The sequence below is a fragment of the Leuciscus leuciscus genome (assembly GCF_965113295.1).
Source record: "Leuciscus leuciscus genome assembly, chromosome: 6".
Classification (NCBI taxonomy): domain Eukaryota; kingdom Metazoa; phylum Chordata; class Actinopteri; order Cypriniformes; family Leuciscidae; genus Leuciscus; species Leuciscus leuciscus.
Genome location: NC_138730.1, coordinates 11,613,273 through 11,685,361, shown reverse-complemented (window position 1 = coordinate 11,685,361; position 72,089 = coordinate 11,613,273). Strand labels below are relative to the sequence as shown.

At 35.9% G+C, this 72,089-nt stretch overlaps 4 protein-coding genes and 2 long non-coding RNA genes across 6 annotated transcripts; 3 read left to right on the top strand and 3 right to left on the bottom strand.

Annotated features, from left to right (window-relative positions):
- Positions 1-4,888: 4,888 nt before the first annotated feature.
- On the bottom strand, positions 4,889-14,521 carry LOC309500523 (ribonuclease inhibitor-like; the record flags this gene model as incomplete). Its single annotated transcript, XM_082172132.1, has 4 exons — positions 4,889-4,931; positions 5,894-6,069; positions 7,538-7,708; positions 14,256-14,521. 4 exons carry the CDS (start codon positions 14,519-14,521, stop codon positions 4,927-4,929), a joined length of 618 nt encoding a protein of 205 aa, XP_082028258.1. The 3' UTR covers positions 4,889-4,926.
- An 8,003-nt stretch (positions 14,522-22,524) lies between these two features.
- LOC309501841 (amyloid beta A4 precursor protein-binding family B member 1-interacting protein-like) lies at positions 22,525-26,596 on the top strand. The gene is made up of 4 exons (XM_082174140.1): positions 22,525-22,684; positions 22,882-22,992; positions 26,162-26,260; positions 26,508-26,596. Exons 1-4 carry the CDS (start codon positions 22,595-22,597, stop codon positions 26,577-26,579), a joined length of 372 nt encoding a protein of 123 aa, XP_082030266.1. The 5' UTR covers positions 22,525-22,594; the 3' UTR covers positions 26,580-26,596.
- A 134-nt stretch (positions 26,597-26,730) lies between these two features.
- LOC309500522 (uncharacterized protein) lies at positions 26,731-28,095 on the top strand (the record flags this gene model as incomplete). The annotated part of the gene is made up of 2 exons (XM_082172131.1): positions 26,731-26,773; positions 27,580-28,095. The coding sequence occupies exon 2, from the start codon at positions 27,622-27,624 to the stop codon at positions 28,093-28,095; it is 474 nt and encodes a 157-aa protein (XP_082028257.1). The 5' UTR covers positions 26,731-26,773; positions 27,580-27,621.
- A 103-nt stretch (positions 28,096-28,198) lies between these two features.
- Positions 28,199-33,285, bottom strand: LOC309501838 (protein adenylyltransferase SelO-like). The gene is made up of 14 exons (XM_082174137.1): positions 32,962-33,285; positions 32,804-32,868; positions 32,457-32,513; positions 31,948-32,337; positions 31,774-31,861; positions 31,617-31,690; positions 31,440-31,519; positions 31,251-31,334; positions 30,529-30,658; positions 30,407-30,451; positions 30,244-30,325; positions 29,943-30,035; positions 29,772-29,851; positions 28,199-28,790 (listed from the first exon to the last, which is right to left on the bottom strand). Exons 7-14 carry the CDS (start codon positions 31,459-31,461, stop codon positions 28,787-28,789), a joined length of 540 nt encoding a protein of 179 aa, XP_082030263.1. The 5' UTR covers positions 31,462-31,519; positions 31,617-31,690; positions 31,774-31,861; positions 31,948-32,337; positions 32,457-32,513; positions 32,804-32,868; positions 32,962-33,285; the 3' UTR covers positions 28,199-28,786.
- A 9,783-nt stretch (positions 33,286-43,068) lies between these two features.
- LOC309501875 lies at positions 43,069-43,983 on the bottom strand. Its single transcript, XR_014207023.1, has 2 exons — positions 43,859-43,983; positions 43,069-43,699 (listed from the first exon to the last, which is right to left on the bottom strand). It is a non-coding gene; the product is annotated as an uncharacterized lncRNA (long non-coding RNA).
- Positions 43,984-50,175: 6,192 nt separating this feature from the next.
- Positions 50,176-53,578, top strand: LOC309500634. Its single transcript, XR_014206644.1, has 4 exons — positions 50,176-50,706; positions 50,968-51,051; positions 51,139-51,191; positions 52,549-53,578. It is a non-coding gene; the product is annotated as an uncharacterized lncRNA (long non-coding RNA).
- The last annotated feature ends 18,511 nt before the right edge of the window (positions 53,579-72,089 follow it).

Genomic DNA, 72,089 nt, shown 5'->3' with positions numbered 1-72,089 from the left:
TTTCGTAGCCTATAAAGGATTCTTATAGCTGACTTTGTGTTAATATAATTTGTAGAGATTTTTTTTTAACTCAAACATTAACACTGAAATAAATGAAACTAAATTATTGTACATTTTTTGGCACACCACGACGAGTGGCGCTATGCATTGTTCTAAAGCCAGGTTTTATTCTGGCATGTTGAATTAGTGTTCGACAAACGCGGCGGCGCGTTCATTTGAATGAAGAGCGCTTCTCGCTCGTGTGAGCGAACACACACTGGAACGTTAGGCCATGTCGCAACGAGTGAATCGTGGCCGAGTGGTTGAACTTACGTTACGATCATTTAGATGACACGGTTTCGAATCCCGAACTAACTTGGATTACTGATATTTGTATATTAGCCTATTAATGCATTTTATAGTCTATTGTTGATGCAGAGAGATTTGTCTATAGTTCTAAAACATAGTTTTTTGCTTATAGCCTATTTACAAAATAAAATCACCATGCATTTCCATTTTACACTAAGGAACAAATATTATACAATGACTTTACTTCTGTAGCCTATAATAATTCCAATCGTAATTTCAAAAGCAGTTCTGTTAAAAAAAATGTATATATAGGCCTATATAATTATGTATATATAATTATAATTATGTATATATACATGTATATATATATATATATAATATATATATATATATATATGTATATATATATATATATATATATATATATATATATATATATATATATATATATATATATATATATATATATATATATATAAAACGTTTAAACGACAAACAATAAAATCAGAACCAGTATTCTGTTGCGTTCATGGTTCCAGTGGCAGTAATGCATCCACGGCTTTTCAAAATGTCACAGAGCGTTTTGAGATTGTTTTGAATGAAATATTGAAGTTTATAATTAAGTGTTTTGGCACACCACGACGAGTGGCAAACTCTTTGTTTTGTTTTGCAAACTCAGCTAGCCAGTGGGGGGTTTGGAGAAGCCAATAGTTGCTTTATCGTGGGGGTGCAGGAGAGAGGTGTTAATGTTCCGTCTTTCATATGGAGAGTGTCCGAGCCAGCCTGATGAGCAGGCAAAGGCAAAATTCTTTTAAGGATTAATCTCAAAATCTCAAAAAGTCCATATGTAGGCCCTATATCTTATTAAATTAGCCTATAAATATTGTAGTTTTATTGATTGTATTTAAAGGTTTTCCACACAATTTCAATTTAGCCGATACAGAGCTCTTTAATTCGCGACCCACCTCGTTTTATTGTAAGGTGAATTCAGCAAGGCATGCTTTATCTTTGAAGCAACAAAGGCTATTTGTTACAGTTTTTTCTTCCGTGATTTGTGTGGATGACACACAGCGACATATACAGTATTATCAGCTGTATGGTGTTTTTTTACGCTGAAATGCTTCATTTCGAGAAAGACCCGCGTGCGCAGTGAGGGAGACCAAACTTACTAAAAAAATATCCAGCGCGAGAGAGGCAAAGAAAAACGCCGGTTCTTAATTTATGTTGCTTTGAACTTTTTTCGTTTTGTACCCTTTTAATTTTTTAATTTAGCTGCAATTTCTTTGACAATAGAAATTTTAAATGTTGCAAGAATAAGATTCTGTTTCTTATTTTGCATCACAAAGGGAATAAACTCTATCGATGCAACCCTGTTTAAATAAATAAACTGTCCCGACACTTTATTCGTACCTTGAAATGTGCGATGGGTTTTCAAACTTAATTAATTTTCTTTTTCTTTTACATTTTCATTGTTTATTTTTTAATTGAAAGCAGTACTGTATTGAAAGTATTTTTTCTGATTTGTTCGATCTGTTTTGAAAAATGTCTTCCGTTGCTATGGCCGGGTATAACTGTCAGTCATCTCAATCTCGTGAATGATTCACACACACAACAAAAATAATTTAGCAGATTAAAGACGAGCTTCATCATCTTCATTTTCTGGTGCGATCGGCTGACGGTCTTCCTTCATCAGATGTGTCGTCTTTGCAGCGGCTCAACTGGAATGTAGCAAATTTATGTTGTAATGTACAATTGATAATTAAACAAGATGATTGACTTTAATAAACAGATGCATATTTAAGCATCAAGAACGGAAAAACATAAACACTGTCGGCTACACTGAGATTCGATCTCAGATCGTTTGAAGCTCCGAGAGGCTATTGTTAATGCATTGACCACAGAGCTATCGCCTGAATAGCCTAGGTCTACTATTTTCTCTGTTTTAAAAGTTTGTTATATTCTTTTTTTTTTTTTTTTTTTTTAACATTGGCAATTTACTGTCTCGAAATTATGTGTCGAAAAAAAAAAAAGTGTTTTTACAAGACCTTGTGCTGTTTATTATTATTATTATTATGTAGATGTTAATTCAGCCATTCTGTTGGATAAAAATTGTCCCTAATGTAAAATGGAAATGAATGGTAATTTTATTTTAAAATATAAAATATTTAATATAGGCTATAGGAGAAAAACAACAATATAGTGTAGCAATATTTTAGAACTATCAAATCTCTCTGCATTAATAATAAAAAAGTAGCCCATGTTTGTTCGGGATTTGAACCCCTTGTCATCTGAATTATTGAAACGTAAGTTATAGCCTACCACTCGGCCACAAATTTGTTTTGTTTTATTTTGTTTGAAATGTATGTTTACATATTTTGCTTTCGTTAATGTTAACCAATTCTGTTGTAGCATAATAGGCCTATATTTTTTCCCTAAAAGTTTGTTTTATTCTCTGCTTTGTTTGTTTATATTTTTACATATTCAATCAGTCTCATTTTTGTTCAAATAATGTAAAAAGTTTTTTTTACAAGATCTAGCGCCATGTTTTTTTTGTTTTTTTGTTTTTGTTTTTTTTAAATAAACAGATAGGAAACTTACCTTTTAAAATGCCGCAGTTGCTGCTGTTTTGCCCTGTCACTTGCGCCACCCGGTATAGCCTAGTCATTTCGCGAACGACTTTGAAATTCGACTGGTTTATTTTTGCTGCGGCAGTAATAGGCATTGTGGTTGATTATTTATTAAAGAATTCAATTGATAATCATAACAACATGTAAGCCTATTTAATTCTGAATATAACAAAGAATGCTTAAACCGATGACATCGGTTAGTAACTGCGAGTCCTGAAAATGTTTTAATTTTACGGTAAATTATTTTAATTTATTTCACTGTTATGTTTCAGTTAATAAATCTACAAACACATTAAAATAACACGAAGTAAATGACAAGTAACTTATTGACATAGCCTTTCTAAATTATAGAAAAACTGGGCACACAATGTTAACGTGTGTCTACTTTGTTTAAATTTAATGAATTTGAATTCGTTTAACCACAATATTTATCTTGAATTTATCTGTGACCTCAGCTCAGATTACTGCCGCGGCAGATTACGTCATAAAGAGAATAAACTGACACTTTTCAAAGTCTGTGATTACAGCGCCACTCAGCGGTAAAAGGCAGCAAATACACATCCCAATTTTGCCGCCGCGGGAACGGCGGCGGTAAAAGTCTCATTCTGGTTGTCCACCATCTGTATACAGAAATATACAGTATGAGTGTGAAAATATAAATCAAGTTTTAAAACAACCCATATTTTTAGATCCAAATTTTAGAATGAAAGAGAGTGTTTTATGACAAATTGTATATGAAAGCAGGAGTGAGACAAGTTAAGGATATAGCATATGATGTAAGAGGGTTCTTACCTAATAGAGCCTTATATGATTGTGTTTCGGAGTGGGATGATGAAATCGAAATGTCAAAAAATATTAAGACAAGTCTGCCCAGAGCCTGGGTAGAGAGTATTGAAAATGAAACTGTTAAACCTGGGGAATGGGGATTTTAGAGTTTGTGGTTGCGCAATAAAGACTCTGGATATATGCGGTACAAAGATATCTCCTCTCACAATAGGCCAATGTCTGGGTATCTGAGAGAAAAACCTGGGCTGTGTTGATCGTAGAGGACAACTTCACAATGCTTCTGGGAAACGCAGCCCTGGACTGGAGCTCAGAGAGAATTACACAGAGCTGGCCAGTGAAATGAGACAACAGATACTCACTGTCACACATGCCTGGTATTATTATGGTTACAGTTATAATGCATGGATTGATTTGCACAGATCAGAGAAGCTCTTCCTGCACATATTCAAGGTAATGTTCCACAATGGTTTCAGTGTCCCAGGACAGCAGTGAGCTCAACACTGCACAGCTGTGGCCAGTGGACAAATGAGAGCTACTTTTGACAGTTTGCATTTCCTCTATTACAGTGGTGAGATATTATACCTTCTATAATAAGAATAAATGAATAAACATCATGTTACACACAAAAACAAGCAAACTGTAAATTCAATAATCTTTTATGCTCTGTCTTCTGTTTGCTTTCTTGTGAACATGATGATCATTTCAGATGAATATGATCATTTTGTGCAGGCTAAATAGGTCTTCATCCAAAATGAACGTTATCTTATTACATTCAAATTATTATGTAAATACACTGTACAAAAAACTTTTTTTTTTTTTTTTTTTACTGATCGGTGATGGGGCCGAGAGTGAAACTTACAAGTGTAGAATAGGTTAAAGAAAAACAATGTCGCAATGTGAAACCATCATGAAAGTTTAAATAATTAAGTAACAAAACAAATTTTCAGTTCAAGAAGATTTTCTTAGATGATGACTTCTGAGCAACTTCACCATGCATTTGAGAAATGTAAAACCAGTTCATAAGAGACATAAGAGTGCATTCCTGTACACAAAGAAAATGTATTAAGGTTTCATGCTTTTTCAAACTGTCTTTGGATCTGAACCAAAAGTAAAAAAACAACAACAAACAAACAAAAAAACTTGCAGCTGCACATACAGAAAAAAATCAATAAAATAGTAATGTCACAGTCTCTGTAGCGGCTCCTTATTCACCATCAGCTGATCCTTAAACTACAATTAAACACACAGAGTCACATATGGAGTACGAGACATTACTGCGGTCACATCACATCAGTAGATTCATTTCAGAACAAACACAGGCAGAGATACATACAGAGTACATTAATATTACAGCCAGAGATATAAAGGTGAGGAGAACATCAGAGCTGTTGTTCTGCACGCGGGTGAACGTCAAGATGAAGAAGATCCTGATCAAGACCATTGTGAACAGATCATCGTGTCAGGAACACTTCCCACTCACCGTCGTGGAAACGAAAGGTTCAGCCGATTATTCGCATTATATGAATGATGTGATGAACAGAAACTACTCTCTCAATTAATTGTAATCTTTTCTGGGAGTGATCTAGATTCTTCTGTGACAATGTCCTGCAGCCGAGAGTCAGAGCGGACCTCCTGTCGGACAACATCTATGTACTAACTGATTAAATGATAATACGGCATATGTAGTCCATTCCATAGAGACTGTGTGTGTTCTCAGAAGAATGAGAACAAATAATGTTTATTACAGGATCTAAATAACTGAGCAGTTAAACTCGCTGTTCTCCAGAAAAATCCTCCAGGTTTTGCACATTTTTAGGTTTTCCAGAATCTTCTGCATATTTGACACCTTTCCAACAATGACTGTATGATTTTGAGATCCATATTTTTACATTATGAGTGACTCGTACACAACTATTACAAAAGGTGAAAACATTTACTGATGCATTAAGAGCAGGGGGTGTAAACTTTAAACAGGATTATGATGATGTGTACATTTTGTTTAAAGATCATCTTTTTTTTTTTCATTCAGTACTGCCCTTCAGAAGCGAATACTTCCCGGTTTCACAGAAGACAAAATAATTACAATTTATCCTGTTCATGCAATTTAAAAAGTTTACACACCCCAGCTTTTAATGCATTGTGTTGTATCAGTAAAAAAAATAAAATAATTATAAAGTAAATAATCTACTTACAAGATAGTGTCTCCAGTTTATAATGTGGATCATTCTTCAGATCAGAGAGAAGCTTCACGTCTGAATCTCCTAGTTTATTCCCAGACAGATCCAGATGTCTCAGGTGTGAGGGGTTTGATCTCAGAGCTGAAGCCAGAGCAGAACAACCTTCATCTGTGACTCCACAATCCCTCAACCTGTAGAGAACAATGACACACTCTTCACTCTCTCAGTTCAGATCAGATTAGCAGTGAATCCATTATTAAAGAGAAAATACAAACTTAAGGCACAAATCAAAATTTTTGATGGATCATTGGACTGAGATCTAAAATGTCACAGAGCTCAAAACATGATTATTAAACATCTAGTAATACAGTACGTATGGAGTAATGATTTGTTTTAATCGTGTAAAGAATATTTAAAAAAAACAGTCCCTGCAGAAAGATGAACGTGATGAACTGCAAGAATAAATCCAGCATGTTCTTCATTTCTCAGTTCTGAATGTGTTGAGATCGAGTCGGTTTAAAATCAAGAGACTGAAGTGTTGATTGTGATGTGACAGTGTGTATTTCAGTGACTCAGTCCTGCAGAATCATGTTCCTGAAGAGCAGCTCATGTGTTCAATCTGTAAGAATTGATCAATTAGGAAATGCCGGACAGTCTGTTTGGGGAGCACCCAGACCCTGAGAGGACAAAGGACCTCTCTGGAAATTACCATTTGAACTCAGCATTTGTGAGGCAAAGTCACACCTCAGAACACATCTCTCCTCCTCTTCCTCACTCCCCCTCTCTCATGCTGAGACCACATGTAAATCACCCAAGAAAATGTATAGTTTAATGTGAATGATTATCACAGAGTATTTTTCATGTTTGGTATCATTTAAAATGTCACAGTGCGACTGGTACAAATGTCTCGTTTCCAAATAAGTAAAACAAAAGGTAATAAGGTTTTTGAGAGTTTATGGATAACTAGCACACAAGGAGGGGTTGGCCTCTAGACAAATGGTCTCCCTACACCCAAAGGTGTAACCTCTGAATGCAAATTTCCATTGTTAAAAGATATTTCCAAGTGAAAGAGGTCCTGGCTATTTAATGAAATGCAGCAGGGAATTCGAGGCCTTTTTCTGTAACTCAGATTCGCCCGTGAGGCTGAGAGAGAGAGAGATCTTCAGCCTCATGTTTTTCTTATTGTTGGGTTTGCATCTCTTCTCATTTTCCAGAGTATTTGATGTTTTGTATCGATTATATTTGAATTGATTAAGAAATTGGCATGATACATTTACCTGACATAATAAATTGTTACATTTGATTATTCTAACTGACTTTGGCATTATTTGCATTAAAGAGTTCAAAGGAATAGTCAAACATTCACTCACAATTAATGATCCACAGATATCATTAAAACCTTTTCATTCATGGAGTCAGATGAAATAACCAGAGAATACATATTCAGATGTATTGCATTTAATCAAAAAATACTTTGCCTCGAGAAAAGGACAGTAACACGTTAAGACCTTCCGCGCTGGTCGGATGCCGGACTTTGGGCCGATTTAGCGTGAGCTTACAAATCACTTACAGTTCAATAAGCTCAATAACACAGCAGCAGAAAAAGGCTGAACATTTCAAATACATTGTGTTTCATGTGTGAGTCATATATGATCTTACCACAGTGTCTCCAGTCTACAGTGAGGATCCTCCAGTACAGCAGAGAGCAGATGAACTGAATCTCCTAGTTTATTCCCAGACAGATCCAGATCTCTCAGGTGTGAGGGGTTTGATCTCAGAGCTGAAGCCAGAGCAGAACAACCTTCATCTGTGACTCCACAATCCCTCAACCTGTAGAGAACAATGACACACTCTTCACTCTCTCAGTTCAGATCAGATCAGTTTAACACAAGGGTCCGCAGCCGTACTGCAGGGGGTCCGTCAATTAATGCTTGATCACAAATCATTTAAAAACATCACTAAGTCAAATTTAAATATAAGCACTCTCAAACGAATGCAAGATCTTCCTCAAACAACCTTCATCTGTGACTCCACAATATTTCAACCTGTAGAGAACAATGACGCTGTGTAAACAGTGTGTAAAATGACTATTTTATTAAAGATTGCCCATGAACTTGAGGAGAAACTGAGGGACAAATGCCATGCAGTGCTGTAACTATGGAGTGAAAAAGAGATAACATTAATAACACCTGAAGTGTAACTTTATCAATTAAATGTACTATATTTTAGTTCAATAATATTAATTGAATATTTTGAAGATATTTTTGTTTCTAAATATTTGTCCAATAATGATCCATTAATGGCCATTTTTTTCTAATATGTTTATTACTTATATTACAATTAGATTTCATGCTTAGCATTTAGCATGCTAATATATGCTATTGCTAATTAATAGTTTAGTAGCAATCTAATACAATCTTATAACTCAGTCATGTGACACAAATATAAGAAATTGAATGAATTAATCCAGTTAGGGAACCATATTAAAATCACTTTAAAACTTCTTCTTTGGGTTACTTGGAAATGACTTAATTCCACGATGTTGACATTATGTGAACAAATTATCTTTGGTTCTAAACTTAATTGGTTCATGTGGAACTGATGTGCATGATTCAATCATTTAAATCCTACACACTTTTTCAGTGCATTGTTTTCTGTATCTTAAAAAGAATTCTGGATTTACTGTAAATCCCTCTGGTCCTCTTCGTTTAGGGGTCACACTTGGCTCCTTCGCGGTCAAAAGTGACCGAAGCCTTAAAATTTCTTCTTTTTTTTCAGGAAAACCAATGTAATATATTTTTGTTCAATAATCTTTTTTTATTATTATTTCGAATTTAGAAAGGTTTCTATGGTACTACTAAAAAAAATTATGAGCATTTTGTTCAATTAGAATTCATATTTTTATTATTATTATTTTTCAATAAATGCAACATTTCACATTAGTGCAGGCCTTTAAAATCCATTTTTTGAAGTGAGAAAAGCATCATCCAGTGGCGTTAAAAAGTAAAAACTTGTGTAATGTCGTGTAACCGCCTGTAGGCTGTACTGTTGCTCCCTATATAAATACATAGAGAGGCTTTTTGATTCCCATTGTTTTTTTTAGACATGATTTCTCCATTTTATTCGTTTTTTAAAATTTATTTAGATATATATTTAGACATTCTAAAAGACTATTTTTGTCAAGGTTTAGATCATTTTGTTACATAAGTATCAGGTTTTGCATTATGATTACAATCAAACAATAATGTTTGGTTAGAAAAGGAACACAATGCAAGCATTTTTGTTAATCAGTATTTGATCATTCAAAAAATCTAACAAAATAAGGGATGGATAGTGATAATTCAAAACACTTTATACAGACATTTTGCAATTAATTGGTATTTTATTCAGTTTAATTCTATAAATGGTAATACAACTTCAGAAGGGAACAGCAATTATGATCCAACAGCAAAAACAATAAAATAACAACACCAAACAATCATTATCAAACTGTAGGTTAAAAAACAGGAATAAAAATTGAATTATAATAATAAATATTATTTTAACTATGTACATAAAAACTGTAATTTATGTATTGTTGCATATGCAGCAGATATCAGGAACACCTATTAGGCTAAAATAAGACCAAACAATTAATATTACTGTGTGTGTGTGTGTTTGTGTGTGTGTGTGAGTGTGAGAGAGAGAGAGAGAGAGAGAGTGAGTGTGTGTGCGTGTGCATTTGAGCAAGAGAGTCTCTTTTGTATTTTTTAATTTATTGATTTTCTTTCGCATATTCTCAAAGTTTGCTGTTGCAGTCTTACCAGTTCATTTCTTTGTGTGTGTGTGTGTGTGTGTGTGTGTGTGTGTGTGTGAGTGAGTGAGTGCGTGTGTGCATTTGCGCGAGAGAGAGTCTCTTTTGTATTTTTATTCATTTATTGATTTTATTTAGCATATTATCAAAATTTACTGTTGCAGTCTTACCAGTTCATTTCTCTCTCTCTGTCTGTGTGTGTGTGTGTGTGTGGGGGGTCTTATTTGCACTCTTGATGTGTTAGAGTGTCACTCCTTCATTGTGTGTGTGTGTGTGTGTGTGTGTGTGTGTGTGTGTGTGTGTGGGGGGGGGGTCTTATTTGCACTCTTGATGTGTTAGAGTGTCACTCCTTCATTGTGTGTGTGTGTGTGTGTGTGTGTGTGTGTGTGTGTGTGTGGGGGGGGGGGGGGGGGTCTTATTTGCACTCTTGATGTGTTAGAGTGTCACTCCTTCATTGTGTGTGTGTGTGTGTGTGTGTGTGTGTGTGTGTGTGTGTGTGTGGGGGGGGGGGGGGGGGGGGTCTTATTTGCACTCTTGATGTGTTAGAGTGTCACTCCTTCATTGTGTGTGTGTGTGTGTGTGTGTGTGTGTGTGTGTGTGTGTGTGTGTGTGTGGGGGGGGGGTCTTATTTGCACTCTTGATGTGTTAGAGTGTCACTCCTTCATTGCTGTGCACTTTTTTTCTGCACATCGGCTGATTTGTAGTTTGTACCACCAAAAGTTTCTCTGAGTTTTCGTATTTCCCATTCATTTCCTGTCGGTCATTTTTGAAGGAACCAAGTGTGACACTTTTTTTTACGACCCTTTACCATATCCGAATCATGTCTATGATTATTTTGTGTGTGTTCACAAAGCTAATACAACAAACGTCACCAAGTGTCATCCCATTCAGATTAAATTAAAAACGTGTTCGGTCATTTTTAAACCGAAGAGGATCAGAGAATGTCAACATTGAAAAGTGGAAGATTAATCAATTTATTAAAGAAATTTGAATTATTAGAAACCTTTTTGTCCCTGATATTATTATTTATATTGTTTTTTATATTGTGCTCTGTTCTTTAGGACATTTATTATAGGTTTGTTTTGCCTTATTGTAATGATATTTACTTCAATACAAAACTTTACTTCTGCATTCCTCGATTCCTATGGAAGTCTGTGGGTGTTGTAACTCTGTCAGTTCAAAAACACTGTTGTTTTAATATAACATTTATACTTGGTGTATTTGTGTAATGTTTTGTCTTGTTTGTGATGTGGAGTAATTATATATATATATATACTATATAGTACTGTGCAAAAGTCTTAGGCATGTTAATCATTTTTCTGTTTCTTCATGTAATCACAGACGGACTTGATGATGGTGAGATCAGATCATACCGGCTGTTGTCAGATTCCTTGTGCATACACAAATCTCACTGGATTATTACAATTAATGGCAAAAAGAATGTTTGGAAATCTAAACTGATATTTCCTACTGACACATTACAGCAAAATATATAAATAACTGACTTAAAACCATCTTTTGGGGGGGTATTAACATGCCTAAGACTTTTGCACAGTACTGTATATACTGAGGAGAACATTTATGTTTTAGGATTAGCATGTTTAATCAAGCATTGGCTCACCTGTGATGTTCACTGATTTAACTGAATATTTATTTAGTATATATTCTAAATAAATACTGTGCATTTGGACTGAAGTAAGTATCACTTGTAATTTATTGTTTAACTGAGTGTCTATGAATCACACATAAAATACTGGTTTTGGTTTTCCTGGTCAAACTATAATTGTACACAAAATGAGCTCTCAATGAAATGTATTCAATTGTCTCTCATTTGTGTTGTGTGGATGTGTTTAATAAAAGACAAATATGCTTAGTTCCTTGATTTTTATTTCAATTGTTCTTTGTAAAGAAAAGCCAGTGGTCAAGTGCCTGCAACAAGAGATATTAGACACATGCCTCATGCAACAAATAAAAAGGAAAAGTTGGCTATCCACTGCCCACATGTAGGCCTATGTCTCCTCTGTCTGTGCAGACTCTTCTGTAGGCCTTTCTGTAGATGTGGAATCCTGCAACTTATATTGCAGCCATAAAGCATACAAGTATAAATTAAGTAAAGTTATTTATGCACTTGCAGGCTAGTTCCTCCATATGACAGTTATCTGAGAGGGTTTATTCACTGTCCAGTGCAATGGAAACAAATGGACATTACAAAGTATTATACTTTCTTTACTTTGGAAAGTTAGAAAATGTCCTCTTACTGCACATATTTCAGCCACCACTTTCTTGGGAACAGATACAAGACTAGTGTTGGTGTATTATGTAAAGGTGCACAAAAGAGGATAAAAAAAAATATATATATATTTTTACATTAACATAAGTTAAAAGCAATTCATCATTACTCAAGATTTAACAGTTGAAATGACTACACGGCCTTAATTTAATGCAGCAAAAAATATTTTACAGTGTAGGCTACTAAGATCTTTTTTTTTTTTTTTTTTGCCTTTTTCTTGGTTGCTTTTATAAACAGACAATCATTTATTTAACAGTGCCTTTTATAAAAGAGACTATAATATAGGCTAACTAAAAATGACCATTATGTAGAATATTTTTGTACTTCACTTTTATTTGTTTCGATGTTCTAGTGTGGTGACTCTGACATTACAATGAACAAAGTAATTATGCAATTATTAAAATACAAATATATAGGCTAATAACGTGATAAAAAACATCTAACATGGCCACTTCTAACGGATTTAAATTGTCTGCTACTTTTTGCCAGCCCTCTCTCCTGGCTTTTGCAGACTTTGAGGTGTTCCCTGGCGTTTTAATTAAAAATTAAAATTCCGAATAAACTTGGACTATTAGTTCTTGCTCTGCTGAGGAGAAAAAGTGAGCGCGCTCTTTGGCCACGCTGAGATGAAGATCAGGTGATTATGGTTAGCTGTTGATGGATTTATAATCATCATGAAATAACCTCATTCACTGATGTCTTTTGAATCTAACAATTGTGTTGTTCCATTAATATATTCACATAACAAACCCTGTGTTACTGCAGCATGAGATCCAACAATATTTTAACATATTAGTAAGTTTAAATCTTTTTACAAACATGAATTAAAAAAATTATTTTATGCTGACACACACAGATATCAACAATCAGCATATGAATCTCAACAATGGTGACAATCACAAATATTTAGATAAACAGATTCATTCAGAACATCACTGAAAAGCTACTAATTCACAACAAAACCAACAGCAAAAAATAAAAGCAATTTTTTTGAATTAAACAAAATAATAGGACAATTCAGCTGCATAATTGGGGGTCAAAAACATGGGGTCATCTAACAGTAAACTAGACCATTTTTACACACCTATTTTCTGTCAAATGAGAAATAATTATGGAGGTGAAAGTGACGTGTATTAATGTGGGTTTGAAAGTAGAACAGTATTTAAATGACGATATTAAAGTTTTCGTCTGAGAAAGAATGTGAACGCAGTGCTAAAGAAAGTGAAAAGAATGTGTGAGTAAATGAGGGAGAAAAGAAAGTGAAAGTTGATAGATGGAAGTCGTAAGAAGATTGAAGGTTAAAAGAAGGAAAGATTTAAGTCTTAAGGGAATCCTTTGAAGGAAAGATCTATAATAATATTCGTTTTTATTTTTAAAAGTACTGTATTTTATTTTATTTGTCTAAACTGTTTTAATTATTCTTATTTATTTTTCTTATTTTAATCTCTTCTATGTAAAGCACTTTGAATTGCCATTGTGTATGAAATGTGCTATATAAATAAACTTGCCTTGCCTAATTTATTCATGTTGCAATGCATGCTGGGAGTTTTGTACTATGCTGGTACCCAGCATGCATTGCAGCAAGGTTAGGTACTTCAAGGTACTTTTGATTGTCACCATTGTTGAGATTCATACGCTGATTGTTGATGTCTGTGTGTGTCATATTATGTTTATTTTTTCGTGCTCATGTTTGTTAAAGTGTTCTGACTGATTGTTATAATATTGCTAGATCTCATATTGCAGTAACACAGGGTTTGTGTTGTGAAAATATTAATGGATCAACACAATTGTTAGATTCCAAAAACATAAATGAAACAGGTTATTTCATGATGATTATAAACCCATCAGTAGATAATCATCATCATCTGATCTCATTTCACTTAAGCTTTCTTTGCTGCTGCAAATGTGTTTGACAAACACACTGTCACAGCAGCCAAAGAAGACAAAAGATATAATAAGAGTTAAGAGCCCAACTAATGGAAACACCAATCACTGTTAAATGACTCCATATTTAATATACACAGACTTTGTGGCTCAGATAAGGTCCAGTTCTGGTTTATTTCTTTGCTCTTGGCTGACATGTGGCATTGCTATGGGCTGCTTGTGGCCCAGATCTGGCAAACAGGAGTGGGCCACCCAAGGGCCGTCATTCCACGCTGCATGTGGGCCAGATCTGCATTCCACAAGTGCCATATGTGGGCCGGATCTGGGCCGAAACAATGTTGCTATCTGGGTGATTATCAGTTTGTTGCATGTTTAGACCTTGTATGTGTGTTGCACAACACATGTTGCACTTGGCGATCACGGTGGGGATTGATATGGTAGTGTGGACCATGATGGTCATAGAAGAAGTGAAGGAGCAGTACCCCCCAATTATTGTGGGGTAATTCGCACTCTGGCCATGCTGCCACAGCACAAACTGTCTGTAGGCGGCATGTCTATATTGACGCTGTTCTACACCCGGCTCCTGGCTGTCATCAACAGCAAAAATGTTATTCCAGGCCGCACGGGCCAGCCGCAACACCCCCTCATTCAACACATAGAACTCCATGTGTGCCATGTTGCTTATGCATTTTGCAGGTATCTGGTGACAGCAAAGCCTTTCCAGGTCTGTGTCCATTTTTCTGTCTGCAATTGGTGCAAGTGCACCAATGCAGGACATCTCCAACAGGGTCAGGGCTCTGGGATACCTCAAACATGGCCATCACATCAAACATAAGACCTGGCAACCTTGGATTGTATTCAACAGCCTGTCCTTCTGCACAGACTCCAGGGAATGCAGTTTTACCTACAACGCAAAACAATTTGTTAGTATATATATATATTGGGGGAAAGGCTGAATGTATCTAAAATGACGTCTTGACCAATAATAAACAAACCTCCATTTCAGCTGCACGTCTTGACCGCAGCTCCTGCAGCCTCGACTGTATGGAACGCCAAAAGGGTCAAATTTCGCCACTAACCAAACGCCTTTCATTCGCGTTTTTTTCTGTGGTACAAACGCCGCAAATTACGGCGTTTGCAAAGCAAAATCGCCATCATTATCGGCGTTTTATTCATACAGCCAATGACGCCGTTTCTGATGCCGCAGGCCATCCATAGTGCGCCGTAATTTGCGGCGCTTCTGTCTGACAAAGACGCCGTAAAAAGCGGCGTTTTGTATAATATTATAATCAGCCCCTCCCTTTTCTTCAAAGTTTAGCCCATCTAATGAAGTAGATGGAAAGACTTATGTAGTAGATTGTCGATCTGAATGATCGGGTTTTGTTTTTCTAACGTTGTTAGGACTAGTGTTTGGACTTTTATCGTGTCATATTTTTTATTTCTTTATTGGGCGCGTGTATCCCCCTTTTTCCTTTATCATATGTGGGTATGATTTTAGCCTCTGTTTACATTCATGTCTGTGAAATACATTAGATTTCCCAGCAAACTTACAACCTTCAATAGGGCATTGGTATGCTTGCACGGGCAGCGGTGTCGGTTTGCTCTTAATGACAGGGGTTCGACCCCACACTCAAAAAAATGCTGGGTTGTTTCTGTAAACAAATTGTTAGGTTGATTGTGCTATGTCAAAATGTTGGGTTGTTTGGGGTACTGTAAACACATTATTGGGTTGCTCATGCTGGGTAAAATGAGTTGTAAGGGTCATTCACAAATAGTAATTGGGTTACTTTTTCATGCTTTGCAGAACTTTCTGGATTCTTCACATCTGACTCGAGGAGCACGCCACTCGGAGCAGGCAGTGTTTTATGGTAAGTTAATATGAATGTTTACCTATATTTTTAATAAGTTGTGGTGGTAGCAGCAAGCTAATTTCACTGTTCAACATACAGTCTTTGATATGGAAGTGTGAGGGGTAACGTATTTATTCTGTGAAACATTAAATAGCCACAGCTAGCCGGTTAGATTTTTTGACAAAATGCTGCATCGTTAAATCCTTAGTTGAAATTAAACTAGCTATATCAGCAGCCTTTTTGAAATATGCAGTTTAAATTCTAAATTCATCACGTAATCGGAGGCCTATTCATTGTGGAAGTTGCGTATTTAAAAGTGAGAAAAGCCTTTTGTATGAAATCCATACGTGCAGTATCTCTCACAGGGCTCGCACGTAAAATCAGCGGGAAATGAGTCTCTAATGTAGCTTGGGTTTCCCCATTCTGCCTTGTGCGCAGCACGATTTTATTCACGCTGCTAGGCAGCCTGGACACCATGGACCAGATTTTCCCCTCAAAAAGGGAACCAATCACAGAACGGGGAGGGAGCAGCAAGACGATGACGACGTCTATGCGACACACCGAAGCAGTTTCTTTATATCTATGGATCCAACATAGCATCAGACGCGAAGTTACCTTTCGATGCAGCCTTAGATAGTGTTCTAAGTAGTTTAAAACGCAAGTTTATTTCGTCTTCTTCCTCGTCGAACTTCTGTCGCTCTACATACGTCGTCTGGTATAATTGAAACGATTGGCTATGAGCTACGTACAGGCGCATTTGATAGACATTCGTACGCCCAATAAACTGCTCTGGGCATTCGTAAACCACACCTCAAAAACGAGAAAATGAACATGTGGTTCCCAGACCACATCTCAATGAGAAGAGGTCTGACGTTAGCCAGGCTATCTCTAATGTAGGCTAGCTAGTGAGTTGTGAGTGAAAAGTCTGCTGGCATAGTTTTAGAAATACTCGTCAGAAGAAGTGACTGAGGTAAGTTCCAGCACAGTCTGCGTGTGTCTTCTGTAATGTCTCGAACCATCATTTCTAAATTGGCGCGTTATAACGCGCTAAGAAATAAATGGACAGGCACCAGTTTTGAGAAGAAAATTATACCCGTTTAGTTGAACAAATGATCGTCAATATTGTAGACTTACATGATAACCTACCCTACCACCATGCATGTCATCTTTCATTTTATTGTGTAACATTTAAACGAGGCGATCATCAGCGCTGCCAGTCAGGAGATTAATGAGCAGCTTTGTGGGTTTGTGAGTTTTAATGTTAAAGACACTACCAACATTACAGTAATATTTTACTTTTGATAAAGTAATGTTTTATTTTAATGCCTTAATGTTGATAATATTTGTCCAAATGACTCTTTTATTACTATTACTATAATTCAGTTTGCAAATACTGAATACACATTTTGTTTGTTTTTCACATTTGGTCCCTGGTATCGTTGACGAAAAATTTACGGGGGCCCCAGCGCGGGGAGGGAAGTGGCCCCCGGGGACCAAACGAAATTTTTCCGTAGAAGTGTAGTGGGGCTACATGCCCACCAAATTTCATGTTCCCCGGTGCTTCGGTGTCCCTGGTATCGTTGACGAAAAATTTACGGGGGCCCCAGCGCGGGGAGGGAAGTGGCCCCCGGGGACCAAACGAAATTTTTCCGTAAAAGTCTAGTAGACCAACATACCATAAAAATTTCTTCATCCTCGGTGCCACGGTTCAGGTAGTTATTTAGGAAAAACTGCATTTTTTTGGTTTTGGGGGGGCCCAGCGCGGGGGGGGAGTGGCCCCCGGGGACCAAACGAAATTTTTCCTTAGAAGTCTAGTGGGGCTACATGCCCACCAAATTTCATGTTCCCCGGTGCTTCGGTGTCCCTGGTATCGTTGACGAAAAATTCAGTAAGGTGACAAAAAAAAAAAAGAAAAAAACTTTGACAATCCCTATATGACCGCTATATGACCGCTTTCGCTAGCTACGCTAGCGGCGGTCATAATTATACACTGTTCGCTCGATGGCCAGAGGAGAACTGGCCAATAATACTGGCCAAGAACTGAGGGTTCTCCGAAGGTTTTTTTCTCCATTCTGTCACTGATGGAGTTTTGGTTCCTTGCCACTGTTGCCTTGGCTTTTGGCTTGCTTAGTTGGAGACATTTAATATTCAACAATATTACTGATCTGCCTTAAGCTGGACGATGATGCAATTTTCTTCTAGAAACAAACTTTGTTGTATTTTTTCATGTTACAGTATCACTGTGAAGCTGCTTTGATACAATCTGTATTGTAAAAAGCGCTATATAAATAAAGATGACTTAACTTGATTGTGTAATCAACAGGTGAGGACCAACATGGTTGAATATTTACAAAATGAGACTGGAGCATTGCTGCACATTCTGTGCCTCAGGGATGAGACGAGGGGGACATGTCAGACCTTTGACATTGATTAACATTTGTATTCGATAAAGAAAAGTATTAAAGAAATGTATCAAAAAAAAAATTAGATTGAAATCACATATACAGTGGCCTCTCTGGTTTATTGTATTAAAGAGATAATAATTATTTTACATTCGTAATATAACAAATATTTGTTACTAATTTTATTAAGGCAATGAGACAAGAAATAACCCAGCACATGAGTAAGACTTAACCCAGCAAGAGGGTTAATTTCACCCACTGGTTGGGTCGAATGACCCAGAAATATGGGTTAAATGGTAAAACCCAGCACTTGGGTCAAACCAACCCAGCGCGTGTTCTGTCCAATAGTGACCCAGCGGTGTGGTTAAGGTTGGGTTATTTTTTAACCCAGCAGTTTTTAGAGTGCAAGGTCCGACTGTATTATTTTCTTTCGGTTTCGTTTCTTTTGTATTGGTGTATGTCTTTTAAATTTCGGAAGACTACCCGATAGCTGACAACTGATTGAATAGCAGGGTAATCGGACAAATAGTGGGTTTGTGGGACAGGGGCGTGGCTTGGGACTGGTCAGGGGGGTCAACGGGACATGTGCCTACTATAGTGGGCAATCGGACAAATGGGTTAGTGGGACAGGGGCATGGCTTGGAGCCGGTCAGGGTGAACAGGACATTTGGCCACTATAGTGGGCAATTGGACAAATAGCGGGTCCATGGGACGGGGGCATGGCTTGGGACAAGTCAGGGAGGGTCAACGGGACATTTGGCCACTACAGTGGGCAATCAGACAAATAGTGGGTTAGTGGGATGGGGGCGTGGCTTGGGCAAGTCAGGGAGGGTCAACGGGACATTTGGCCACTACAGTGGGCAATCAGACAAATAGTGGGTTAGTGGGATGGGGGCGTGGCTTGGGCAAGTCAGGGAGGGTCAACGGGACATTTGGCCACTACAGTGGGCAATCGGACAAATAGCGGGTCCATGGGATGGGGGCGTGGCTTGGGCAAGTCAGGGAGGGTCAACGGGACATTTGGCCACTACAGTGGGCAATTGGACAAATAGTGGGTTAGTGGGACGGGGGTATGGCTCAAGACCGGCGGTGGGGTCAACAGGACATTTGTCTACTATAGTGCACTGTTAACCCTTGCTGTAAAAAAAGGCCTAATTCTGACAGTATCATACCATTTTCCATTAAAACAGTAATATACCGTAGAAAACAAAAATAGCCTACAGGAATATACTGTAAATCAACAGTGCTCAAAATCGACACTCAGAGGCTGTTTTCCCAATCACACCCTATACCCTCATTCACTATTCCCTACATTAGTTCACTAATATAGTCCCCTTGACAGAGTGAATGAAAAGAAGTGAGTGAATTGAGACACTGATGAACACCTGATAAGCAGAATCACTGAAGGACGGAGAAACAAGAACAGAAAAAAAAAGAGAAACACAAGAACTACAACTGACTTCCAGCAACACTGAGTGTGAAACCAGTTTACAAACCAGTTTAACATTATTTCTTTTGTACAAAAGTTATTGTTGAGAATTAACAGATATTTAATTGTTGATGTTTTATTGAAAATAATAAAGTTATTATCACCATGATGGAGATCAGTATTTGTTTTAGTTGGGCTCTTGAACCATTGACTTTATTATATCAGTTATTCTCTGACTGCTTTAACTATGAGTTTATAAAACACATGTGTTATGGCAAGAAAAAGTAAAGAGAAAGATGATAAGGTGTTAATGACTGTTGTGATGATTACATAATCATCCTGGACATGTCTGATTCTCTGATCTTAACCAGTGTAAAATTTTTGGATTTATGGGTTTTTCATATTAATCATATCTGTAAATCTATAAAGTGAAATACAGCAATGTTTCTGTAATTTGTTATTCTGAAGAATATTGAAATAATATAGTGTTTTAAAACTTTTTGAACTCCTGCTTAACTCAGACACACACAGACATCAACAATCAACTCATGAATCTCAACAATGGTGACAATAAAAACTTTCATGTCGCAATGCATGCTGGGTTCCAGGATTGTATAAAACTCCCAGCATGCACTCCTGCATGAATAAATAAATACAAATAAATTATTGCAACCATTGATGAGAGACATATGCAGATGTTTGATATCTCAGTGTTTTTACAAGACATTGTAGCTCTGTTTCTTTTTTAGGCTGTGCATTATGTGTTAAAAAAAAATATCATTGTAATTTATTACTGTAGTTTCACAGTGGTGATAATATAACACTTTTGATACAGAATTAAAAACTGAAAGAGATTTAGCGTATGAACAGGCTATACAGTGAGTTTTTTTCATCATAATCAGTATAACTACAATCATTCACAGCTGTGTGTGCACAAGTGCAAAGACACAGTTCATTCAGCCAGTGAAATACTAATGTTATTTAGTCAAGGGTCAGCATCCCAACTAAAGCAAACACTGATCTCCATCATGGTAACTTCAAACCAAACATTTTCAATTAAACATCTCAATAACAACTTCTGTAGATGTATGACAGAAATAAAGTCGTACTGTTAATAATAAGTGTAAAAATGTGTAATGGCTGGAAGGTAGTTGTAGTTCTTGTGTTTCTCTATTTTCTGTTTGTGTGTTCCTCTTTCCTTCAGTGATTCTGCTTGTTAACAGCAGGCGTCATTCACTAATGCTCAACAATCACTTATTTCACTTATTAACTTATTATTCAACATATTCACTTAATTATCTCACTGCAACACTGCGTCAATGTTACTTTTTACTCTTTGTAGTGTGGATTTCCCTGTGAGGTTGAAAGGGTTAACAGTGTAAGATAAAAAGACACACCCACAAAATGTATTTTAACAGTAATAAACTGTAAGTTATAAAACAGGTATATACTGGCAACACTGTTGCCAGTAGTTTACTGTAAAAATTTAGTTTTTGGGTCACCATTGTGCAGAAGAGTAGAGCCTGTGCTTCAGTCCAGGAGAAGATCTACAAACATTGATGATATGCTGCATATTGCTTTATTTAACAGGCGGTGACTGTGTAGTTGCTGGTCCAGTGGAAATCTCTTTATGTTTAATAGTTTTTTAGTGGTCTCAAATGAAAGAAGTTCAAAGTAATACTTTGCTCAGATTATTAATGCATTTTAAATTTTTGTTAATACATTTAAATGACAGTTGGTCAATTTAAGGCAGTCGGTTTCTGCAAGTGAAATTAGTTAACTTGAATTTTAATTTAGTGCATTTTTACAGAAACAAACTGTAGATTACAGTAAAGAACTGTACAATTAACAGTATATTACTGGCAACAGTGTTGCCAGTATTTTACTGTAAAAAAACCCGGTAAGGTCTAACAGTGTGGGCAATCGGACAAATAGAGGGTTAGTGGGACTTGTAGGGGTCTCGTATTTCGGGGGGTTCCCGACGGGCCCCTGGAGGACCCCACACGGGTCATTAGGTCGGCCGGGGAGATCTTCCAAATGTTTGATCTTGCTGTTGTTGAGGCCTGGCCTTCATATTAGGATAATGTTATAGTGATTGTAAATGTTTTACCTTGACACAGCATGTTTTGATGTTTTTTAATGTTTTGATATGATAACTTGATGATATAATGGTTTGTAGTACTTGCGTTCCACGATGGTACAATGTTGCCTGAGGGCAACAGCTGGATAATAAATGTTACTTTTTATTAAATATGAAATGTGTAATTCAATAAAAACTTGGTAAATCTGTTTGTTCAAGTGTTTAGTTAAATAAATTGATGTTTTCAATAAATATTTTTTTTTTTTCTTCATGAAAATGTCAAATGTTTCAATTTGTCCATTGTGGTACAATGTTGCCTTGAGGCAACAAACTTATAATTAATAAAAAATAAAAAAATAATGATAATGTTTATTGATATTGCTATAGTGTCAAATTTTAAGCAGGAAAAACATAACAAATATTGTTTTTCTCACTGATATCATAATGCGTACCATAGAGGGTTAAATCAGTATGTTTTAATAATCTTTTGTCATGCTTTACGCTTATTTTGGATGTACTGACTAACACACTAAAACACATGTAAAGTACTTGATTATAATTTTAACTGTAGAGTCGTATTTGATATTACATTTAAATATAATATAGGCATACAAGTTTCAATAGAAATGACATTCGCACACTTTAGTCCTATATAAGCACTTAAGTCCTTAACACTCTTAACTTTAGCTAATTGCATTTAAAATTGTTTTAAACTAAAACACATTTTCATTTAATTGTAAATAACATGCAATGGCATAAAATATTACATTTAGTTTGCATGACAATGACAAACATGACAATGTTATCATCATATACTCACCCTTATGTCGTTCCCAATGTGTGTCCTGCGGTAAATAGAAAATCGACATGGAATGACATGAGTGTAAGCGAATGATGAAAGTCTTAATGTCTGGTTCTGTATTTCTGGGTATAGGAAAATTTTTGTGGAGCCTCCATCATTGTGCCTGACCTTGAGGGCATTCTGTATATGAAGGAGGATGGCAAGAAATCCTGGAAACAGCGCTACTTCCTACTTCGGGCCTCTGGATTGTATTACTCACCCAAAGGCAAGACAAAGGTCAGCTCAGGCAACCCAGACAGTAAAACATACAGTGCATTTTGAGTTCAGGCAAATCCTCGCTTATTAAGCTCAATGTACATCAGTTTGCTTTTTGATTGAATACTTAATCACAACAGATCTAAATAATATAACTGGCTTTGTGAAAATGGCAAGAAATGACATTTGTGTGCGTTATGGGGTTCTCCCTCCATCAGGCATCACGGGACCTTGTGTGCTTGGTGCAGTTTGACAATGTGAACGTCTACTACTGCAAAGAATACAGAAACAAATACAAAGCACCAACAGACCACTGCTTCATTCTCAAGGTACAGTTTTCTTATTATGGTAACCCACTCTCACTTTAACATTTATACAGAGTTTGGATCAGAAACATACAGTGTGACAAGGATCATTAAGTAAAACATGAAAACAGCCCACCCTTGTGAAAATACAGTGCACTTAATTGTATTGAACGTGCTCTTGTACTTTACATCTTAAAAGTTTTTTTTTTTTTTTTTTTTTACTGTACTTGCTGGTAATATAATATTAATGAAATAAAAGCCCATTTAAGTGTACTCTTAAATGTTTCTTAACACACTTTTAAAAAAGTGAACTTTCCAATAATGTAAAATTAAAAGTTTTAGTATAAAGACCTTTTAGATCATGTTTAATAATCGATTGTCATGCTTTAAAGAAGTACACTTATCTTGATGTGTTGACTAACTTATAAAGCACATTTAAAGTTATATTTATATAATTATTATATATAATATAGTTATAATTTTAACAGTAGTGTGTTATTCGGTATTAAATTTAAAGTTAATATATTTTAAATGTACTAAATTGTGAATTCATCATTACAAATGTATAATTACAGATATATTTAAATAACATGAAATACAACATACAAGTTTAAATAGAAATAACATTAATATTTGAGTTGACCTTTAACGCTAAAAATCAGCTAATTGCATTTAATATAAATTTAAACCATAATACATTTAATTTAACTGCAATCAACATGCAATTAAATGTGTGAAATATTACATTCAGGTTTACACTTAAATATATATTTTTTTCAAAGTACATTATTTGTGTAATAAGTGTACTTCTCTTTATTATTACATTTTTATGAATATTATTCAAACCCAAACACAGTTTTCAAGGAGTACAAACAGTACAAACAGACAGGAGAACTATGGGAAGTTGTACTTGTTTTCCTGTTGTTTTTCCAGAGTCTCAGCTGAGATGTTGAGTTGCTTATTCTGTTCTCATACAGTAAATAATGCACAAAAATACAAATTTGATTCTGGACATAAAGTGAATTCTCATCATTCCCGCAACAAAATGCTGCTCTATCAGGCTAGTCATGGACATGAAAGCAGACATAAAAGACGTGAGGCTTAGAGCACAAGAAGCTGTAAATTACATTCCTCTAAAAAGCACCCATTTCCCCTTTACATGTGGAGCAATAGTGTGATCAGGTTAGAGGTGATATTTCTGCAACCCTTCAAAATGCTCTGCTGGTCCAAAACTACATCCCCCAAATGATATTCCTATTAAGGCTACGTTTACACAACAACGATGTACTAAACATTTTTTAACTTTTTTCTTTGTACAGATGACAATGTTATCAAAACGATCCCCGTTCACACAGATCTGTCCCTTTTTACCTAATTTAAGAAAAAGTCAAATCCTTTTAACACGAAAACCTTGAAAACATATCATCCTTGAGTCTGTTGAAAGGAACCTTTAATTTTTCATGATGAAAATGTTTTATACTGTGTTGATTTGTGTAATTCTTATAACCACGTGATGATGTCCGTATGATCTTTCCCTGTTTAGCGTGCATGGATGAGAGCTGACATTAACTGTGGCAACATGAAACATAAGGGATGAGGGTTTGAAGATTCACGAAAAGTGAATCTTTCTTAGATAGCAAGGGGCTAAATTCAAGAAATGGTACAGTATTTGATAGTTTATACAAAACAGCATCCTAAAAAATATAACGGTAACACTGTATTTTACAGTGTCCTTTGTTACACGTTACATCTACTCGCTGTTGCTAACAGTAAACTATGCATCTACTAAACGACTACGTGGAACTAACCATAAACTAAATCCTAATCCAAACCCTATAGCAAGTACATGTTCTTTATTATTATTACTTAATTCTTAATTGTATAATTACACTGCAACAACGGCACCTTAAAATAAAGTGTGATTAAAATAACTAATGTGTAAACTTTCTAGATCTGGTTAAGAACTTTAAATGCTAAATCTTGAAGAACTACAGTGGGTCTAAGAGCGAGCCTTGTGGCACTCACAGCTGCCTTCATTTGTATTTGTTCAGACTGTATCATTTTTATGCATGCATGGTGGTAGCAGTCTGATAAATATATCCAAAACCAATCAAAACTAGCAGTCTAAGAATGCTATCATGGTTCTCAAGCCTTTCCAAATGAATAAAATAGTCTATCATTTGAACAAGACACTATGGTTTAGTAGCCAGCCTGCCACAAGTTGTAAAAGGTCAAAACATTTTAATTTATTTTTATTTTTTGTGTTCAGACTTTGCAGTTGACAGAGCCTTCCTTTAATTAAAGTCTTTGCACACAATTCAAAATACCTCAACTGCTTTTTTCCAGTCTATACTCACCTCTAAGAATATGAATATGTGTTGAAAGTGTTAATACTGGGTTATTGTTCTACCAAATTAAAAACGAAGCATGGAAAGAATATCACTATAGCTAAAAACTCATTTTTGGACAAAGAAAATTATATCTGTAAAAAGCTATTTTACCAACATCAACCCATAGGGAACGAAAAACCTTAAGGATTATAGCAAAACCAGGTCCACTGACATGTTGATGCCTTGTTAAGAAAGCATGACAAATCATCAAGGGTGTTTCAGGCTATGATTAGGTTAGGGTGGGCTGTGTTTTACGTTTGTCAAGCAATTGGGAAATAAAACGCAAAAAAATTCAATAAATGTAATACATGCACAATTAAACCCCGACTCCAGCAGAAAAGGGACATACATTCTTTACATGTATGCAATAATTCAAAATTATAAAGCAAAAGATTTTTGTGGTTCATTTTAGCAATATTTAGGACTAATCCTAAAGTGTGGCATGAGGGGCACTGGCAATCAAATTGTGATTTTAGTGTGTCATCCACTGTCTCTGCTCTGCAACTGTAGCTCAATAACATATGTAATCAAAACAATGTTAATATCACCAACTGTCCATTTGGAGAAAAATGAATATTAGCAAAGCATGAACTAATACTGAAAACCCTAGTAAGTTGTTACCCAACCCTTTGTTGTTTTGAGAACAAAAAAACATTGATTAAAGATTCAATCCCTGAAAAATGAATGGTTCCACAAATCTGTAGAGAATGACAGAGGGGGAAAAAGTGTTATTATCTTGGCCTTCTCAGGTGTGTATATCAGGTGTGTGTCATGTTCATATGGTCACTGTGATCTGCTTTCAGCATCCTCAAATTCAAAAAGAATCCCAATACATCAAGTATCTGTGTTGTGATGATGAGTTGACCATGACTCTGTGGGTGACTGGGATACGTATTGTAAAGGTGAGCAGAAACCAGGCCACACACCAAAAACCAAAATAGATAATGATTGTATGATTAATGCAAGAAGACACTGTTGAACTTTATGCAGCAAATTAAATTATAAATTATAGTTTACAATGCAAAAACATACTGTAAATTGTAGCTGTATTGTGTTGGGTCCTATTGTGAGCTGTCTACTTTGTCAAAAAATTATAATAATGAAAACCTACCTTATTAACGGTCTTGTTTTGTCATGATTTTGTCATAGTATGGTAAGCAGTTATATGAAAACTACAAAGCCGACTGTGAGGAAAGCAGCCGGCACTGGAAGCTGGGCTAACCGCACTATCCAGGTCTCCTCCAGTGCATCCACACCCTCTCCTACACCTAAAGGTAGAGATAATGAGCTAAATAGATTGTTATAAAATGTATCATAGATCTTGATATATTAAAGGATTTTGATGACATTTTTGTGCTTATCTTTCAGCCAAAGCTGTGAATGGACACGCTCCTCAGCTTCCAAAGGACACCAAGGTACCTCTAAATCTATCAGTTAGTAATGAAGAACGCCATAATATAATACCATAAATAATATAAGTTCATGGACCATACTGAAGTGTGAACTATAATGTTTTCAGACACTTGACTGCATGTTAATTGCAATTAAACAAAATACAGTTTAAATTTATTAACACACTTAAGTACATAATTTTATAACATTTCATAATTACTTCTACTTTCAATGAAATATGAAGTTTACTGCCGAATGTACTGAGAAGCATTTATAGTAAACTAAAATATACATATATTATTTCTATTGAAACTTGACATGTTTTCAATATTTAATTATACATTTGTCATGATGAAGTTGCCAATTGGTAAATTTAAAATATATTAACATTAAATGTATTAACGAATAACACACTACAGTTGAAATTATAATCAAATTTGCATGTGCTCTAGTATGTTTGTCAATATCAAAATAAATGTACTGCAAAAGATTACTAAACCATAATTTAAAAAGTATAACTGTTAATTTGTCATGATTGCAAAGTACACTTTTTAAAATTGCACTAAACTCTGTTAAGAAACAGTCATGAAAGTGCAGTGTCTTTAAATACACATATAGTGGCCTTTTATTTAATTAATATATTATCTGAAAATATATATTTTTCATTAAATATACTTCAAAGATTTAAAGTATACTTCAAGAGCAGTAAAATTAAGCACACTACTTTTCCACAAAGGGTGACGGTTCCTTTAGAGTTGTTTTAATCCCCTTGTAATTTCATCATTTATCTGAAATGCTCCTGAATTCTACTTTTGGTTTGTTTTTGAAGGGTCCTGGCAACCAAACATCTTTCCCACCACCTCCGCCTTCAATGGAAACCCTGCCTCCTCCACCACCCGACCCCATGTTGCCTCCTCCTCCCCCTGCTCCTCCTGCCAGCACAACCAAAGTCAACAAGTTTCCTCCTCCACCTCGATTCCCACAATCCTCCTTCCCACCTCCACCCATGGATGACCTGCCTCCACCACCACCACCACCACCACCTCCTCCAGAAGATGCCGAGCTGCCCCCTGACTTTCTTCCTCCACCGCCTCCTAGTTTTGCACCTTACGGGGGAGACTCGCTCCCCCCACCACCTCCAGACCCCAAAACTTTGCATCTGCAGGTGGAGCGCCACCACCTCCACCCCCACCCCCGCCTCCACCACCTCCACCCCCACCACCAGCTCCTGCACCGGCTGCCAACCCATCCGCCGGCTCCGTCAGAAAAATGCCTCCAGCTCCACCAAAGAGAACTACACCTCTACAAACAGCGCCCCCAGGTGGCGAACTCGTGTCAGAACTGATGACAGCAATGCTGAAAAAGCGCAGTCAACAATGATCTTGAAGACAGATAGAGCTAATTGACATGTTTTTGTAGTTGGACTGAGGAACTGACCGCCAAACAAGTTCTCGGCGTGACATTAGGACACACATCTTTAATTATTTTGTTGTTTAATATTCTTGCATTACACCACCAGACTAAAATATGTAAATACTTTGTACTTACGCACCTAATCAGATTATTTGTATTGCAAATATGCTATATCATCATTGCTAATGGAATGTCATAATAAATAAGGTCTTGCAAAGTTAACTGTTTAACAGATTTTGACATGCCTAATTGTTAAACAGGAGTAAACGAGATGCATGATGAAACGTTTTTTGCACTTTTGTAGAAATGCAGAAACAGCAATATTACAAAAGACATCCATGTCCATTGTCCATATATAACGTGCATATGTACATATATAACGTCGAACATGACTCATCCTCCAATCAGATCATCCATTAGGAATTGTGATTACAATGTCATAAACAATATTTTTGGTTCAAATGATGCTGAAATTTGTGATTTTTTTTTTCATTCGACCCTGAGTTAGGAAGAACAGCTGACCCTCAGCTGCTGAGCCCAGGATGGAGGTTTACTGGCATATCCGGCTCTCTCAGCCTCTTCCTGCTCCATAAATGACTCCATTAAAGTCTTCTGCAACAGTGTCACCTAGAAATACATCAAACATACTGTCAACAAGCCATAATGGTCTGTCTGAAGATGTTACATTGTATGTATAATTGTCAAGTCTTCATTTCACAGTAATATATTAAAGCAAACACTCTAAGATATATGATAAGCATGATCATGACAGTAGTTTGACATCACATGTAATAATACGTCTGAATAGTCATTTTTCTCTGCTTTTCTGATAGCAGATTCAGCCATCCAGTTCCTCAACACATACCGTGGGTTTACTCCTGAACAATAGAAAAATTACTAATAACATTAAATACAACATAACACATCGTAAAAAAAACACACACTACCGTTTAAACATTTATGTAAGGCTTTTAAAAAATAAATAAATTAATAATATTATTCAGCAAGGATGCATAAAAAGGGACAATAAAGACATTTATAATATTACAAAAGATTCAAATAAACGCTGTTCTTTTGAACTTTATATTAATCAAAACATGTATCAGGGTTTCCTCAGAAATATTAAGCAGCTCAACTGTTTTCAAATGTTTCTTGAGCAGCAAATCATCATATTAGAATGATTTCTGAAGGATCATGTGACACTGAAGACTGGAGAAATGATCACAGGAATAAATTACATTCAGCTGAACAAATATATTAATTACACAAATACTGTATATTCAAATAGAATAATTTATTTTATATTGTACTAATATCTCATAGTATAATAATATATTATAGTAATACAAAATTACAGTTTTTATTGTATTTTTGATTAAATAAATGCAGCCTTCGTGAGTATAAGAAACTTCTTTCAAAAACAAATCTTACCAATCATGAACATTTCAGCGGTAGTGTTACTGTAACAATATATAAACACATAATATATAACACTGCATCATATAACATATACAAAAACGTATTATCCTGAAGAAGACGATTAAAACATCAAGTGATGTTCATTTTTAATCCTCTAAAGAGTTTGAGTTTACATTACAGCAACATTACCTTGACAGACGCTGTAAATACAGCTGAACCCAGTCTCTGAAATGCTTGTGTGATGAGAGGTCTGAAAGAGCCCACAATGACTGTCAAGAGAGACACAGTCACAGTTAATGGACTGAAATCATGATTATGGATATTGCGGCTGCTGTGGGAGTGAATGGAGAGGAAACGTACCGGAGCAAAGGATCCCTTCTGAAGCCGGGACAGGGTCACTTCACTCAGCTGTCTGAAAGTCATAGTGAAGTCTGCTCCAGTGTCCTCCATTAGCTCAACACATCACACATCATACAACATTATATGGGTCATTCTCAGGAAATGCTGCCATTTGTGTGATCTACTACTGATTTAACTCCATACTGGACTTAACTATTTCTGACAGTTTGGCTGTTAAATATATAATTAAAATAAAAAAAATGAATTAATGAATTAATTATAGTACAATCAGAGAAAAAAAAACTATCCAGTTAATATTTACCTTTAGAAGAAATGCAATCACATATGAATCCTTTTCTTCATTTCCCAGAAAGCCCAACTTTGCTATGAACAGCTCATGAAATCTATAACAGAAACAGTAAAGTGAGACCAGGAACGACTCAGAGAGGAATACAGTGATCTATATTGTCTAATGACAGGCTCACCTTTGATGGTAGATTTGTGGATACTCTCTCAATATTTGCTGAGATCTGAAGTAAATGAATTGACACGAATCACCCTTATTTATTCCAGACCAATACCAACAGAAAATAAAAGGATCTCTTACTGTGAAAGCTGATCTGAGGTCAGCAGTGGTTTCAGAGCTTCTAGAAGTTTCTGTAGATTGAACAGGCCAACATTAGCCTGAGCTCCTATACTGTACCGGCCCTCGTCATCAGACGTGTTGGGGACACAATCTATACAGAGGAAACAATGCTGTAGCAATAACACACATTTAACAATACAATTATTATATGTTATTATTATGGCTGTCTGTTTCACTTTAACTTATTAGAATATAATAAAGTAAAATAAAACAAGTAATGGATTAAAAAAAATTATGCAATTAATCATGCCCCTCAACCCATGTATACTGTAAGTATATACAAAATTTATAGTAGATCTAAAGTAGCTTACTATTCATACAATTTTCCTCCACTTTTGCAGTATTGTGTATATATATATATATATATATGTACGCGTGTGTATGTGTTCTCGTATATGGTTTATGAGGACACAAATGTGTATAATGATATGGGTAATTCAACGTAAACATCTTCACACTTCCTGTGTCCTCATAAACCAAATGGCTTAATAATATGGATAGGTTTAGGGGTATATATAGTCCCTGTGTGTGTGTGTGTGTGTGTGTGTGTGTGTGTGTGTGTGTGTGTGTGTGTGTGTGTGTGTGTGTGTGTGTGTGTGTGTGTTGTTATATGACAAAAAACTAAACTTAAAGGAAGATAATTGCTAATATTATGAAAGTTTAAGTTAGACAAAGAAACATACTTGGGTCATATGATTCCATAAATCCAAATGGGCCATAATCAAAAGTGATAGAAAGCAGACTGAAGTTATCTGTGTTGCTGACTCCTGTGTGAAGATGCAGATCATGTTGTTGTGCATTTTGCGTATTAAGCTCGATCTATAATGATAAATCTATGTGATAACTAAACAAGTAAAGCAGAGTGAACTTACCATGAGCAAAACCAACCGACATCCAGTGGGCGATTAAATGTTAAATGTGCCGTTTCATTCAGCACTCGAGAGAAAAACACCTTCACACAACATGAAAACCATTCAAATATAGTGAGACTGATCAGACAATATAATATAATCTTGTATTACAGCTAAACAGCAGAGAGACACAGATACTCACCACATACTTGTCAGGGTCATTTGTTGCAATAGATTTAAAATGCTCTTTAATTACAAAGTACAACAATGTCCTGAAAATTAAAAATAAAAATAAATTAAAAAGCAAATAAGAGTGAGAAAAAAAAAAATATCTCCCAAGTAAAAGTTAATATACCGTAGGACATCTAACTCTCCAGTTCTAGTTAATATCTCCAGTGAACCGATACGAAACCAGGACTTGGCCAGACGCAGAACAACCGCTCCTGATAGATACAGAGAACAATCACATAAAGCTGAGGAGGATAAAGAACTTAGTTACTCGATTTGTCCAAATCTGATCGTATTTTACCTCTTTCTTTTAGGACACTGCCATTATAAAACGGATCCCTCCAAACAGGTTCCTCACTCACAACCAGACTGACAAACAATAAAGGCAAAAAAATGGAAAAAGTATAAATAAAAATAAAAATAATATCCTACACCAAACATTTGAAAGTGATAAATCCATATATTACTCATCTTGTGTATGTCCATTCATATACAGTATATTTTGTGTGTGTGTGTGTGTGTGTGTGTGTGTGTGTGTGTGTGTGTGTGTGTGTGTGTGTGTGTGTGTGTGTGTGTGTGTGTGTGTGTGTGTGTGTGTGTGTGTGTGTGTGTGTGTGTGTGTGTGTGTGTGTGTGTGTGCGCTCTGCTGGTAGGAACATCATGTACAGTAAACAGCATAACCATTACACTCCTGCCAGACAGAGAATCACACACTATGAGTCATAATGTAAGATCATTTACAACTAAATACATCTCAGAATTACTTAAAAAGCATATCAAAAATATTGAGCAGCAGAAACTGATATTCACCTTGAGTACGGTGTCTTTCCAGAGCCTTTCAACTGGACTTCCCATCTTTCACCTTTTCTGGATAAAAGAGAGATTGTATACCGGTCTAACGGTTAACACTTGTCACAGTTCTAAACTGAGAGATGTCATTGTTCAGACGCATGTTTAAGCATTAAGTGAGAATTAGATTTAAAAAAATGACAGAATCATCTATTTGCTGACAAAACAATAAGTATAGATCACACTTTCCATTCTTTAATCTTAAACAACATTATGGGAAAGTTGACATGCATTACAACAGAAAAGTCACATCTGACAATAACAACTGATGATTTGTGTTGAACGCTGATGGAAAAGGATGATTTTACCTGTTTGTGTATTCACCCAACAAATGTGCTCTTCCATCCCCCAGCTGTCCGGCCCAATAACCAAACTATAATAATAATAATAATAACACATGGTTGACATGTTTGCTCTGGTTGTCTTACGCCATCGCTGTCGGGTTTGAAGTGACGGTCAGTTTTACCTGATGGCCCCCGTATCTGTGTGCCAGTGGAACAGAGCCAGGAAACAGTTTCCCACCACTGACACAACGGACAAACTCTTCATTCTGAATCACAGACTCATTCAGATCCAAAATATTCCTCAACACATCCTGAAATACACAAAAGAGCCTGAATATATGCAGAAACAACATTTACACAAAAGTACTGTGGTGGTACCATGGTCCAGTTTTGTTTTAAAGCAGTTTTCTCAGACTGTGATCCTCAGACCACTGGTGGTTCTGTAAAGGAGTCCAAGTGGCCCACGAGTTCATTAGCTGATTAAAAGCTTTATGACTGAATCAATTAATAAAAGTATAACTAAAAAAAAATAAAAAAATAAAAAAAACCCCACTAAATTAATTGAATTAATTAACTCAATGCAATAAATGAACTGTTTGTGACTAAATAAATGTATGATAAAGTGTTTCTATTGGTATGTAAGTGTTTGGTCCAATTTTTAAGCTAGCATTATATAATATCTATATATATAATAGAGTATAATAGCTCAAAATAATTTGTCCACAACCTAAAGTAGACATTTATTTGAGGAGTTGGGTGGTTCATATTATTATTATTTTTTAAGTGATCTGCTTCACCCTTGTAAAAAATAAGTATTAAAAATAAAAATGGAAAACTATGTTTCTTTTAAAAAACAGTTATTGCAGATAATACAAAATTAATTAAATAAAAAGCCACTTAACGAGTATACTTTCATGACCGTTTCTTAACAAACTTAAGTACACTTTTAAAAAGTGCACTTTGTAATCATGTCAAATTAAAAACTTCATTTTAAAGTACATTTTAAATCATTATGTTCTTTATTGTTATATAATAATATATTGTTGTGCTTTAAAGATGTACACTTATTTTGATGTGTTGACTAACATACCAAGGTACATAAAGTACTATAATTTTAACTGTAGTGGGTTAATGTTCCATTTAAATAATGTACTAAATAGCAACTTCATTATTATAAATGTGGAATTACAAATATTTATTAAATTCCATGATTTAAATGTGAACGTTTAAATAGAAATGATATTAAAGTATATGTTAGTTTACCATATACTAACCATATTTTAAAGCCAACTGAAGTAATTTCATACAAAGACGTAGGCTACTTAAAAGCATACTAAGAGCCGTCTCTGCACTCACGGCCTGAATCTTGCATAGTGTGCCTTTAGTCCTGCTTAAGTGGGTCAAAAGAAGAACACTTAAGTTCAACTAACTAAATTTCATGTAAATTAAAAACTATAATAAATGTTCATTTAATTTCAATTAACATGATGCAATTAAGTGTCCGAAACATTATATTCAGTTTGCACCAAAGTATATTCTTTTAAAGTAGCCTATATTATTTTCAGAATTTCTCTTTTTAAAAGTATGATGAAGTGTACTTCTTTGTAACAACAGCCTGAATACGTTCAAAATTATGCTGACGACGACAATGTTATTGGTGGTGATGATGATGATTAATTTATTAATATTTTAAAATGTGGACAAGAAAAATGATAAAGAATGGGTGGGTGTGACCAAACTTTTGACTGGTGGTTAGATGGCACTAGTTCCATTGTATTTTTCTGTTTCATAAATCACATATACACAGTTACTGCAACAATATCCCCAGGTTTGACTGCAGTAATGCACAAGTTCTCTGTAAATGATGATGAGTGGATGGGTTTATTGACCTGTGACACAGCAGCCAGTGTGTGTCAGGGGCTCTTTCAGAGGAGAGGGCTGAGACTCTGAAAACACACTTCTCTTCACAGTACGAATAACATTACCATCAACCTCATCAAGAGGCAGAGCATCTGTAAAACACACAGAAGTGATTAAAACATAGTCAACGTGTAAAATAGCATGTTGGCACTCATATCTGTATCTTAACTAGTAGTTTATGTGATAATGCCAGTGATATTTCTCCATTGCTATAAAAGTGACTCTTATCGAACTCTCTTTCATTACAACTTTCATTCTCACAGAATTCTTGTTCGTCCCTAAATGTAGCGATGGCGACGGCCGATAAAAATAAAAATAACGTGAAACCATGTTTTGTCATTACATCAAACTCACAGGCATATTTTTTTAGTTTATATGCCCTGTACTTCCTTACATCACGTAACTAGAGGAAAACATCAGAACTGTCACACAAACAATCCTTCAATGTTCCACCAGAGGGCGCTCATCGGCTCAAAAACCCCAATGCTCCATTTATGCAATATTCGGGACTTTTTTGTCTTTTTGGAAATGTATGCGAGTTATAAAGTATAACCGATTAAATCTATTAGTTGTATGCAGGGCCTGAAATTAACACCCGACCACGCGCCAAATGCGGGTGAATTTTGCAATTGGCGGGTAAAACTGTCAATCTACCTGCCACATTGGTGGGTAGCCAATGAGAATTGAGTGAATTATTAGTTGGTGTTTTTTTTGCGTCTGTTTTTTTTTTTTTTAAGTCCGCGACGTAAAAGACGACGTTTTGGATGTGAGAGTAACAGTATTAAACTGTTGGTGAGATGGGATGAGATGAGATAAAGCAAAGCTGACGTTGGTTACGGGACAATGACAGTTACACAGATGTGTGTGCGTGTGTATGTTGGGAGTTGGGAACCAGTGAGAAAATGTCCAGTACCCGGTAACTTTACCAGTAATATTAATATTCATTTAGTTCTGCTTAACGGTTCCTGAAGGCTGTAATTAACAGTTGCCAGGAACTGTCTACTGACTAAATCAGCCATCAACACAGCCAGGCCAGCTGACAGTCTTGCCTGCCCAGATAGCAACATTGTTTCGGCCCAGATCCGGCCCACATCTGGCACTTGTGGAATGCAGATCTGGCCCACATGCAGCGTGGAATGACGGCCCTTGGGTGGCCCACTCCTGTTTGCCAGATCTGGGCCACAAGCAGCCCATAGCAATGCCACATGTCAGCCAAGAGCAAAGAAATAAACCAGAACTGGACCTTATCTGAGCCACAAAGTCTGTGTATATTAAATATGGAGTCATTTAACAGTGATTGGTGTTTCCATTAGTTGGGCTCTTAACTCTTATTATATCTTTTGTCTTCTTTGGCTGCTGTGACAGTGTGTTTGTCAAACACATTTACAGCAGCAAAGAAAGCTTAAGTGAAATGAGATCAGATGATGATGATTATCTACTGATGGGTTTATAATCATCATGAAATAACCTGTTTCATTTATGTTTTTGGAATCTAACAATTGTGTTGAACCATTAATATTTTCACAACACAAACCCTATGTTACTGCAATATGAGATCTAGCAATATTATAACAATCAGTTAGAACACTTTAACAAACATGAGCACGAAAAAATAAACGTAATATGACACACACAGACATCAACAATCAGCGTATGAATCTCAACAATGGTGACAATCAAAAGTACCTTGAAGTACCTAACCTTGCTGCAATGCATGCTGGGTACCAGCATAGTACAAAACTCCCAGCATGCATTGCAACATGAATAAATTATGCAGCTGAATTGTCCTATTATTTTGTTTAATTCTAAAAAATTGCTTTTATTTTTTGCTGTTGGTTTTGTTGTGAATTAGTAGCTTTTCAGTGATGTTCTGAATTAATCTGTTTATCTAAATATTTGTGATTGTCACCATTGTTGAGATTCATATGCTGATTGTTGATATCTGTGTGTGTCAGCATAAAATAATTTTTTTAATTCATGTTTGTAAAAAGATTTAAACTTACTAATATGTTAAAATATTGTTGGATCTCATGCTGCAGTAACACAGGGTTTGTTATGTGAATATATTAATGGATCAACACAATTGTTAGATTCAAAAGACATCAGTGAATGAGGTTATTTCATGATGATTATAAATCCATCAACAGATAACCATAATAACCTGATCTCATTTCACTTTAGCTTTCTTTGCCGCTGCAAATGTGTTTGACAAACACACTGTCACAGCAGCCAAAAAAGACAAAAGATATATAATAAGAGTTAAGAGCCCAACTAATGGAAACACTAGTCACTCTTATGGTGACTTCAAATGAAACACAGAGTTAAACCTCTGTTCATTCTCAATAAAAACTTCTGTAGACGTCTGACAGAAATAAAGTCAGTCTGGTTAGTAATAAGTGAAGCTGGTAATGCTGTTTGTGGAGTTGTTTAATCCTCCTCTGCTGAGATCTTCACAGATGTAATGTCTTCTTTTCTCTTCAGTTGATTTCATCTAAGGCTGTGTCTGAAGTCAGTTGTAGTTCTTGTGTTTCTGCTCGTCTCTTTTTCTGTTCTCTTCTTTCCTTCAGTGATTCTGCTTGTTAACAGGCTTATTAAGGCTGAAATGACTCCATATTTAATATACACAGACTTTGTGGCTCAGATAAGGTCCAGTTCTGGTTTATTTCTTTGCTCTTGGCTGACATGTGGCATTGCTATGGGCTGCTTGTGGCCCAGATCTGGCAAACAGGAGTGGGCCACCCAAGGGCCGTCATTCCACGCTGCATGTGGGCCAGATCTGCATTCCACAAGTGCCAGATGTGGGCCGGATCTGGGCCGAAACAATGTTGCTATCTGGGAACAGCGTTTGGATTATGGAAGTACTCACATTATTTTCAATTTGTCAACGAAAAGGAAAATAACCAACACATTCTCATCCCCAAATCGTCACTTTCAAACATTCTTCAATATCCGACGCACAAAGCACCCTTTAGCGTCCATATGAGACGCTTCGGTTATGGGTAGGTTTAGGCGTCATGTAACTGACGCTTTCGAAAGTTCGTCAATATCCGACGCACAAAGCACCCTTAGCGTCAATATGTGACGCTTCGGTTATGGGTAGGTTTAGGTCTGTGGTAGGGTTATGCGTCACATATGGACGCTAAAGGGTGCTTTGTGCGTCAGATATTGAAGACATTTTGAAAGCGTCAGTATATGACGATTTGGGGATGAGAACGGTCTGAAATAACATAACGGTAAAATGCACACTCTGCGTTGGTGAAAAGCTTCTGTCGACCGCCAAAAATTCTACCTCAAATTTAAAAACTCAAATGGATTTAAATCTGCAAGCCTGTTTACCTCAGGTTGTGTTTACAAGTAAGCACACTTGATGCACTTTGATAACTGCATTAGAGTTAAAGAAAAAAAATCAGGAGTTATCTTGTATGGTGCTCATATACAGTAGCCTAGGCTACCCGAGCTGGGTAGGTGCGAATTTTGATTAATATGATCTGTGATAATGCATAAATAAAACGCCATGTGGAATAGCCTATTGCTGACTGTCTTTCCTGTTATTGTTATCCTGCAGTGTTAATTTAGTCGGATGACTGACGTTATTCATTGTCAGGAGTCACGACTTCTAGGTGCATTTAAAGGGGCCGGGGGCTGTGTCTGTCAATTAAGCTGCAGCATGTGTGAGCCGCTGCAAACGGCTTTTAATTTTTGGTAACGCATGAGTACTCTAACGCGTTACTTTTATGAATAGATAACGCTGTAACATAACTGATTACTTTTAATTGATGGTAACGTTGTAACCTAATGAACTACTTTCCAAAGTAACTATACCCAACACTGGCTACTATCTATGTCTGTTGTGTCTAGGGCTTCATCGCCGACGCATAATTGTGACAAATGTCGACGTAGATTGACGTAAAAGTCGCATCAAATCCGCCTTGGTTGTTCACACTGCGGCCGCATTGAAAAAAATCAGATCTGGGTCTGATTTAGTACCACATATGTATGTGGTCTAAATCTGATTTGAAAAAATCAGATCTGGGCTAGATTTGAGTGTTCACACTACCTCTGAAGAAGTCTGACCTGGTCACTTGACCCCCAAAAAATCAGATTTGGGCCACTTTTGCCTGCAGTGTGAACGGGGCCTTACACTGGGGACGCTGGGGACATGTCCCCACCACTTTTTGAAATGGCTGATTTTGTCCCCACCACTTTTTGAAAGCATTTGGTTAAAATGTTCTGAAAAATCAAGCGAACCAAGAAATGTTAAAGGTTTATTTGCACAAAATAAAACATGCAATGCAGTTTAGATATACAGAAAGAAACAATGTACATTGTCCAAAAAAAGTAACTTAAACAAAATAAACTATTACTGATTCTAAAATGACCCAAAAACATGCATGCTCCGATCAGTAACTTGAACAAATTCTTGACACAGTTTCTTCTTGTCCAAGTTATAAATTCTCTCTCTGTGAACATGACAAACAGCCACACTGTTGAGTCGGGTTTGTGACATTGAAGAGCGCAGCCAGGTCTTCAGGTCTTCGTCATGCACTGACCGTTCTAATCACACAGGTGTGATCGTACGCTCCAGGGACCAGCCTAGACTGATCACACCGGTGTGATCGTACGTGCGAAAGGGTTAAATGTTTAGCTAGCTAAGTTACTGAATTTTTCTACAATTGATTATCCTGTGCAGTGTTGCCATATTGGGCGGGTTTCCGTCCAATTGACCCTTCGCAAAACCACGCCCCGAACACGCAGATTGGCTACTGACCAATGTCAGTCTTATACACTCAAAAAAATGAACTAGGAAGGTTGTGCACTTTACATGATATATTTATATTTAGTTTACTTATAATAATTGTGTTTGTTGACTTGAAATGTTTTTTTCTATTAAGGTCCACATAATTATGTCTCAACTTAACAGTACAAAATCCTAACGTGTCGTCTAAACACAAACCATTTATGTTAAGTAAAAAATTCTTACATCCAGATGGTGGCAGTATAGTGCGACGCCAACTGCCATTTTGCCCTAACTTAATTTGATTGTGTTCAATCTGCTTAATATGTAAAATTTAAGTTTACTTAATCCGTTTGTGTTGGATTACATGAATGATTTGTGTTGCATTAACTGAAACTGGGCAGTGCTTGTTAGTTCCCAGCATGCTTTGCATATGGTTGAATTAAGAGAGAATAAATGTTAAAATTAAGTGTTATTTTATGTTTTTTTGAGAAAATGAGAAAAGGGGAAGACTTGATAGTGTGTAATTGTGTTTAATGTTCAATTACATTGGAATGATTAGAACCATTTAAATTACAGTGGGTTATCCTTGTGGAGAAGTGTGGAGCATTTTGTTTGGCTGTGGACTGATTTAATTACTTTTAACTGCTTTGGTTGAAGGAACATGTAAATCGTAGCATTTAAGATGCTAATATGTGCTACTGCTAGCAAATACACTGAAAAAAATGATTATGGCCCCAATTAAATTAAGCATAATGAAATTTTGCTCATTTAAATCATTTAAATTTAGTTGTTGATTTTAATTTTTTAAAAAATCAGTGGTTTATGAGAATGACATGCATTTTGAATCTAGCTATGTGAATTAATTAAAGTCACTTAAAAAAAAATAAGTTGGTTCTTTGCGCATGCGCACATCTTTGGCGCCTTTCCAGTCAGCTTCTTCAAGTAGTGCAAGAGTCGGAGTTGAATTTTTTTGGAGGTGGAGTTTTTTCATTCCATTTGCACAGTAAGTAATAATTCTTATTATATATCACTGTTTATTACAATACATAGTTTGTTGGTTGTATAAAGAGTATAAAATGCTCTGGTTCAGATTCAGAACATGTAAAGTTAACGTTATAGCAGCTAGACAAAAACACACAGCGACCGTCACATACTTTGCGCGCGCACACCATAATTGTTCAAATATTACTGATTTTATGTCACGGTATGTACTTTTAAGATATTTTAGGCGAGAATGTAGTTTTATAAACTTCAAATATGGTCTTTGTTTATAAAGATAGCTCCTAAAAATTGTTCAACGTTTTCTGAGCTCCAGACCGTCATCCTCCGAACAGACCGTTTACGTTAACGTTATACACCCGGTTAATCTGGTTATACCTAAGTCCTTAAAGAATTTGCTGCGGCTTCTAATGTGTCTTTGGTGGTTACACGTGAGATATAAATCGTTCTGGACGGGTAATATTTGATCTATTATTTCTTTTAGAGCAGCTGGGTGTTTTTAGCCGAGCGCCTGGCGTTTTCAGTGGCTGAAAAAGGGTGCGGTAAAGTAGGTTTTATGTTGGACATTCGTTAGACATTCGCCAAGCAAATTAAGGGACTGTCTCAAAACTGCACACACACACACACACACAAATAAGCATTCCAAGGTGCGAAACCACGCAAAGCATACTAATAAAATGTAAAGATGTGAATTAAGTGGACAACCTATTTTTTGTCAAATAGGCTTAGATAGTTTTAAGCTGTGCATGGGATATTCACTATGAATGGGTACATGGTTATTACATTGTACTCCCAAAATTTCATTTTATCTTATAGAAACAGGTGATATCACACCACCTGGAATTTGTTCACCAACCCTTGGAGCACACCATACACGACTTGAATTTGGAAAATGTCATTTAGTCTATTTTTAATGAATTTTGGAAATACGCAAATCTATATAACTTCCTGGTCATGTGACCTGATGATGTCACACCACATGTAATGTATTCACCAACCGTTGGAGCACACCATACACGACTTGGATTTGGAAAATGTCATTTCGTCAATTTTTAATGAATTTTTGAAATACGCAAATCTATAGAACTTCCTGGTCATGTGACCTGATGATGTCACACCACCTGGGATTTATTCACCAACCCTTGGAGCACACCATACACGACTTGGATTTGGAAAATGTCATTTCGTCTATTTTTAATGAATTTTTGAAATCCGCAAATCTATATAACTTCCTGGTCATGTGACCTGATGATGTCACACCACATGTAATGTATTCACCAACCCTTGGAGCACACCATACACGACTTGGATTTGGAAAATGTCATTTCGTCTATTTTTAATGAATTTTTGAAATCCGCAAATCTATATAACTTCCTGGTCATGTGACCTGATGATGTCACACCACATGTAATGTATTCACCAACCCTTGGAGCACACCATACACGACTTGGATTTGGAAAATATAATTTCGTCTATTTTTAATGAATTTTTTAAATACGCAAATCTATAGAACTTCCTGGTCATGTGACCTGATTATGTCACACCACCTGGGATTTATTCACCAACCCTTGGAGCACACCATACACGACTTGGATTTGGAAAATGTCATTTCGTCTATTTTTAATGAATTTTTGAAATACGCAAATCTATATAACTTCCTGGTCATGTGACCTGATGATGTCACACCACATGTAATGTATTCACCAACCCTTGGAGCACACCATACACGACTTGGATTTGGAAAATGTCATTTCATCTATTTTTAATGAATTTTTGAAATACGCAAATCTATATAACTTCCTGGTCATGTGACCTGATGATGTCACACCATATGGGATTTATTCACCAACCCTTGGAGCACACCATACACGACTTGGATTTGGAAAATGTCATTTCGTCTATTTTTAATTAATTTTTGAAATCCGCAAATCTATATAACTTCCTGGTCATGTGACCTGATGATGTCACACCACATGTAATGTATTCACCAACCCTTGGAGCACACCATACACGACTTGGATTTGGAAAATGTCATTTCATCTATTTTTAATGAATTTTTGAAATACGCAAATCTATATAACTTCCTGGTCATGTGACCTGATGATGTCACACCATATGGGATTTATTCACCAACCCTTGGAGCACACCATACATGACTTGGATTTAGAAAATGTCAATTTGTCTATTTTTAATGAATTTTTGAAATACGCAAATCTATATAACTTCCTGGTCATGTGACCTGATGATGTCACACCACTTGGAATGTATTCACCAACCATTGGAGCACACCATACACGACTTGGATTTGGAAAATGTCATTTCGTAAATTTTTAATGAATTTTTGAAATACACAAATCTATATAACTTCCTGGTCATGTGACCTGATGATGTCACACCACCTGGGATTTATTCACCAACCCTTGGAACATTTTTACAGGTTTTCAATTTTTCATTTTTTTCTAATTGATATTAAAAGAGGAATTTGACAAAGCTGTGAAATTAGATTGATTTCACAAGTAATGACCATTCACATTAAGAAATACATGTTTTGTCATATTTTCATAGAGGAAAAAGAAATTAAGTGCATACAGTTATCTCATGACATCCCTTTATTGAAGAAAACATACAGAAGTTAAACAATCAAGAGTTTTATTTAATTTTCGTCTGTTTCTTTAAATATTAACAAATGTGAACTTATGGTATTGGGATTTTGTAATATCACCATTATGTAGGCTAGTATAACAGTGAAAAAAGTAGTTGCATGTCTTATAACTGTAAAACCAAATGCTATATTTCAAAAGGCACCAGAGTTTTTACTAAAATGCAATTTTCATGTTAATAACATACACTGTAAAAAAAAAATCCTAATTTTACAGAAAATAACTGTGATTTTTTGACGATCATTTTCTTTAATTTTAAATTGTACTCAAAACACTGTAAAATTACAAATAATATCTGTAAAATAAAAATTCAGCTGTTATTTTAGGTATTGTGACATTAATGACAAATTACAGTTATTCACATTTTTTATACAGAAAATTGATTGTATTTTTCATACAATATTTTTTCTGTTTTCTTAAATTACATAAAAATGTATGTAAAATTACAAACATAATCTGTAATTTAACAGAAACAAAACAGTTAAATGATAAAATGGTCAAATGACTGTCAGCTCCCCAAAAAACTGTAAAACATCCTAAATTAAATAAACTGAAAAACACTGTTATTTTACAGGTATTTCCTGAATAATCATGATCAAATACCTTCATTGTAAAAAAAAAAAATTAAAAAAAAAGGGTAAAATGACTGGCAGCTGCGGCTGCCAAACAAAAACCTTAAAATTAAAGTAAAATATTCTAATTTAAATAAACCGAAAAAACACTTATTTCACAGGTATTTCCTGTATTATTATGATCAAACACCTTCATTGTAAAAAAAAATCGTAAAAAAAAGGGTCAAATGACTGGCAGCTGCGGCTGCCAAACAAAAACCATAAAATTTAAGTATAATATGCTAATTTAAATAAAGTGTAAAAAACTTTAAAATAATTTTGATGTCACCATGATTGTCAGTGTCTGCTTTAGTTGGGCTCATGACCCTTGAGTTTATAATTTTTATTTTTCTCTGGCTGCTTTAACTGTGTAATTGATACACATTTGTTATAGCAATAAATACTGGAGAAAATATCAGATGATCTTGGTTATTCATTGATGATGTTATAGTCATCATATGATGATCTGATTCACTGATGTGTCAGTCAAATCTCTGAATATATTAGCTTAGATTTCATAATATGTTGATTGAGTTTAGTTTTATACAAAGTCTATAATTAATGTCATAATTTTTCACATAATCCTTGAAATATTGTGCCATCAGTATTATAACACTCTATATAATAGAGTGATTATAATAGAAAAAAAAAAAATATATATATATATATATATATATTGTACAGAAAAAGTTTTGAGCTGGTTCATTTTTTTAGTAGTATAGAGACATCAAGAATCAACATATGAAACTCAACAATGGTGACAACCAACAAAGCCTTTTTGTGACTTTATAGTAATTCAGATTTTTTTTCATTGTCACCATTGTTGTGATTCATACGCTTTTCTGTATAATGACTTCATAAAATCTGAGTATGACAGCACTGCAGGATATTCTATAGCAATTATATCATGCAAAATGAACAACTAATAATTAACCACTTAATCAGATATTTCATTTCAGGTGGTATTAATAAAGCAGGACACTACATGATGACTATTATCACTAAAAAGTGACCAACATCATCTGATCTGAGTTTCTCTTGGATTGCTACAATTACTAATATGCATCAGAGACACACAGTTAATGCAGCCAGAGACACATTAAAGTTAAACACTAAAAGTTCAAGAGCCCAACTAAAGCAAACACTGATCTCCATCATGGTGACATCAAACTTTATTCTTTTCAATAAAACTTCAACTTCTAAACCTCTGTTAATCCTCAATAAGAATGTTAGTATGAAATAAATAAAGTCTGGATTGTAATAAGTGAAGATGCTGAGATCCTGAGAGATCTGTTAGTGTTTAATGTCCTGTTGGGGTTTAAAGTGTTTCTGTGTGTCTGTTTCTGTTTCGTGTGTCACCATTGTGTTGAAGAGTAGAGCCTGAGCTTCAGTTCAGGATGAGCAGAGAAACACAGATGTTATGCTGCATGATGCTTTATTTAACAGACAGTAACTGTGTAGTTGCTGATGCAGTGACGTATAGTCACAACAAATCATGCATATAATTAACTGCATGTTTTTCAGTAAAAAATTCAGAAAATAAATGTACAGTTGTGTAAAAAATTATTTGATGAATAGAAAGTTCAAAAGAACAGCATTTATTTAAAATAGAATATTTTCTAACATTATAAATGTCTTTACTGTAACTTTTGATCAGTTTAACTCATCCTTGATGAATAAAAGTATTGATTTATTTTATTTCTTTCCCCCAAAAATAAAAATAAAATTCTTACTGACCCCAAACTTTTGAACGGTAGTGTTTAATGTTACAAAAGCTTTAGATTTCAGATAAATGCTGTTCTTTTGAACTTTCTATTCATCATAGCATCATGAAATAAAAATGTAAAAAACTGTTTTCAACATTGATAATAATCATAAATGTTTCTTGAGCATCAAATCATCATATTAGACTGATTTCTGAAGGATCATGTGACACTGAAGACTGGGGTAATGATGCTGAAAATTCAGCTTTGATCACAGGAATAAATTACACTTAACTATATATTCACATAGAAAACGGCTGTCTTAAATTGTAATAATATTTCACAATATGACTGTTTTTGTTTGTATTTTTAATCAAATAAATGCAGCCTTGGTGAGCAGAAGATACTTCTTTTAAAAACATTAAAAATCTTACCAATCTAAAACTTTTGACCGGTAGTGTATATATGTGTATATATATATATATATATATATATATGTATATATATATAATTTTTTTTATCAAAACAAAAAATCAAACATTTTTAGTCATTACTTTAGAGAAAGAGAATGAAGCATTATAAATAAACATTGTGATATCAAAATGATAGATCACGTCACATCTTATATGAATAGAGATGTCCTTCTATTTATATATTAATTTATTTTATTTGTTTGTTTGATGTATCAAAGACTTTTTTTTCTCTTTTTTAGAAAACATCAAAACAATGTATAGTGGCAATGGATTTTTTTTTTTTTTAAACATTAAATACATAATAATACTAAACAGTTGCATGGTTCGTATTGATTTTATATAAATATATAAATATTTATCTATATCAATTGTAAAACATTTAAATATCACTTTCTTCAAAACAATATCAGCTTCAATATGAGTGGCTCATGGGCATAACATATACAATTGTCTTCCACATCAACTTTAAAGCACAAGTGTCTAATGAGTGTAGGCCTACTACTCAGTGTTATGTATCTTATGAAAACTCATTAACTTTGTTCGTTATAGAATATCTATGAGGTGTCATCTATAATTTACTCCAATCTAAAACATGTTTCTTGAACAGAAAGTTCAATGTATTTGTAACATCAAGAATATATTTTGTTTAGACAATGGAGCATAGGCAATTATTACATCCGTAACTTAAAATTTTTTTATTATTCAGCCTAAATTGGGAAGTAGCACTTCAAGTGTCTCTAATCCAATAAGCCTCAAAAGTTCTCTGGGAATTGCATACAATTAAATATTAGCTAAATATTAGTAAATTCTATAAAACTAAAGATACCATCATCTTTAATCAATTTCCACAACCAAAATTCCCAAACCAATTGTCATTAAAAAAAGTTTTTGTTTCTAACCTTGATTTATTTACTATTCCAAATTGTGCATTAATCCTTTGTGGAGGAAGAAATTATTATTGTACAAAGTAAAACCTATTTATGAGTGTATAAGTGTAATTGGTATGTTATTAACATGAAAATTGCATTTTAGTAAAAACTCTGGTGCCTTTTGAAATATAGCATTTGGTTTTACAGTTATAAGACATGCAACTACTTTTTTCACTGTTATACTAGCCTACATAATGGTGATATTACAAAATCCCAATACCATAAGTTCACATTTGTTAATATTTAAAGAAACAGACGAAAATTAAATAAAACTCTTGATTGTTTAACTTCTGTATGTTTTCTTCAATAAAGGGATGTCATGAGCTAACTGTGTGCACTTAATTTCTTTTTCCTCTATGAAAATATGACAAAACATGTATTTCTTAATGTGAATGGTCATTACTTGTGAAATCAATCTAATTTCACAGCTTTGTCAAAGTCCTCTTTTAATATCAATTAGAAAAAAATAAAAAATTGAAAACCTGTAAAAATGTTCCAAGGGTTGGTGAATAAATCCCAGGTGGTGTGACATCATCAGGTCACATGACCAGGAAGTTATATAGATTTCCATATTTCAAAAATTCATTGAAAATAGACGAAATGACATTTTCTAAATCCAAGTCGTGTATGGTGTGCTCCAATGGTTGGTGAATACATTCCAAGTGGTGTGACATCATCAGGTCACATGACCAGGAAGTTATATAGATTTGCGTATTTCAAAAATTTATTAAAAATAGACAAAATTATATTTTCCAAATCCAAGTCGTGTATGGTGTGCTCCAAGGGTTGGTGAATACATTACATGTGGTGTGACATCATCAGGTCACATGACCAGGAAGTTATATAGATCTGCGTATTTCAAAAATTCATTAAAAATAGACAAAATTATATTTTCCAAATCCAAGTTGTGTATGGTGTGCTACAAGGGTTGGTGAATACATTCCAAGTGGTGTGACATCATCAGGTCACATGACCAGGAAGTTATATAGATTTGCATATTTCAAAAATTCATTAAAAATAGACGAAATGACATTTTCTAAATCCAAGTCGTGTATGGTGTGCTCCAAGGGTTGGTGAATACATTCCAAGTGGTGTGACATCATCAGGTCACATGACCAGGAAGTTATATAGATTTGCGTATTTCAAAAATTCATAAAAAATAGACGAAATGACATTTTCCAAATCCAAGTCGTGTATGGTGTGCTCCAAGGGTCGGTGAATACATTCCAAGTGGTGTGACATCATCAGGTCACATGACCAGGAAGTTATATAGATTTGCGTATTTCAAAAATTCATAAAAAATGTACGAAATGACATTTTCCAAATCCAAGTCGTGTATGGTGTGCTCCAACGGTTGGTGAATACATTACAAGTGGTGTGACATCATCAGGTCACATGACCAGGAAGTTATATAGATTTGCGTATTTCAAAAATTCATTAAAAATTGACGAAATGACATTTTCCAAATCCAAGTAGTGTATGGTGTGCTCCAAGGGTTGGTGAATAAATCCCATATGGTGTGACATCATCAGGTCACATGACCAGGAAGTTATATAGATTTGCGCATTTCAAAAAATTCATTAAAAATACACTAAATGACATTTTCCAAATCCAAGTCGTGTATGGTGTGCTCCAAGGGTTGGTGAATACATTACATGTGGTGTGACATCATCAGGTCACATGACCAGGAAATCATATAGATTTGTATATTTCAAAAATTCATTAAAAATAGACGAAATGACATTTTCAAAATCCAAGTCGTGTATGGTGTGCTCCAATGGTTGGTGAATACATTCCAAGTGGTGTGACATCATCAGGTCACATGACCAGGAAGTTATATAGATTTGCATATTTCAAAAATTCATTAAAAATAGACGAAATGACATTTTCTAAATCCAAGTCATGTATGGTGTGCTCCAAGGGTTGGTGAATACATTACATGTGGTGTGACATCATCAGGTCACATGACCAGGAAGTTATATAGATTTGCGCATTTCAAAAATTCATTAAAAATAGATGAAATGACATTTTCCAAATCCAAGTCGTGTATGGTGTGCTCCAAGGGTTGGTGAATACATTACATGTGGTGTGACATCATCAGGTCACATGACCAGGAAGTTATATAGATTTGCGTATTTCAAAAATTCATTACAAATAGACGAAATGACATTTTCCAAATCCAAGTCGTGTATGGTGTGCTCCAAAGGTTGGTGAATAAATCACAGGTGGTGTGACATCATCAGGTCACATGACCAGGAAGTTATATAGATTTGCGTATTTCAAAAATTCATTACAAATTGACGAAATGACATTTTCCAAATCCAAGTCGTGTATGGTGTGCTCCAAAGGTTGGTGAATAAATCACAGGTGGTGTGACATCATCAGGTCACATGACCAGGAAGTTATATAGATTTGCGTATTTCAAAAATTCATAAAAAATTGACGAAATGACATTTTCCAAATCCAAGTCATGTATGGTGTGCTCCAAGGGTTGGTGAATAAATCCCATATGGTGTGACATCATCAGGTCACATGACCAGGAAGTTATATAGATTTGCGCATTTCAAAAAATTCATTAAAAATACACTAAATGACATTTTCCAAATCCAAGTCGTGTATGGTGTGCTCCAAGGGTTGGTGAATACATTTCATGTGGTGTGACATCATCAGGTCACATGACCAGGAAGTTATATAGATTTGCGTATTTCAAAAATTCATTAAAAATACACCAAATGGCATTTTCCAAATCCAAGTCGTGTATGGTGTGCTCCAAGGGTTGGTGAATACATTACATGTGGTGTGACATCATCATTTTTCACCAATCTAAGTTGTGTATTATATGCTGCATGTGTGTATAAATACATTGTTGGTCATTTGAGGTATTTACATAAAACAACCACAAAGTTAAATAGCCTAGATGTATTTAATTTAAAACATTCAGTTTAATTACATATGTATAACAGATATATAAATCATATACAAGTTAAAAATTGGCTTATTCTATTTTTAATCCATTTACTAACATCAACTACATACGTAAAAGGATCACGTTTTTAGTGTTTTTGTGGAATAATGCACATACTTTACAAACTTTGTTGCTGATTTGGCACTTTTGAGACACTCCCTAACTTGAAGTGCCCAAGTGGGGATAGTTGTGAGGACTTTTTCATTTCCAATTCTTAAAACAATTACATCATCGAATAATATTAAAATTCACTTTTGACATTATGCTTTACAATGTGACCTAGACGAGATACAGCATCATCCACGACTATTAAGCCATTACATATCAATTAATGCTGCAGAAAAGATCGAATGTCTAACGAATGTCCAACATAAAACCTACTTTACCGCACCCTGAAAAAGACTTTGGTGAACTCGCGGCGCAAACACGTCAATTTAGCGTGTGCTTACATAGAAAAACTATGGAGTGGAAAACGACTTCTGTGGGAAAGGCCTCTAAGTTAATCGTTATACGGTTTGCATGTTACCGAAAAATTAAAACTTCAGTTAGCGATTATGGGTTTTTGAAGCAATGAGGGGGAGATTGTGTTTCTGCTTCCTTGTAAGTTACTTTGTCAGTCAACGACTGTGTGTGCTGTAGTATTTTATAATATGTGGATAATTTCATATTGGTAAAGTTCAAAATATAGCATTGGATTTCTGAATCTTTCAGTGACACAAGTTAACAATAGGGATCCTGTAAATATGTACCTGTAATTATGATCCTGTGATTTAAGCAAACATCTTTACTACTGAAACATCTCCTATTTTCGCTAGTTTTATTGTGTGGTTGTGGTATGTTCAGTATATATCTTGAACTAACAATAATAATCATTGTGTGCTTGCTTTCATTTGAGGTGCTGTCTGCGCATGCGTGACACTGAGGTTCCAGTAAGTAATGTTTCATTATGGAGCATCATTCATTACAGTTAACAATCTATTGACTGGTTAAAGAAAATAGTGGTTATGAAGCATAATATAATATGCTCAACGCTAAAGCATTTACATTTGGTTACATTATGCTTTTTTAATCTTTACTACTGACTGAGACAACCCCTAGTTTCACTAGCTTTAATGGTGTGGTATGAAAATGTATCCAGATTCCAGAACAAACAATAATAATCATTTTGTGCTTGCATGCTTTCATTTGAGGTGCTGTCTGCGCATGAGTGACGCAGAGATTCCAGGTTCACGTTTTCAGTCCAGTCCCAGAGTTTTTTTCAAACGATTTGCACAGTAAGTAATGTTTCATTATGAAGCATCATTCATTACAGTAAACAATCTGTTTACTGGTTAAGGATGTGTTTTTTTTTTGTACCTTAGGTCGACATTGGATGTTAAGTTGCTGGAGTTTTATTATTCCAACACTTTGCACAGTAAGTAATTTTATATTATTATAAATTAAAATTATAATAATTATAATATATCAATTTTATTATTATCATCACTCATAGTAGGGGTCTTAAAGGGGTCATGAACTGCATTATTTTGTTTTATAAATGTTGCAAAGGTCCACTTGCAATGTCAGTATGATTTTACTTCAAAAATTGCCATAATTTAGAAATAAAATCAGTTTTTCCTTCCCTGATTCTAGCCCTCTGATTTGAACGCTTTGCTGTGAGGCTTAAGTGTAAACGGAAGCAAAAAAACTAAATGTAATGTCCGCACACTGATATAACGGCTCCTTAGACATCAGACATTACGTTTAGTTTTTTGCTTCAGTTTGCCTCCTTTGTCCTGCACCTGAGCCCAGTTTGGGTTTGAGGAACTTGCACACCTATTTTGTATTATTGACTTAAGTGAAAGCACCCACTGATTGCCTAACAAGCTATTGCATATTGCATTTTTCTTCAATATCGTGCAAGCCTAACGATGAGCATTGTAGCCGATCACAGACATTATGAGAGTGTGAATGCTGTGATCTAGTCATTGCAACTTGATTTTTGCGCTCACAAAGGATTTCATCATAACTAACAGTGCAAACACAATGTAAATAAAAGGTTAGTTGATTATAATGGGACATTTGGCAAGAGTCCAGATTCAGAACTCACCTAAAACTTGCGCTAATCAGTTTAAATAACAGATTGTTTTCATGCTACTACCTGGCACTGCACATTATTTTGCACTCTTCAAAGGCATGTTTATTGCTTAGTTGCTCAATCCAGTGTTAGCGTCAAGCATGTTATTTACCTACTACTTTTCATGCGCAAATCAGTTTTAGCAGGGCCACAGTGGTAATGATGTAGTAGGCGTTGATCTTCTGCGGTCTTCTCGAGACGGTCTTTCACCGATAAATAGGTACCGGTATACTCCCAAACTAGTTGTTTTCTGAGCTTAGTTAATAACAATAAAAGCTGTTACAATTATAGACAAACGCAATGTGCTTAAGATACCAGCACAAACACTATATAATGTATGAATTTTGTAAATGACTACCTAAATGATCCACAACTGTTTTGTGTGTGTGTGTGTGTGTGTGTGTGACAATTATTTGCCTTTTTTGTCCAGAGCTGTTAAACTGCCCACTGTTCTTCAGAAAAATCCTGCAGCTCTTGCAGATTCTTTGCTTTTCCAGCATATTCTATTTATATTTAAAAAAAATTAAAACATCTTACTGTTTTAATAATTATATATATATGTTGTGGTCCTAATTTCCTTTTATTGTATAGACTTTTCAAACAGTTATGAATCAAAAACCATTTCTAATAACAGTTTCTTGTCATTTAAATATAGGACACTCAAAGAAATTAGTTCTTGGAAGACCTGGCAAACATCACCATGGGCATCACCGTGATTAAAAAGGAAAGGGGAGTTCTTGGAGAGTATGATGACATCGGCATTGTTATTGAAGGAGAAATGATTCTGGAGCAGATTAAATCTTTTGCACAAGCCTGTGCAATGATGCTGGGTGCAATCTATGCATTTGATTTGGCATACCCAAAAGAACTCAAGTACTATTTTGAATTTGTTCAGAAAGTCATTCTGCAGATGGATTCTGAAAGGCTGTCCTCCAAAATTTCAAAGACTGAAAAACAGTGTAATGCTGTAATCATTTTGCAACATGCATGAGTGTTCAGCCTCATGAAATTTGTTGCATGAAATGTGAGAACTTTGTTTTTAGGAGTTGTACAGTTTTATTGATTCACAAACAATGTGCTGTTGCCTGTTTCCACATGTGATGCATTTTTTATGTTTATGAATATGCAATGTTATTTGTTGGCACTTTTTTTCAACATTTGAGCTTTTGGCACTGTTTTAATGATTCAAAAACAAATGTATTGTGGCCTATTCCCACTTATGATTTTTTTTTTTTTAAATTCACAAAGAAAAGGACTTATTAAACGTTCACTACATTTGATGGCAGTCATTAAAGATAAGTTTAAAATATTAAAGTAATTTCTCTGTGTATTTGAAAGCCATTTAATAACCTCATACTGTCAATTAAATACCTCTAGACGTTTAACTAGTAGATTTAGCTTAATAATTTTGACTACTCAATAAAAATAAATAAATAATTTAAGTAGAAGTAAGATGATTAAACGGGTGGAATTACAAAAAAAAATTGATTAAATTCAACTAAATGAGTTTAGTAGAAGTAACATGATTAAATAGGGGTGGAATTACAAAAAATAATTATACTAAGGTAACTAAATAAAATTGATTAAGTCCAACTTAATTGATTGTACCTACATTTAAACAAATGCATTGCGTGGAACCACTTACGATAAAAAAATTGAGTAAATTCAATGAATCATTTTTTTCAGTGTAGCTAGCTATAGTCTATCAATTTAATTATGTGTCACTAAAATAAATGAAATATTAATGGATGAATGAAAATAACAAACACATAAGTTGGATGCAAATTAAGTAAATTAGTTGGGTTGACACTATTAAATTAAGCTGTGTCCAACCATAGTAAATAAGTTGAATCATTTAAATTTTTTTTACACCTTAATAAATTAAGTTGACCCAACGTAAGTACATTAAATTGGAATAACAGAATTGCATAATGCTGAAATAAAGCAAGTTAATCATGTGGAAATCATTTCCATGATTTTTTTATGTTCATTCAAAGAGTTATTTTTTTGAGTGTATTGAACTCTACGTTTAGCTAGCTACACAGAGGCTGCGTGGTCTGTAAACAACATAAGCCGGTTCTCGGCCCTCAAGCGGGAAGTTAGCTAACGTTAGTTCAAAATTCCATGGGACTACCGCTCCTTTCCAGCTTCATGGATTTGCGCTCTGGCCTGAGCAGGAATGGATGGACATGATGCACTTTGTTCAAACCTCGAAGTGTTGGGGAGGAGGTTTCATTTATCCATGTATTAGCCGGCTAACATCGTTAGTTCTTCTTGAAGTTTTAAAATTTTTCAACTTTAAGAGAAGATGTTGATCAACAGTACAGGTAGGGGAGTTTTTATATAGCATATATTTGCACTGTGATTGATTTTGTTAATTGTAGCCGATTAAGTAATTTACAGGTCAATGAAAAAAACTGGCTTTGTGTGTGTGTGTGTGTGTGTGCGCGTGCGTGCGTGAGCGTGCGAGAGAGAGAGGGCCTGTGTGCCATCTTATAGTTTTAAAATAGTTTGGATTTTAGTGTGGGTTTTTTTGTGGCATACATAATGACAGTATTTATCACGGCACTTTATATTGGTTACGCTATGATGTGCGATGGCAGAGGAGGATTTCACATTTTGTGGATTTGGTTCTCTGCACTGCATTCTATGTTGGTTGCAAATCCCACATTGTTTTAATTTTATCTGGTGTTATTTGCTGCAGATATGTTGCGTTGTATGCTTATGGTGTGTTTTCTTTTACATATGTAATGAATTTCATTGTAATCATTGACTTAAAGGTGAACTAAGTAACTTTTTTTACCTTAACTGAACAGCTTCGGAGTCATTGGAATGGTTATATTACTTATTTCGGGTTGAATGGTGGTCGTTTCGCACCCCCCTGGTGCCCGTGAGCGGAAAATACGCACTTGCAACTTTGAGCCGGCGGGCCGCCGGCCGCTGCGTCAGGAAGTCTCGCGTGATATCAGGTCTCGCGATGTAAACAATTGCTTTACGGCCAAAAGAAATCTGCTAAAATGCTGTCATTATTGCGCTCCCTCACGCTGTCCGAACCCGAATGAAGAAGACGTTTTAACGAATGTCCCATCTGCTTTGATGTCGTTGATCTATAGCCTCTGGTGTCTGAGAATCAACAACGAGTTTTTACAACAGTGTTGTCAAATATCTATTCCGAAGCTGTGGGGGGAGCTCTAGAGAGAAACCTGCGAGCAAAAAGCGAGAATACAGCGAAGAAATCCCGAAGCTACTGAGTGCTGCTTTAACGCGCTGCTGTTTTCTACAGTATGGTGCTTTGGCACTGTTCGGTTGAGCTGGTGTTGCAGGGACTGTTACATGTGCAGTCGACATTGTTGAGGGTTTTATGCTGAGTATTTTCCTGTCGTTGACTGGCCTACGCTATGCCCATTTTTGATGCGCCGTTATTCAATATTTTTCCCGTCCTGCTGTAATGTTTTTTCATCTGATCTTTTGTCCTCACCACTTTTCAAAACAAACTGACGCCCCTGAGTGATTGTCATGTGTTCAAATGATTATTAGATTTGTGATTCAGTCGATGCAATTTCCAGCTGAGTAAACAGTCCAAAATGTACGATACTTGTAAAAATGTGATGTGTAAGTAAGAGATTTGAAACAATCAACTATATTTCCTGTGTAATCTTGATAGATTTTCCAGATTGAGCTGTATAATGTGTTATATTGAGTTTACTCACACCACTTTGTTTATGTGGAAAAGTGAAATGTAAAATGGTGTTTTTCTCTAAAAATATACACTTGTAAGGGTTAAAACTGCATATCTACATCATGAGACTGTTTATCATTATTAATTGGTTATTCCATCGAAGTTATTCTGTTTGTTTCATTGGAGTTATTCTGATTTCTCTTTGTATAGAACTTCACTATATATAAAATAGATAAAGTGGAACATTAATGACCAATTGAAGTGTTGAGTGAACACATAGGGTGATGGTAAGAGACAAGACACATGTATAGTTGTATTCAGATGTTTATTGAAGTTACTTAAAAGTGTAATATAGAAGAGAAATGGTCAAATGTATTACATTAGCTGACTTAATGGACAATTGACTCCCCCCCCCCCCCCCCAAAAAAAACATTAAATGGCAATTTCTGGAGAGTTTTGTTCAAAGAAATGGAGAAATTGAGTGTTACATGATATGTGAAAAACTGCAAGGTTAAGAGCATACTTTGCATTGTTGTAGTATTAACAGGTATTAGGACATTTAGCATTTACATTACTGTTAATCAGCAGTGGTGGAATGTAACGAAGTACAAATACTTTGTTACTTTATTTAAGTACATTTTTTCACATATCTGTACTTTACATAAGTAGAATCAATAGTAGCCTACATAGGCTACTTTTGACTTTTACTTCGTTACATTTTGCAGCAATTATTATACTTTCTACTCCACTACATTTCTACAATGTTTCGTTACATTTTCTGATCAGTTTTCCCCTGCCAAAACAGGGATTGAAAAAAATCTCCTGTTTTCGGTGCTGATGCGGTGGTGACGCGTTCATGTAACATGTAAGGGTGGCGCTGCCAATAAAGGCCTAAAAGCTGTCACAAAGAACCGGCAAAAGTAATGATTATGAATATGTAAAATATAGCAAGGAGACATTTTAATTGTTTATTAATGAACAAGTGTTTTCTAAAAATTACACATGCAGCAGTCTGTTTACTTTTTGAATTGTTCTGTTTAAAAGAAGACATTTCAAGCTTTCTATATTTTTTTTTACCTCAGAATAGTTTATGTCACAATTCTGATTTTATAACACGAAATTTCGACGAATATCATGCAATTCTTACTTTATATCTCCCAATTGCGACTTTATTACTCAGAATTGCGACTTTATTTCTCACAATTCTGACTTCATATCTCGCAATTCTGAGAAAAAAAGGAAATAAAGAAATTTATTTCACACACACACAAAAAAAAAATGTTACAGACAGTTCTCCGTTACGGACGTGAGTGCTCTAAAGCGGCACTAAAAGAATGTTTTAAAACTTTCACAGAGACCTCAAACTGAAAGCACAAAGCCTGTCTTTAAATTTAATTTCGTTTTGTATTAATTGTATCTTAATTTTAATCGATGTTTCATCAACCAATTGTCTGGATTTAATAAATAAGAAGTAAATATACTAGGCTATTAGAAAATAGATAATCAGGACACGGAGGCGCTGGCGAACCTGGAGCTCGTCTCATAAATGAACCTGGTAGCCTATTGCCTCACAGACCTGAGACATATAGATAGCTTGAAATGTCTACTTTTAAGCAGAACAATTCAAAACGAAAGAAAACAGACTGCGCTGCTTATGTAATTCGTATGAAATGTGCATTTCTCTCTGGCGCTGCGAAGATCGCGAGTCGTCAACTTCATCTGTCTAGCCGACACTGACATAAAAAATAACTGTTTTAATAGTAAACAATTAAAATGTCTCCTGCTATATTTTACATATTTGCCTGTTCCTTACAAAACTCTGACAGTGGGGTTTTTGACTGGGTTTTTTGTTTTTTTGTTTTTTTTGAGCAGCTGCGGACAAATTCTTTCGACACACACACAATAGACTATTACGTAATACTCTGCACTTATGTTTTAAAAACATAATTTAACATATAAATAACAATTTTTAAATAGCCCACTTAAAGTGTTTATTACAAATAAATGACTAAATGCAAAAAATTAATAAATTTTAATGAACAAACATATGCGTTGCATTTACAATTCTGTGAAAACAGCACCCCCACTTCCCGCGGCCCTGAATAAAATGAATATGTTATGTTCTGTGGAGAGTATCCGGTGGGTAGCCTAGTATTACTTTTGGTTTGCGCAGTGTAATTCACAGAATTACAAAAAAAATATTTTGCCACCTAAAAGTTAAAGATTTTTTGTGTCACGTCCACGGCATGTGTAGCCTATTTCCCTCATATTAAATATTAAACGCGTGTGTAGACTGATATTTTTCTAATGTCTGGACTCCTTTATTAAGGGAGTATTGATATATAAACAGTTTTAATATATTGGTATTAAATGCATTTTCTGAGAATTTTTCTGAGAATTATTTACTGAGAATTTTACTGCAAGTCACGTCCATAACGCTGGAATTGACATCACTTGATTACACATTGTATTACCTTGTTATGATATAGTGACCCATACAATGTGCCAAACATATTTTCCTTACCTTGTCGTTCAAGGCCAGGGCACTTTTTGTACAACCAACGCTGTGCTGAACTTGACTAAATTGATCTCCAGCGGCGGCCAGCAGCTCGTGAGTTTTTATTTATTTATTGTTTAAGGCGGTTGAAGGTTCTGGAACTTTTGCGCGCTTCCACATCCCGCGCAACTACGGATCTCCCAGGAACATTCATTATATATTGCTGCGTACATTTATCCGTGTCGGAGTTTTGAGTAGTAGCCTAAGATGCGCATGGCATGCGCGAGCGGTGCGCGATCATGGTCGACTGACAACGAGATTAAGCAGCTGAACAAGAATACGGCCGTGTTCCGATTGTTCTCATCTCAGTTCCGCCGAGACAAAATAGACATGCCATTTAAAAAATCTTTCATTTATTGTCAGAAATATGTTTTCAAAAGCATCACTTTCATCAAATTTGATGTGACATAATTTCCATTAGGCAACTGACTGTAAACAGGCACATCAGGACACAAACGAGCAGGCTTATGTGCCGGGGCTGAGCCCCGGAGAGCCCCGGCCCAATTTAACCACTGGTTATATGTATACATGACCTGTTTTGAATGAGTTACACTTACCTGTTACCTGAAAAGGTCAAAGGGTAAAGTCATTAAAAGAAAGCGCCAGAACGCTGCAGACACTAATCTGTGTTCTCTCATCATTTCCTACAGTTACTATCTCTCATCCTTCCCTGTTTGAGACCGGTAACATTATGTTCATTCTTACATCCTACAACAGAACACCTGATTTGCTTACGAGACATTCTTGTCACTACCGCTGCTTCGGCGTCGAAACAATGGCGGACTGTGTTTAGCTCACTCAGGGCGGGTCTACACACACTGCCAACACACATTTATGTTCAAACACCATGTAAAAGTGAATTTTGCATAATAAGTGCCCTTTAAGATTAAGATTGTTACTGTTAATTCTGTAGAAGGCATGACAGCATTACGTTTATAGTATACCTTCTTGTTTGATTTCTTGAAAAGGAATGGCTTGCGGAGTGGTGTTACATATCTCCCCCTCTTTTTTTTTGCTGACATTCCTTCCATTTTTCTTGATCCACTCTGTATGTCAGCATAAAGTAAGGTATTGATGGAGGCAGTCATTAAGAATTGAAATAATTTTGTAGAGCAGGTTTAGATATCAATACATGTAATGGGATGACATACAATATTTCTTTATACTGTATACCTGTACTTTTCCTTAAAAACGGTTACCCATCACATCTTCAATGACACATTTATTAAATCATTCAAACCTTTCTTCTGAAAACTCTTTCGGAGTCTTCATACTCCTTCAGGAGAGCGGTGTGACAGGTCTGATATGGGCCACAAAGTCATCAAGCCTAGTGAGCTGGCCAGAAGTAAAACGAATGTGTTTTAAGTCCCAATGGCTCTTTTCCATTATTCCCTGCATTTTGTTGTCCTCTCTTATGTTCTGAGCAAGGAATAAAAAAACAGGTGAATTCGTAACATAATTTATCAGTTAAACACAATAACAGAATTGAGACAAAGTTCATGTTATGTTAAATATATTTTAATAACTTGTCTTGTAAGCTTTCTCAGGACATTATATCTCCTAGAGCACTGCTCACAATGAGGAGGTCATGTCCCATGTCGTCCAAGGACCTTTTTGCGGTCACCTTTGTACAAAAAGAAATGAAGCCATCTGTTTAATTTTCATAAAACAAGCCCAGAATTTTTCTATCCAAAAAGGGATATGTTGATTAATTATGGCAAACTTAGCATTATCCCGATCCACAATCCAGCATACGGAAGAAGATACTTATGAGGTGATTGATAAGGCCTCTGCAGAAGTACACATTGTGCTCTCCATACTTGTCCAGTGGAGCATTGGAAATAATTTCCTTGCAACGTGTTGCAAATCTGTTGATTCCTTTAATGTCCTAAATGTAATGTAACAATGTGTTGTTATTATTAGAGGTGTGTTTGTAAATTGTAGGACTTCTGGCGCAATTCAATAGAAGACATTGGCCTTCATAAACAATATCCAAGAAAAAATTACTGACAAAACTTTAGGAAGTTTCTGCTTTGACCTTTTTGAAATTGCCCATGTCCCTGCAATGGCCCTATAATATCTTTAACTAACACTTGTGGACACTTCTTCAGAGCCACTGGTGTTTCCCCCCTCATAGCAAAGCACAAGTGCGTTTCATTTTAGACAGAGGGACAGTGGTGTTGATTGACACCCTGTCTATTAATAAAGATGGTCAGACAGACATGTTGCCCCTCATTTTTTATATTCTGCATCTATAATAAACTTTAGGCGATAAATGAGAACAGAATCGGGAGCAGGGCTTCACATTTAAAAATGAATCTGCTGCCCTCCAGCTTTTCTAATTTGAATTAGTTTCAACTCATGTATATTTCTCAGAAATTATTGAAGAATAATGGGATTTGGGAAAAAAAATACAAGTTGACACATAGATTGCTACACAAACTGTTTAATGTTCAAAAGAAATAACAACCAAAACAAAGTGGAAAAAACATAACAAAAATGTCACAAGTGTTACAATATTTACATTTAAATATGTAGAGTGTGTGGGTATAACTGTGTATCTTTGTGTTGTGCTATACTACTACACAATGGCAAGCTACAGTGTGTGTAAAGGACATGCTAAATGATGTATTGCCATTTCCTAGCTGTCTATATAAAACGCCCGCTCTGCCGACCAGGCATTGATAACCTGCTGATAATGAGGTTCACATGAAGGTGCATACATGTTGTGTTTATTATACATAATAATAAAGTCAAACAACTGTTTGTTTGTGTACCTCACTCTCGAGCTCCACACCTGGAGAAGTCCTGTACAGGTCTGAAAAGAAGATTTTGTATGGGCCAATTTTGGAAACCAACACAAAATCCTTCTTTCCTCTCCATGCCTCCGTAATGCCTGTATTTAAAAACATACTGAGTGTATAATGTCACTTTTCAAAGAGCTTTCCCATAGTTTATCACAGATGCAGTATTTCTAACTTACACTGATCTATGTGTGGGCTGACTTCTTTAGGGGTGATGTAAACAGGCTGTGAAGCTTCTGTTTTTGCTGTGGAAAGTTGGATGATAACACAGTGATAGATTATTTGTTCATTTAATTCAAGGTGACAACACAACTACAATTTTAAATCTTGCCTTAAGCCTTGCTTTCCATATACAAAATAAATACATAAAAAAATAAACAAACCTCTTCAAAACAAATTACAAAATGAATCAATAAAAATAACACTATGGGAAAAAAAAAAACTGTATGTGAATTTATATTTTACTGTGTGTACATGGAGGTCTGATCAGATCCAGCAGACAATGTTCTAGCCTCTTCATCTCGTCATTACTATCATTAATACGTTGCACTGTGTGTGTGTGTACTTGTCTACCTATCTAAGGGAACCTTGGTGTCGTTACACACTCACCGACAGGGGACCGCCGAGCCAAGTGGGGACATTTTTCAGCGTTTTTCATGCTTTAAAACTTGTTAAAATCAAGTAAAAACGCTATACAGTCCCCCACATTTTAGAGTGGCCTTTTATTGTGGCCAGCCTAAGGCACACCTGTGCAATAATCATGCTGTCTAATCAGCATCTTGAAATGCCACACCTGTGAGATTTATATCTGCATTTATGTCAAAACCTAAACTTTCAAACATCAAAATGTCATTTATTAATATGTATTCATGTCAAAATGACATACAAACATCTTTTCCTATTCTATTTTGCCTGGAAACGCTTCCAACACGCTTGCGTGTTGCGTGAAAATAGGCGTTGGTTCTATTTCTAGCATGCAGGCAGTGTGCAAGCTCTAACCTGTTAACATGGGAGCCGAAATAAAAACGGACACGCCACACAGCTGAGACGCTCACGCCATGCAACCAGTGTGTCGCCGGCCTTAGCCTACTACTCTTTGGCCGGCTCGCAAGCCCAAACAAGTGTGTGCGGCGTGCCTGTTGTTTTGTTTCCGGTCTAGCTAGATCCGGTGTGGTGGTGTAGTTTTTATAACGTTACTAGTTGTTGCAACGGCATGTGAAAAAAACAACAAAGTTTGCTCGGCGTAAAAAAATTTACGCCGTTAACTCTTTCCCCGCCAAACACGGAATTTTCCGGGTTTTATGAAAAAGCGCTTCCCCGCCAAACACGGAATTTTCCGGGTATCCGTGTTTTAGGTGGTATACGGTAAGGAAGACCCGCGCGCATGCTCTGAAAGAGTACGGAACTTTTTGATCAAAGAAACCGACTGCGATCGGCTCAAACATGGATGGAGTAGCGAGAATGTAACGTTAGGTCAAAATATCTGAAATGAAGAGGTTTACGGCTGATCAAGTACTGGAGGTGTTGATGGACTCGGAGTCCGATCACTCCTTATTTGATCATTCTGAATCTGATCGGGACGAAGTAGTTAGTGAGAGAGATGTTCATGTCACAGAAATATCTTTATGCACAATGTTGGATAATATATATATATTTATAAACACTATAATGTTTGTGTGTGAGTGTGCATGTAGGCTATTTGTGTGGCTGTGTGCATAAATATGAGCATGTAATGCCCAAATTGTTTCTCTCTTTGTGCACATTTACCACACTGTAATATGTATTTACAGGTGGAACTATAGATATAGAATATCGTGCAAAAATTGATGATTATGGCTTACATCTTATGTAAACCCCAAATTCTAAATTAGAATATTGTGAAAAGGTTTTCATAAGCTGTAAGCCATAATCATCAAAGTTATAACAAATAAAGGCTTGAAATATCTCACTTTGCATGTAATGAGTCTACATAATATATTAGTTTCACCTTTTAAGTTGAATTACTGAAATAAATAAACTTTTGCACGATATTCACATTTTTCGAGTTTCACCTGTGTGTATATATATATATATATATATATATAATGTGTGTGTGTGTGTGTGTGTGTGTGTGTGTGTATCTATGTCTTTTTTATTGAAAGTAATTCCAATTATTCATATAATTATTTACAGGTAGAACACAGCGAGGGGGAAATGTTTCCACATCCTGGGAAATGTTACTCAGTGTACCACTCAAAAGCAAATTACAGTGCCTAAATTTGATATATTTTAGATTTATTTATAATTGTAATTTATTTTGGAAGGTTTTATATATGATGGAAAAGACATCTGAATGTATTCTGCTTGAAAATGCACTTGTTTGATAAAAATGCCTTTTTCTCAGCTTTTTGTCCAGAATGTTGTGTTTTTGACAAAACCTATCTATGTTCAAGTGGCAATAAAAAAAGAAAAAATGAAGATAAAATAAATTATTTTTTTTTTGTTTAAAAGCAGACGCTCAGATCTTTATTTTGATATGTAGCATGTTCATATATTCATAGAACAAAATATTCTGTGGGCCATTAAAATTTAGCGAAAATCGTCAAAAACCCTGGCGGTGGCTGGCAACTTTTAAAAAAAATGCTGGCGGGGAAAGAGTTAATAACGCGTTTAACTGACAGCACTAATATATATATATATATATCACGACGCGCACACGAAAGGGTGATATCCAAGTGCAGCTTTATTTTGTCAGGTGTATATCAGGTGTATATTTTATGTCAGGTGGTTAAACACACAAGACTTCTGTATAGGATGCATCTGTGTTTTCTCTCTGAGGAAGCATCAAGACTACTGAGAAGTGCACATGCAGAACCAAAATCGGCGTTCTGTTCGACTTCGACATCGGCTGCGGCTGGATGTAACCGATCGGCGAGAGTTGTCGCGTGCAGGCGGGGAGGAGCTGAAAATGGAGACGTGAAGTCGAACATGTTGTGGCTCCCGTAGTTTGCTGCTTTTACATCAGACATGGCAGATCACGTTGTTATTGTTTGCTTTATCGCATGCGAGCTGGAAGCGATAGAAATTCCATTATATTTGAATTAAATTTAGCACAATGAGCAACGAAGGTGAGTAAAGGTTAAATGTAGGCTAATAAGTATTTTTTTTATAAACAATTTACGTATTTTTATAAACAATAGATATTTTAAAGTTACTTTCTAGAATCTGAAAACTGTATATCAAATAAAAATACTGTATTGCAAACCAAATTAAGTAATCAAATGTTTTTAGTCTTTACAATGTATCTCTTTTGTTGTTTGATTAACACTGGATTAACAAACAGCTGCGGGTATATTAGGCTGCTATCATTTTAAGACAAATGCACAGATCTAATGATACGCATCCGGTTTTCTTTCTCAATTGTTTATAGCACATAACCGACTGTGTTTATGAGGATACTTGCCAAGACAGGCATTATGACTTAATTTTGCGTGCACGTGCCTGTTCAAGGCATGGTTCAAGCTCAAAAGAAGATAAAGAGGCCTGAATTCTGCGTTCACGTGCTGTCTACGTGGCTATGTGTGCGAAACAGCACGCGAGTTCCAGTCTTGTTCTTGCGCTTGATGTTTAAACTGACAGGACTTAAAAACACATGCAAATGATCTTTCACTCTATGATAGGTAAAGCCTCCTTCTGTAGGTTTTCGCCTGTCCCCAGTTGGGATTGATTTCCCTCCACAGCACGAATTAATTGAAGGCAGAGACGTCGATAATATTGAAGAAGAGAGCCATTGGCCAGCGAGCTGTCTTCTGTCCACATGTGTATGTTCCAACAATCTGTAATTTTACATGCACAACATTTTAGTAAATGTTTGGTCATCTATTGACAATGCAATTTACTTTTTTTTTCTCAATACATTTCAAGTTCAATTTACCATTTAGCTTAGAATATAAGTTATTATTGAACAATTATTTTTAGCAGTGAAAAAATACAAAGTAGCACATACCTTGTCTAGATTGTCCACTCCACCTTTGGTGGCGTAGTAGTCTAAAATCATGTCCGGTTTTCTGTCGTAACGTTCACTGACTGCTGCATCCTTGTGTGTGGTGCTCATAAGAATCACTTTCTTCTTCTTTTTTGGACAGTAGGACACAATGGTGTGTGTCTCGGTGAACGCAAAGAGAGATGAAAAACGACCCCTGTTTCCACTTTTCACCAATGCACTTGGGAGCTCTGGCTTGTTTTTCGCACAGTACCTAGTAGCATCCTTATTTTTCTTTGTAAGAGCTCTGTGCCAAGAGCATAAGAGGTGAAGAAATTGTCACAAGTGACAATGTGCCCCTCAAGATCACGTGACATTTCAAGCACCACACGTTCGCCCTGGTTTCGCTCGTGTTGTGCTCCTGCAGGTTTGCCAGTGTACACCTGCATGTTGTAGCTGTAGCTACTTTTGGCATCTCAGGCTGCCCAGATTCTGATACCATATTTAGCCGGTTTGCTCGGCATATATTGCTTGAACTGGCACCGGCCCCTGAACCCAATCAAGCTTTCGTCCACGGTTATGTTCAAGCCAGGATTGTACATCATGAGAAGCCTTTCTACCCATTTTTCCCAAAGTTCACGGATGGGTGCCAGCTTGTCAGTTTCTCTTCTTGCGGCTCTTGTTGTTTTGTCGTCAAAACGTACCACACTTGACAATGTGTTAAAATCTTTCAGAGGCATGGTGGCCCGAAAAATTGCTCTCCCCATCTCACTATACCACAGGCTTCGTGTTGCTTCGTCATGGGATTTAAAAACACCGGCAAGAATGAGAAGACCCATAAAAGCATACAATTTCAGTCCAGTCAATGTTAGTCCAATGATCACAAAAACTCGTTGCCCCTCCAAATTTGTCATTCTATCTAGGATGTTCTGAATTGAGCTAGGAAAATATAACTCAGATGTTGACTTTATGTCTTCAGCTCTTGAACAGGAATACCTTGTGAGACCAGGTGTCCTTCTGATGATCTCCTCTCCTCGTGCTCTTCCTGGAGTTTGTGGTGGAGGAGACAAACTCCAAAGTATTTCTCCATTTTTAGAGAGGAAAGTTGGATCTCCCTCAGGGCCTTCCTCCTCTGAATTCTCATCTGAATGCTGCTCCTCTGTGATCTCAAAATCTGGGTCAGCCTCTGTATCTTCCTCTACATTAGAAGTGTCATCTGGTTCACTACATTCTTCATTTTCACTTGACTGAAGCAAGTATTCCAGGGTCTCTTGAGCAGTGTATCTTGTCATTTTGCTGAAGAATGAACTGTGGACTGTGGTAGCAGGCAGGGGGGAAAGTGATTGTTTTTTAAACAAATACTGTGATTGGCCTGGAGTGTGTGTGTAAGAGAGAGAATAAGAATCTCTTTTGGGTTTTTTGTATTTATGATTTATTGATTTTATTTCAATAAATGCAGTCTTGCCTGTTAATTTCTGTCTGTGCGAGCGTAAGAGTTTTTCATTTAGTGATTTTATTTCACATTCTCAAAATTTGTTCTGTTGCAGTCTAACCAGTTAATTTCTCTCTCTCTCTCTCTCTCTCTCTCTCTCTCTCTGTGTGTGTGTGTGTGTGTGTGTGTGTGTGTGTGTGTGTGTGTGTGCGCACGTGTGTGCATTTGAGCAAGAGAGTCTCTTTTGTTTTGTTTTTATTTATTGATTTTATTTAGCATATTCTTAAAATTTGCTGTTGCAGTCTTACCAGTTCATTTATGTGTGTGTGTGTGTGTGTGAGTGAGTGAGTGAGTGAAAGAGAGTCTCTTTTGTATTTTTTATTCTATTTTGCATATTCTCAAAATGTGTGTGATATTTAAGAGTGTCACAGTGCTCTTTTTTTCTGCACAGTGGCTGATTTGTAGTTTGTACCACCAAAAGTTTCTCTGAGTTTCCCATTCATTTCTTATGTCGGTCATTGACCGCGAAGGAGACAAGTGTGACTATTTTTATACGACCCTTTAACATATACGAATCATGTCCATGATTTTTTTGTGTGTTCACATAGCTAATACAACAAAAGTCACCAAGTGTCATCCCATTACAATGAAGCAAAAAAATAATTGACCGAAGAGGACTTAAAGGGACTATGTGTAGCTTTTTAGGTATTTTATTATCTAAAATCAATATTTTTATTCATAACGGCAACCGTAGATGCAACGCGCATTTGAAAAAGTGAGGCGCTGGAGAGCATTATTCATTTGAATGCAAAATACAATTTCACCACTAGATGGGAGAAATTCCTACACATAGTCCCTTTAATGAACACTAGAATAAATGTATATTCTTGATCGAATTAGTTTGTCAGTAGAAATTGTGTAACTTAGGAACATTTAAAAAAAAATCTGTTAAGTAAAACATTTGTAGTGGACATTTTGGGGAAAGGTGTAAATCAAGAGAGAAAACGTTATCTTTACATTATCATTTTATTGGGGTTCATGTGGGTTCTCTTGTCTTTTCCCCATTTTCTTCAGCTCCTCCACAATTGTTCCCAAGCTGGTCAAAATCTTTTTTTCTCACCAGATCTGGCCTCACCAGGGACTCAAGCACAGCAGTTATTCTCTCTGCATGTGCTTCATAAGCCTCCAGATTTTTTTTTGTCAAATGTACAATAGAAATGAACAATGTTCCAGGTCTTGTAAGACATGACAATGTTATTTCAGAAACGTAAAGTAATATAATGTAAGTAAATTTAATTTATAAAGCACATTTGCACACAGCAACTGACCAAAGTGCTGTACAGTAAATAACTAAAAAGACAAATAGTAAAAAAAAAAATTTTAAAAACATAAAATCAATAGTCATCATAATTTATACAAAAAATGATGCATTATAAGACTTATAATGCAGTCTTAATATTACTGTATAGCAGAGGTGTAAAGTCCAGATTCAAAAAAGTTCTCCTCATTATTTTGTTCCAATCACCTGGATTAGCTAATTAGCAGTTTTTCAGCCAGGAGATATAACTAATTAGTGAAATCAGTTCATGGGTGGAATAAACATATGGCTGGACTTTTACTTTCTGACTTCTGGACTTTACACCTCTGCTGTATAGTACTCCAGGTGTGCTTCCCTTCCCCAGTTGCACGGCGTCAGTCTTTTACCTGCTTATAAGTGGTTAACATGTTTGCTAGTTTTTTTGTTGTTGTTTTTTGTGTTTTCGCTTGACAAGTTGTACTCCTTTTGTGAGAATGCGTTTTGTATTTTTTTTTATAGAAAGCATTTTGTTCCTAAAGTAGAGTTGCTGCTGAGTTCTTGTTCACTAGGAATAATGTCATTTTATGTGTTATTTCTGTTAAATGGAGGGGATAGGGAGAGCAATAGATTAGCACCAGAAAACAATGTAATTTAACCCCAGCATTGACATTTATCTTCTTTACAGTCTTTGATGCATACCTGTCAACACTGAGATTTGAAAATAAGGGACATTTTCAGGGCCGCCCCAAACTGATTTATGTAAACTACGCAATACCTCACAACAAGTTAATTGTAATCTCTACCTGTCCCTGGAGTGATGTGAAGCCGAGATGCAGGGTCCAGCACTCTCAGGTCCTTCAGGAGTTGGGAGTCAAGTGGAAAGCAGCTGAACATCTTTCTCAGAACTGCTTCATAGAAGGTTCTCACAGTTCTACAAGGTAATTGTAAAAACAACAACAATATGCATTAGATAGTAGGAAACATTTCAGGCACACTATAAGAGTTATCCCAGGCTGTCAAAACATTAGATCATAATTATATTAAACTACAGAGTAATATACTCACTGAAAGATTTTTTTCTTGGATGAAATGGGGAGCTCTGCATTTCTGATGAATGCCATCGTCTCTGCTCCAATGAAAAGATCTTCATCTGCCAACTGATGTCCCTCTCCATAGTTCACCTCCCTGAGAGGCACATCCAAGATGGCCCTGGCTGGTATTAGGTAGCCCAAAAACCGCCTGATCAGCCTGCACATCTCATCTTCAAGCCTGTGAATCTGTACTCCCTCTGACTGTAGACAGTACAAGTAGCCACAATAAAATAAATGAAATAATACATATTATCGTATGTGATTATTAATCTGTTATTCTGACATTATCCCAAGAGGTCATGACACCCACCTGAAAGGCAATATTAAATTCAGCTAAAGGCTTAAGGGCAACACTCAGGAACATAAAGTATGTTTTCATAACTGGATCACGGAGATAGTTTGCCAGATTATGAACTTTGGCATTCCTCTCCACCTCCTGTCAAAGTATGCCTATAGATTTAGGGATATAGGGTGGCAATATATGGTTAAAAAAAAGGTAATGGAAACATTATCAAGATATCTGCTGAGAGTTTACCATTACAATCCTACCTGTAGAATATCCCACTGGTTCAGTACTCTCTGAATGCATGTAAGCAGACTGAGCCATCTGGTACTGCAGTACCTCGGCAGCTTCAGGTTGTCAGAGTCTGTGAACTCTACAAACTCCTGGTAAAATACGGGAGAATCCCCGGGAAAAACGGGAGGGTTGACAGGTATGCTTTGATGCAATACCTTTTGATTCATGCCTGTCAGACTGGATTGAGGGGGATGAAGGTTGAATGGATTCGGAAGGGTTTCCACACATTGCACCAGGTTGCAGAGCGGCAGGCGGTGGGTCCTTGACAGTGGGGGTAAGTAGTAGAAGGGGCCTGGTGGTAGTAATGGGGCACTGGCTAGTTGATGGTGGCGGTGGTTTCACAAAACTGAGGTTTAGGAGCACCGGCGACCTAGTGGAGGTAGTGGGACATGGAGTAGGAGGTTGGAGGAGCTTTGCAGCACAAGCTGGGCCACTGATGAGAGCTGTTTGGAGAGAAGATTGTAGATGTGGTCATTGTCACTTAAGAAATATGTCCAGTATATGCTTGTTCATCAAGTAAATGTGTACCTTGTTTTGTTTCAATGGCTGATACTTTCTCCATGACAGAGGAAAGGAACTTTTGATCTGGGGAAACAAATGATCAATAAAACACTTGCACAAATCATTGGTGACTTGTTATTATTCCAGTTCCGCTATTTACTTACCACTCTTCATCCTTTCAGCGATGTCCCTGGAAACTGTAAGAGTGACAACATTACCTTTGCGGTCTGCCACATTAATTGTTACGTTGTCCATTTTGTTTTGCGTTACACCGGGTAATGCAGGTTCTTTATATATCCAAAGGAACCATCAGACCATAGCCAACACCTGTTCCATTCATTATTACTAATAGTTGCCAACAAATGCAATTACCCCTTTAAGTCAACTTTTAGTTTTTATTCAATTTGTTCAAAACGCAGATGCCGTGCAAACAAACGGCCAAAACGCATAAAAAGTTTTACGTTTTTTAGTTGAAAATGGTGTTGTGTAAACAGCCCCTAAAAGTCTTAGGCCCCGATCAGCCAGAACGCGTTTTTGCAGTGAGAGGCGCCTTTTTTAAAATTGTTTTCTATTGGCAGTAAGTGTTTTGCACGATGTTTATACGGCCTGGGCGCCTCGCTTTTGTTGGAACACTCTGAGCTCCTGAAGTTGAAAAAAAATCAACTCTGAGCAGAAAAGCGCCCCACGTCATTCATGTTTTTTTCTTTTTTTTTTATTGTCGAATCGAATAAATGGAGAGGCGGGCCTTCTGTTGTGGTTAAAGAAGTTTGCAGTTTATGTGTTTGTACACCTCTCACCCTTCAATCAAGGTCAGAGCCAGCACCCTCTGCTTGTCCTTTTTTTTTTTTTTTCTGCTAATATGGCAGTTTACTTAACAACAAACCAAAGATTCTAGAGCGCTCACGCTATAATCTTTAATTAGGCTGACAGGACAGCTGATTCGGTGGTTGCCAGGCAACATAAAAACCCTGCAGCACACTGCTCTTTTCTAAATTTTAAAAAGTCAGTGCGGTGCGCCTCGCGTTTTCGCCTCGGGGCGTAGGTACCTGATTAAGGCCATGGAGGCCATGCCTCCCTGGCTTCCTGCACTGCCAGGTCTGCCCACGCTCCATGGTTTAACGATTAAACTGCTCTGCAACCGCTGAGTTCACTTCTCTTCTTAGAGTGGGGCAGATGTTGAGGCTTCTTAACTTTTCTTCTGGACGTTTTTGATTTTTTTCTTGAAACCTATTATAGTATCTTTCACATGTCCCTGTGACTGGATGTCTTGCTGACATTCTGTCGCTATCCAGCTTACCCTCTAGTGGAAATCGGGCCCTCAGGTTCTTCACCTATTAAATCAACTTCTAATTCCTTTGTTAGCCACCAGCTTTATATTATCGGATGTTGGCGCACATCTTCCCTCATGTGGTTGGAAATAAAGCTGTTTAGTGCGGTTGTTCGTATGGCGAGCAACTTGTCCAGCTACATCAGAGATGTAGTATGTTGGGAAGTGCTTGAAACCCATCCGTGTGGTCTCTCACTATATGTACAGGGCACACTTAAAAAGTGTGAGCAATTTCTCACCTTTTTTTGGAACTTCATGAAAAGTTTTGGGTAAATATCCTTAAAGTTTGATAATTCCTGGAGCCGGTTAAATCATATCAGCAATAGACCCCTCAGAGGACACCCCCAATGCATAACATAGCATCCTGGAGTTACTTTTTTGAGGCTGTGGTAATAAAAAAAAAAATATATATATATATATATATATATATATATATAATTATTACATTTTTTTTAATTTAAGACATGTGAAGGCCATATTATATGTGTACATTACATGTACATCACATGTACGCAATAAAATAAACAAAATAATGCTATTAACCTTATAAATAATGACGGTTGTATCTACACATTAACAGTATACTGAGAAGGTAATGAGATTAGCACAATGTGCACCTTCTTTGACTCCTTGATTTTGAGTATTATGTCCTCATTTATGATTTTGGGGAGTGCACTGTTAATTATTTCCCTGTTAAATAACTGGAAATTACTGCCAGCAGGGTTACCATTATTTTCCTGTTATTTTACCAGTTAATTCCTGTTACTGTTTTTTTTACAGTGCACTCCCCGTAATGTTTTTCAACAGGAATTTACTGTGAATCACAGAAAAAAAACAGGAAACAACTGGCAGCAGTGTTACCATTATTTTCCTGTTAAATCACCATTTATTTTGTTTCCATTAAATATTGTTAATTATTTTTAGCATAGTAATGTGTACCACTGATTGTTATAGACATATTCTAGCTTGA

Excerpts from the sequence above, each read along its gene's own strand:
- LOC309501841 (XM_082174140.1), top strand. The coding sequence starts at position 22,595 with ATGAAGGAGGATGGCAAGAAATCCTGGAAACAGCGCTACTTCCTACTT. Across the intron at positions 22,685-22,881 it reads CACCCAAAGGCAAGACAAAG|GCATCACGGGACCTTGTGTG; the intron begins GTCAGCTCAGGC and ends TCCCTCCATCAG. Across the intron at positions 22,993-26,161 it reads ACCACTGCTTCATTCTCAAG|CATCCTCAAATTCAAAAAGA; the intron begins GTACAGTTTTCT and ends ATCTGCTTTCAG.
- LOC309501838 (XM_082174137.1), bottom strand. The coding sequence starts at position 31,461 with ATGTCGGTTGGTTTTGCTCATG. Across the intron at positions 30,659-31,250 it reads TATGGAATCATATGACCCAA|ATTGTGTCCCCAACACGTCT; the intron begins GTATGTTTCTTT and ends TCCTCTGTATAG. Across the intron at positions 30,326-30,406 it reads CCACAAATCTACCATCAAAG|ATTTCATGAGCTGTTCATAG; the intron begins GTGAGCCTGTCA and ends TTTCTGTTATAG.